The sequence below is a fragment of the Corylus avellana genome, chromosome 2 (genome assembly GCF_965113065.1).
Source record: "Corylus avellana chromosome 2, dhCorAvel1.hap1.2, whole genome shotgun sequence".
NCBI lineage: Eukaryota > Viridiplantae > Streptophyta > Magnoliopsida > Fagales > Betulaceae > Corylus > Corylus avellana.
Window position 1 is genome coordinate 37,159,803 of NC_142491.1, and position 63,055 is coordinate 37,222,857.

General features: G+C 35.1%; 7 protein-coding genes and 1 pseudogene across 9 annotated transcripts; 2 read left to right on the forward strand and 6 right to left on the reverse strand.

Moving 5' to 3' along the window:
• Positions 1 to 5,018: 5,018 nt before the first annotated feature.
• Positions 5,019 to 14,167, reverse strand: AMSH3 (associated molecule with the SH3 domain of STAM 3). Its single transcript, XM_059578497.2, has 14 exons — positions 13,934 to 14,167; positions 13,392 to 13,456; positions 13,222 to 13,297; positions 12,930 to 13,130; positions 12,523 to 12,623; positions 9,496 to 9,601; positions 9,349 to 9,395; positions 8,820 to 9,144; positions 8,569 to 8,658; positions 8,393 to 8,455; positions 6,995 to 7,069; positions 6,508 to 6,570; positions 5,916 to 5,968; positions 5,019 to 5,456 (listed from the first exon to the last, which is right to left on the reverse strand). The coding sequence occupies exons 1-14, from the start codon at positions 14,030 to 14,032 to the stop codon at positions 5,276 to 5,278; spliced, it is 1,545 nt and encodes a 514-aa protein (XP_059434480.2). The 5' UTR covers positions 14,033 to 14,167; the 3' UTR covers positions 5,019 to 5,275.
• A 2,967-nt stretch (positions 14,168 to 17,134) lies between these two features.
• Positions 17,135 to 18,037, forward strand: LOC132182409 (putative CCR4-associated factor 1 homolog 11 pseudogene; annotated as a pseudogene).
• A 5,939-nt stretch (positions 18,038 to 23,976) lies between these two features.
• LOC132167933 (Glycine-rich protein family) lies at positions 23,977 to 24,899 on the forward strand. Its single transcript, XM_059578980.2, has 4 exons — positions 23,977 to 24,069; positions 24,140 to 24,234; positions 24,329 to 24,554; positions 24,667 to 24,899. The coding sequence occupies exons 1-4, from the start codon at positions 23,991 to 23,993 to the stop codon at positions 24,780 to 24,782; spliced, it is 516 nt and encodes a 171-aa protein (XP_059434963.2). The 5' UTR covers positions 23,977 to 23,990; the 3' UTR covers positions 24,783 to 24,899.
• A 328-nt stretch (positions 24,900 to 25,227) lies between these two features.
• Positions 25,228 to 25,978, reverse strand: LOC132168074 (major strawberry allergen Fra a 1-2). Its single transcript, XM_059579148.2, has one exon. The coding sequence runs from the start codon at positions 25,835 to 25,837 to the stop codon at positions 25,349 to 25,351; it is 489 nt and encodes a 162-aa protein (XP_059435131.2). The 5' UTR covers positions 25,838 to 25,978; the 3' UTR covers positions 25,228 to 25,348.
• A 1,797-nt stretch (positions 25,979 to 27,775) lies between these two features.
• On the reverse strand, positions 27,776 to 28,714 carry LOC132167077 (major allergen Pru ar 1). Its single transcript, XM_059577973.2, has 2 exons — positions 28,467 to 28,714; positions 27,776 to 28,218 (listed from the first exon to the last, which is right to left on the reverse strand). The coding sequence occupies exons 1-2, from the start codon at positions 28,648 to 28,650 to the stop codon at positions 27,920 to 27,922; spliced, it is 483 nt and encodes a 160-aa protein (XP_059433956.1). The 5' UTR covers positions 28,651 to 28,714; the 3' UTR covers positions 27,776 to 27,919.
• Positions 28,715 to 29,879: 1,165 nt separating this feature from the next.
• On the reverse strand, positions 29,880 to 35,004 carry PPR40 (pentatricopeptide (PPR) domain protein 40). Its single transcript, XM_059578495.2, has 5 exons — positions 32,825 to 35,004; positions 31,979 to 32,096; positions 31,814 to 31,889; positions 31,523 to 31,723; positions 29,880 to 30,299 (listed from the first exon to the last, which is right to left on the reverse strand). The coding sequence occupies exon 1, from the start codon at positions 34,997 to 34,999 to the stop codon at positions 32,936 to 32,938; it is 2,064 nt and encodes a 687-aa protein (XP_059434478.2). The 5' UTR covers positions 35,000 to 35,004; the 3' UTR covers positions 29,880 to 30,299; positions 31,523 to 31,723; positions 31,814 to 31,889; positions 31,979 to 32,096; positions 32,825 to 32,935.
• A 3,212-nt stretch (positions 35,005 to 38,216) lies between these two features.
• Positions 38,217 to 41,948, reverse strand: LOC132167607 (cAMP-regulated phosphoprotein 19-related protein). Of its 3 annotated transcripts, none has more exons than XM_088513790.1 (8): positions 41,772 to 41,948; positions 41,615 to 41,684; positions 41,460 to 41,524; positions 39,095 to 39,157; positions 38,947 to 38,994; positions 38,785 to 38,847; positions 38,630 to 38,692; positions 38,217 to 38,426 (listed from the first exon to the last, which is right to left on the reverse strand). In XM_088513790.1, exons 3-8 carry the CDS (start codon positions 41,511 to 41,513, stop codon positions 38,412 to 38,414), a joined length of 306 nt encoding a protein of 101 aa, XP_088369916.1. In that variant the 5' UTR covers positions 41,514 to 41,524; positions 41,615 to 41,684; positions 41,772 to 41,948; the 3' UTR covers positions 38,217 to 38,411. The 3 variants fall into 3 exon arrangements, with proteins under 3 accessions (XP_088369916.1, XP_088369914.1, XP_088369915.1); XM_088513788.1 differs by having other exon boundaries at positions 41,620 to 41,684; positions 41,772 to 41,947; XM_088513789.1 differs by lacking the exon at positions 41,615 to 41,684 and having other exon boundaries at positions 41,772 to 41,947.
• A 1,724-nt stretch (positions 41,949 to 43,672) lies between these two features.
• On the reverse strand, positions 43,673 to 49,830 carry BXL1 (beta-xylosidase 1). Its single transcript, XM_059597748.2, has 6 exons — positions 49,332 to 49,830; positions 47,537 to 47,818; positions 46,441 to 46,610; positions 46,184 to 46,281; positions 44,747 to 45,511; positions 43,673 to 44,655 (listed from the first exon to the last, which is right to left on the reverse strand). Exons 1-6 carry the CDS (start codon positions 49,734 to 49,736, stop codon positions 44,069 to 44,071), a joined length of 2,307 nt encoding a protein of 768 aa, XP_059453731.2. The 5' UTR covers positions 49,737 to 49,830; the 3' UTR covers positions 43,673 to 44,068.
• Positions 49,831 to 63,055: the final 13,225 nt, after the last annotated feature.

Sequence of the window (63,055 nt, forward strand, 5' to 3'; positions counted from 1 at the left end):
TGAAACCAAGATGACAAAAAATAAAGTCGTTAAACCACAGAGAGCTAAAATGTATTTAACCCTTAATCATGATGTGTATATATATAAAGAGTAATGTTAGGTACCATCTTTTTATCCTCTTAAAATCTTTCTAAAGCTGATGTACCTTTAAAAATCACTATTAAATTTTAGATGAATCATATTTGAATTTTGATCCAATGATGATTTTGAAAGTCACATCAGCTTTAGGAGAATTTTAGGAGGATAAAAAGATGATGCCTAGTATTACTCATATATAAAAAAAGTCAAAATAAAAACAGTTTTTGTCGTCAAATTTGGCAATTTAATTAATGCGACAAATACCTCTCACAGCTACAAAAGGGTTATATTCATTCATATATATATAACCTTGATTGAGAAGTTTCACAAGAATATATCATTTCATTCTGTCGTCTTAACTCTTAAGAATGGACAGATCACAAGCATTATTGAAAAGCTCTCTTAATCGAAAACCATGTTTCAATTTAATTCTTTCTAACAAAAGAATTAATGACACCAAACACGTCTCATCGTTTTAACTTTTAAAATCCAACTTTGTTTTCAACATATATATATATATATATATATATATATAGGTAAGACCAAACGCCCATAGACATTTATATATTATGTTGAAAAAAAAGCTAGGTAGTGATGACTGATGAGAAAAGAAATATTTCTTTAATGTTTTCCCAGCCATGTATGGAAGTAGCAGAAGCCTAGAAGAAGCCTCTTGTTGATGCAGATGTAATTAGCCGATGAGGTAGAGTATAGCTGTGGGCGATCTCATTACATATAATGCTTTTGAGAAAATGTGAGAGAGATTTATTGTCTCAACTACCAAGCATGTGCATCGTTTTCATCGTTATGGAGAAGCAATTTTGTATGACGATGATTTCAGAGATATTGGCTTGGACTCAAAATAGGGACCATTTCTGTGAATGTGTCAATATCAATTTGGAAAACATTGAATTGGATCACATGCATGGTTTTAAGAAGGCCAAGCATACTATATTTATATTATTATTATTATTATTATTATTATTATTTTTCTGGCGTAAGTGACAAAAAATAAAATGAGAAAATAGTGAAAATAAATTGCCACTAAGAATTTAATTGTTTAATTTATATTCTAACAATCATTTTCATGTGTGGGTTCAAACTCCATCTTAAATTAAGTGATTAATTGAAATGAGAATGTTAATTAATAACTACTTATCCCAAAATGTTAAGGTGATGGGAAGAGATCATGATATTAATCACTTAATTTATATTATAGACTAGGGTTAATTTGGTTAGTTGTTTTAAAAATGAAAACATGAAAAAACACAAAAACAGGAAACAAGTTGAACCTGTTTCCGAAAACTGTTCTTTAATTGCTGCTGTGAAAAAACCATGCATGCAGGAAACAAGAAAAACCTGTCTCTCCCAAATTGCATCCTTAAGCTGCTTCTTTTTTAATTTTTATTCTTATAGTTTTCTATGACAGACATATATAGGTTTCTATTATTAGACTTTTATGTTTTTGTTACTTGTTATAGCCATAATTGTAATGCTCTTCCAAAAGTAAGTAGTTGTTTTTATGATTTTCTCTTCAATTCCTGCATCCGTGACTTCCAATTGGCAATTACAGTTTTTTCTTTTTCTTTTTTTAGTGAATAGGTTATATTATTTGTATTATAAGATAATTTTCTAGTTATAATTGTTTCTTTATGTTTTAAAATTATTAGCTCATAACTTGCATTATGTGCGGAATTTTTCATTATAATTTAAATTTAAAATTTAAATGCATCTTGATCGTACTCTAAAAGACGTATAAAAAATATATTTCACCTCTTTAATTTTTTTTTTTTAAAAAAAAAAACATTTAGCAAGAGGAAAATCTGAATTTTGATTATTAAAACATTAATAATATTTGTGTGATAAATATTATATTTCAATACAAATTTAACAAATTTTTTTTACGAAAAAAAAAAAATAAAATTCACTCAATATTTAATGCAATCAAATAAATCATTTCATGTCATGTTCAATGCTTAATTATCTCTTTGGTTAGCCTGTTTCTAGCTATAGCGTCCAGATTCAGCAACAGCAGCAGCCGTCCCTTCCACCTTGTCATTGTCTTTTGGCTTCTCCTTGCGCTTGGGTTTCATCGATATTTTTCTGGGAAACTTAAATCGGCTCATTGTGTTGCTAATCTACTCTTTTGCAGCTGGCCCAAGCCTGTACGCCCTACTACACGCTTCTCCCCGGTGCCACTGTGCTCTGTAGACACCATTCTTTTTCTCTCTTCTTTTTGGCATGCGCTGAATGTAGTTCGTGTGAGCTGGAGTGTGGATCGTGTGGATCTCACACGCTGGGTTTCATCTGCCATTTTCTTGTTGGATCTTGCCATTGATGTTGGTTTTCTTTGTTTTGTTGTGTTATCCTGGCCTTTGAGCTAAGGAGGGATAGCTTCGGTGTGAGGGGTTTGTCTCACGATCGAGTCGATAAAGCTTGTTTCTTTAGGGATAAGACATACCTATGTATTCAGATTTAGTTTGCTCAAAGCAAATCTACCCCTTAAATGAAGTGTGCATATGTGTTGGGTCAAAGGAGGTAGATACGTTTTTTATTGTTAGATTTTAAGTGTATCTACGATGTTATACTTTTCATAACTTTTGGCTATATTTCTCTGTAAGAGCTTTACGCTCGGGATCTCTTATTATGTAATGAAGATGAAAGAATTCCCTTAAAAAAAAAAAATTTATCTCTTTGGTCTTTTGAAAGTTTTTTTATTCCTTTTATGGACAACAATCAAATAAATTTGTGTCTTATTTTGCTTTCAAAAGCAAAAAATTCCAAAAAAAAAAAAAATAATATTGGAGTAAATCATACAAATGAAAAAAGAAAATCCATAAAAACATTCAAATCAATTAAAAAGATAAGACTCTTAATTTTAATTTATTCCTTATAAATTAAAACATGTTAAAATATTTGTTCTCATGTGAGTAGTTTAAAATGAAAATAATAACAAGAAGAAACCTGTGAATTTTGATTATCAAAGCATTAGTTTCTAATATTACTGGTGCGATATCAATTATATTTCAATACAACTAAAAATTCATAAAATTTTAAGCATTCTAAAAAAATACAAAGCAAACTAAACAAAATATTTTTTATGTCTACAAAATAAAACAAAATCTTTCACTAAATATTTAATGCAATCAAATCAATCCTCACATAAGGTTCAATGCTTAATTCAAAAGTTTTTTTTTTTTTTCCGCTTATCAATCAAATAAAATTTTAAGTTGTTTTGCTTTCAAAAGCATAAAAACACTTTAAAAAATGGTTGAAAATCGAGTATACCACATAAACCAAAAAAAAAAAAAAAAATCCATAAAACATAAGAGCCTTTATTTTTGTTTTAAAAAATTAGTTTCCATAAGTATATATGATTTTTTTTTTAAAAAAAAAAAAAAAAAAAAAAAATCAAGAAGAATATATGGATTATAATATAGAAAATTAACAAGAATATTTAATATTGTTAGTGTGATATCTATAATATTTCAATACAAATCAAACCCATATCTATATGGCTGATTTTTATTTTTATTTTTATTTTTTTGATGACCTATGTGTCTGATTATGAGTAGTTAACATAGTATGTTTTTAAATTTTAACTGTTGTCTTTTTATAGTTTTGGAGAGTAATAAACTTTTAATGACGGGTTCACTCTTTAAAAATGATGGCTTTCAATGTTAAAAAATTATGTTTTAAAACCGGTTTAGCCTTTAAAAAAAATGGACTCACGCCACATATCACAAAACTGTTACACGATAAACTATCTAGTTTGTTCTTTTTGACGATGTTTTTCGTATAGTTTTCTTCTTCGTAATATTTGGACGGCTCCTACAATAAATGATTATCTAGCTCCGCCTCAAGAAGCAATTTGGTAATGGCGCATAGGCGTATGGAATATGTAGCACCGGGTTCGGCACTTAATTAAATACCGAAAATAGGGGGGTGGGCAAAGCTAAGCAAATATGCTGCCGGAAACCATAATGGAAGTAGGGGCAAATTAAGCCTGAACCAGTTGGTTCCTAGGACTTGTATGGAGAAGGTAGTACTCGCCACTGAATCCAGCATCCCCTATGTAGGCAAAGAAATTGAATATCTGCACAACCATTTTTAGGTGGTCCTCAATCCTTATATATATATATATATATATATATATATATATATATATGGAAACCAGAGTGTAAAGGCAGTCAATATGGTGCAATTAATGGTGCAATTAATAAGGATGAGGAAGCTGAAGGCAGTGAAATGGCATTGATAACAATCCGGCGCAGTCGAGCTGCCGTTGGCTGCTAGATTCAATAGGTTGGGGGTGGGGGTAGGGGATGCCATTCACGGCAATGACTTTTAGCATACAAAGTTGCAAAGCATTAACAATATTTCAGGTAAATTCAAAATCCATACAAGTCAACCATTAAATTGGAGTTAATAGATGTGTGAAAAACCTGGCTCAAGGGTTCACGAGCCTCCTAGCAAATCTCTATAGACTATAGGGTTTAGGCGACCCACTAGCAACATGGGGGACAATCAATACGTCATATGCACATGAAGTAATAAACATGATCTTTACCACGCATGTTGTGGTCCAAAATAATGGGAGAGATCTGGGAGGATGTTACGAGGCCATCCTTTCCAATTGTACAACTCTGTGTTAACTGTTAAGGGGTAGTTGTAAAGTAGCGAAAAAAGACAGTATCTTGGGTGGTGAGGCGAAGAACCAGATTGGTTTGTTTTTTAGGTCCGGCTTGGTAGGGATCTTTGATTGAATGTTATGCTCATACAATTTTATTTTTTTTTCTTTTTTTTTTAAAAAAAGAAACACACACACACACACCTTTCAAACATAAATCAGTACAGGTTGAGGTTGGCATTCATATCAAACCAGCTGTGACTTACAACTTACAACTTACATGAGAGTATCACATTCTTTGAAAACTATGGACTCAAAGAACAATGCCGGTGTTTTTAATTACACGATTAATATTTACCAGTCAAGTATCACTACAATGATACAAAATCGAAGACCAACTTGTGCTTTCTCGCAAATGGATGTGCTTCATATTTGTCCTATACCCATTCAGAAAACCAGTTGAATTTACTATAACTTTGTGAGGTGAAAACATATTTACTGCTCATATACATATTTTCCCTCAACCTGAAGATTATTTTCATCAAGAGTGTAAAGAACTCAAGAGTCTCAGTCTCGCCGAAGATCAACCACATCATACTTCAAATTGGGGTTCATATAGACATGTGAACAATGCTCATAAATTGGGCTCCCATCAGATGGCTCCTCGTGGGGATGAAAGCCACGTTGTTGGCAATGTCTAATCACAGACACACCGCTTGGATCAGATAAATGAAATATGCCATGCGGACTGCAGTAGCATGGAAACCAGTTAGAGTGCTAATTTAGTAATATTATAACTAACATAAATAAGTGCTAACTATTTATTCCCTTTAATCATATTAATCCCTTAATACACAATCTAGTAACATTGATCAGCACTTTTACTTTCAAAGTGAAAGACCCAACTGTTGCATTTGCGAGCCTTCAAGTCTGGCACCTAAGGAACAACCGTAGGGGCACCTAAGGAACAACCGTAGGGCTGGCCAATGGATACACATTCCCTATGGTTTCCCTCTTACATTTGGCACAAACTTGTAGGAGACTCGACGTTATTTGTAACATTCTGTATGCAATCTTTTCTATCATTCACAAAGGAAAACTCACAATAGTCTGCTAATTCAACATTATTTGTAACATTAAACATTATATTATTTGGTTTGCAATTACATTTGATGCAATAATCACTAGGTGATAAAGGAAAACAAACCTCGAAGTATCTGTAGGGGCCATAACAATTGCAATCGCTTCTGGTAGCATAATCTACAATGATACCACAAAGAAATCCTATCAGCTAAGTAAAAATACAAGATAAGATAACAAGAGGAAACCAGTGGAAACATAACAAATATGGAAATCTACATGCAGTTTCAGGAAGCAAGCATTTAATAGATATTTGTCATTATCTATCATAATTTCATGTTAATGAATAGTTGCATTAGCTTATTAAACAGAATACACATAACCTAATTCATTCAAAAAGATAGAAGACATAATTGTTAAAGAGGTAACAACTAACAAGGGACATGGCCTTGGGCCCAAGTGACATAAAAGGATCCATATAGCCAAATCCAATTAGCTGGTATTAAAGGCTTAGTTGAGTTGCGTTCGTACAATTTTGAGAACAAAATAAAGAAAGCACTGAAACTTGCTCCAGTAAACGCTTAAAAACATTCCAACTTAACCAACAGTACTGAACTTTTAAATTAGAAAACAAGTTATCTATCAACAAATTATTCAACTAAGCAAAAAGCAGTGGAAGCCAGGAAACATATACCAAGTGAAGTGATACCATCTGTTACCTGGTAGGAGTAATGAGTGTGCAGATCTACTGATGACATGAAGCAGGTCTGTGATGGGTGTGTCTGAAAATCAAAATAGTAACAAACAGAATGGTTAAAAAACCAAAACAGCTACCAATAAAATATCCATAGAAAAAACAAAAATGGTTAAGGGGTAAAAAAACTGAAGTCAAGTAATCTACAAGTTGATCGCATGCCAAAGTCTGGCCTTTCCAACAATCATCATTTTCAAAATAAGCTTTTTTTTGGAATCAACAATACAAGTATAGCACATCAACTCCTAAACAGAGTCCACACGGTTTTTTACTGCTTACAAAACCAAAGGGGCTAACGGCATGGAGACGAACACTCAAAATAAATAAGATAATTGAATTATTTCAAAAAATTTGTCAAACCAACATTTCAAAAAGTTCAAAGCATAAAGTGAGAATGAGCATGTAAAGTACAATGAACAATTACTGGCCATTGAGAGTATACACATACTTACATGAATCCAACCAAGAGGAAAGAGAGATAATCTGTCTTGAACTTCAAATATTTCTTCTTCATTCAAAGTTTGACACTGAAACAGAAAGGGGTTTCAATTTGTTACTGTTGATGTCACATAAATACAAGTTGTATATAAAAAAATCCTGCCACTAAAAAAATTGAAACATCAAAGACAAAACATAGATAAGTTTGAGGAAAACTTCACTTACTTCCCCCAAAGTATAAGCAGTTTTGAAATCATAAGTTCATAACCACAAAGTTTAGAAACTTGCAATGTCGGGATCCCATGTTTTAGTTCCATTTAATTTCACCCTTTTTTGTTAAAATGCCCACATTTCATTATTTTTTATTTTTTTATTTTTTTAATTCTTAAAAAATGAAAAAATTCTGGTAACCCACAGCTGGCAATGGGTTTGGTATCCATGGCCAAGTTGTCGGTGAGTCCAAGACATTTTTTATTTTTTACCTTTTTTTTTTTAATAAAAAAATGGGAGCATTTTATGCATTTTAACAAAGAAATAATAAAATTAAAAAGGGTTGAAACATGAGATACCGAGATTGCAAATATTTTTAACTTCGAGGTTATGATTGCAAAACCGCTTATACTTCGGAGGGTGTACGTGAAGTTTTCCTTAAATTAAAACATTCAAGCATTTTCTCCTAATGAAGTCAAAATAGATTTAAGTATTCTACATCGTAATGATACATTACTCACAACATAAGTGGAAAAACAAAAACAGAATGATACATTACTCGCACCCAGAGAAGTCCACAGTTTGCATTATTTGGTTGACTCGTTCTTAACAGCTGGGAAATGTTGTAAACTTTTTCATATATGAGTGAAATTTTAATTAAAAGATACATTAAAAGGGGGTGTGCCCTACTGATAGGGAAGGGTCGAAAAGGCCTTCAAAGAAAACCACAAAGAATAAAGAAGAAGAAAAAAACGACCAGCAGTCAACAATATTTACAAAAGAAAAAATAATATTGGAAATGGAATTAAATCAAATTAAGGGAAAAAAACACATGTGCAGAATCTAAGATTTGGACTCTAACATGATTTCCATATGAATCAGCAGTTAAGGAGCATATATACAAAGGGAATAAGAACTAATCTTGGGTGCAAATGAATGTCCAAGAATTTTCAAATTCTTCATAACACCTAAACATTTGACAATTCTAATGCATTCTCAGTATTCTTACAGCATTCCATTTGTTCAAAGCCAATAAAATGGCCTACAGCCATTTTTCCTAAACCTTTTTTTTTTTTTTTACCTGAAGGTTGGGGGGAAAGAGGAGGAGAAACTATAGACCTTAAAACAGCACAGGAGGGCACAAACTTAAATGTAACTTGAAAGAGGACATAAACCAAAATATTAATGGGTAACTATCTTACCGAATCTGAAGTTGACTCCTGCTTTGGGACTATAAGAGTAGTGATATGAAAAACCCTGTTTTTCTACAGCCACATGAAATTGGAAGTATAAGAAACAATGGGATCAACTTTCAAGCCACTTGCAACTTCTTTTTTCCTAGCAAAATACAGTATCATAAATACTTAGTTAGTCATACCAGTGAACCCGCAAGAACACCACATGTCTCTAAATTCTTCTCAGTGTTCGCCCGAGCCAATCTCAAGAAATCTTCCATCAATTTTACAGGCTGCAATGTAAATTAAATGAACTAGCATCATATCCATAAAGAAATAGAAGCAGATGACCCTTAAAAGTAGAAAGGAAAAATTATCATGATGTTGCCAAGAAATAGGCAAATGATTTTTTTTTCCTGAATATATAAAACAAGAGTCGGCATAGGACACCTACAATGTGTAGATGCTGATATGAATCAGAACCTTGCATCTCATCCTGAGAAGATTTAGCTGGTCCAGGTCTCGGATCTGCAACTTTTGATGGAGGAATTGGACTAACATCCTGCTGCAATTGAGCAAGGACGGGAGGAAGGGAAGGTTGCTTCACCAACTGAAAAGGATCTTCCCTTACTTCATTGATCAATGGAGAACACGACTCCTCAGCAGTACGTAGCCATCTACCATCATCCAAGGAGAGTACCGACTCCATTGTAGATCCGACCCCTCCAGCATCGCCATCTTTTGCTGCCACAATATCACATTGTCCAGCCTGATTCAGGCTATTACCACGGATAAAAAATTGTAAATGTCAAAAGCAGCACAATTTAGGAAGAAACTTGTACAAAGTAGCATGCAAAATAGTCAATCTTTTGAACTCATTTTAATGTCATTTAAGAAAAATGTAAAACATACAAATAGGTCAAATAAGTAGTACAAATTTGAAGGTTAAGTTGAGAATGGATGACTTCAGCAGAAGTCGTTACCTTAAATTTTCAGTAGGGGTTAAGTCCTTATTGCTTGGATAATGAACCTGTATTCACCATAGCCTTCATTAGTTCATGGAGTGTGGCCCAGTCCAAAAGAACATATGTATTTTAAGAAGAAGAAGAAAAGTAAACAAAATACTTCACCTTTATTTCTGAGCTAGGTGCAAGCCACTGACCCTGAAAACCATTTGGACCTAGGAATGAGTGTCTAGACAAAGTTTCCTTCTTTGGAGGAGGTAAACTAAGAGATCTGTACATTCCAAAATTAATTATTGTGAATGATCCTTGCAGAAACTACAATACCAAAAGTATATTTGTTTAGCAATTTTATCTTTACAACCAGTTCAATTTAGGGAAATACATGACCTAGTCTCTTAAGATTACCAGTATAATATAACATACAAAATTATATATGTAGCTTAAACTAAAGCAATGAACAGATGAACTAAAAAAATGCACAATGAGTCAAATTAGGGGGGGGGGGTGGGAGAGGGGATAAAAGCAGCCAGAGGAGCTATACCTACCTAATAATTATGAGCAATTCTGAGGTTTACAACAAAGTGAACACCTTAAGGTATTAAACTTAAAGTGGCATTCTCTTCAGGAATCCTATCAGAATGCCAGGAGTCGGTAAAAATGCTGTTGCACCTTTCTTTACTTGATTCTTAAGCATACACCTCTTGCTACTAATCTTTCACATTTAACTTTTAAGTCCCGTGGAATGTTTCATTACATGGTTATATTCAAAACACCTTGAGAGGATTAGGATTTCCTTGAATATCAATAAGTGGATGGATAAAAATTAACAGAAGATTCCTTTAAAGGGGTCCATATCATTGCTTTAATCTTTGCTGTAGGATTCTTAAAAATGCATGTTGTAGAATAGGGTAAAATATCCCTGGAAGGAGCTCACATAAAGAGTAAATACTAACTTCTACAATCTGTACTTATTATCAGGCAGAAAGTTATTTGGGTCTTAATCAGCTCGTGTTAGGTGAAATATGAGTAGGTTCAGAAAGGTAAAATCAAACTCGCGTATTGACACCTGAACTTGATAAACCCAACCAAGGCCATTTAAATTGTAGCACCCCAACTATCCTGTCACTTTCTAATTAATCCAATAGAATTTTGCTTCAGTGCTGTAGAAAGATTAAATCCCTGGTCAAGAAACCACAAATGCCATATGCACCCATATGAGATTGTACCTGAAACCTGACCCTCCACCCTTGTTTAGGGGGGATGTGATCAAATTTATATAACCATCATAAATCTTCTGATTTCCTTCAATTTGAAGATTAATTTATATAAATCAGAGATAGTTCCAGTCAGTGAAGTGAATGATGTAGAAAGTTTGGCTAGTATCCTTGGGTGTAGGGTGGCTATGCTACTGGTGAAGTATTTAAGTCTTTCTTTAGGAGCATCATATAAGTCTACACCTATATGGAGCGACATAGTAGAAAAAATGGGAAGGCATTTGACTGGTTAAAAGAGATTGTATTTGTCAAAGGGAGGTAGATTGACCTTGATTAGAAGTACTCTATCCAATTTGCCTACGTACTATTTTGTCCCTATTCCCCATTCCGATTGGTGCAAAAAGGCTTGAAAAACTTAAGAGAGACTATTTATGGGAAGGTATCGATGATGAGTTTAAGTTCCATTTAGTTAAGTAGTCGAAGATTTGTTTTCCAAAGTTGTCGAGTGGTTTGGTGGGGTAAGAAATCTGACTCAAGTCAACCAAGCTCTTCTGGATAAGAGCTTATGGCATTACACTGTGAAGAGGGAGGCTTTGTGGAGATTGGTGGCGGAAGCAAAATATGATAGCACAAGTGGAGGTTGGTGTTCTTAGGAGATTATGGGACCCCTCGGAGTAGGAGTGTGAAAAGCATATTAGGGGCATGGGGAGTTTTTCGAGATGTGTTAGATATGAAGTGGGAAATAAAACCAAGATAAGATTATGGCATGATCTATGGCCAGGGGACCAGCCTTTGGGGGAAACTTTTTCAGAATTGTTTAGTATTGCATGTTGTAAGAAGGCGTGGATGGAGGATAATTTGCAGTTCTCTAATGAACATCTGCAGTTGAATTTATCTTTTATCAAACCCATGCATGATTGGGAGGTGGACTTGGTGATGGTGTTTTTGGATTTGTTGTACTTCTCATAATGAAACAAGGTGGTAAGGATAGTATCTGTAGGATCCCATCTAAGAGGTGGAAGTTTGAAGTAAGGTCATCTTATCAAGCATTGTCTTTTTTTTTGATAAGTAATGATGTTATAAAAAGCGCAAAGAAAGAGTATTGTCTATTGTCTATTTTGGCTTGTTCACAATTTTCTAGGAAGAGTATTTGGAGAGATAAAGCTCTGTAGAGAGTGAGTTTCTTTGTGAGGGCAGCAGCAATAGGAAAGATTTTCGCTTTGGATAACTTGAGGAAAAGGAAAGTCATAGTGGTGGAAAGGTGTTGTATGTGTAATAGGAGTGGAGAGTCCATAGCTCATCTTAGTTTTCATTGGAATGATCAGAGTAAAATAGGTCAAGCCTAGAAGGGTGATAGAGTTGTTAGTTTGTTGGAGAGGTCAATTGGAAAGTCGTACCATTTTAGAAGATGATTCCTTTGTGCTTAATGCGGTGCACATGGAGACGTCAGAATGCAAGGTGTTTTGAAGATCGTGAGACTTCGGTGGAAGAGCTAAAGAATATCATATTCAAATTGTTTCACATAGGGATTGGGGCGTACAATAGTTTACACTTTCCTAACTTTTTCTGAATTTTTAAATTTTTCTTCTTATTTTCACCTTAATAGAGGGTTTCTCTTATATACTTCCTATGTGATAGGGTTGCGCTCATCTGTGCTTCTAATAAAATTAATCTACTTATCAAAAAGAAGAGCCAGCGATGAAAAATCAACTGAAAACATCCAAAAGCTAAGGTAATAGTTCATGGCAAAGCGTAAAAAGGACCATGTATGTTGCCATACATGAAGTCATATGCCGCTGCCTCTTCACTAGAAAAGCAAACCTCAAAAAAAAAAAAAAAAAAAAAAAAAAAAAGAGAGAAAAATGCCATAATCTAGAAAGGGGATGATTTTGCACTGTACAAAGAAATAACTATTTTAAAGGGGCCCCATGTCTCTAGCCGCTGAATGATGATAGAATTATAAGAATAATATACTCACAGTTTCTGAAACTGCTTCTCAATTTGCACGGAATTCGATGATAAAACCTGAGAATAATCATTCTTATACTTCCATGAAGACTGAGGTGTCATGCTGGCAGGCTGCAGCAACATGGAAAGAAAAATTATATTTAACAAATTGAAAATTCTACACCAAGAGCAAGAAATATTAGGAAAAACAAAAAAAAAATAGACTGAAGATATATGAAAATGAAACTTCCTACACCTCCATATAACATACAAAGAACATTCTGACAAAACAACATTGTGACTGAGACACCATGCTGAAGAAATAAAGAAAGAAACTGAAAAAAAGCTTCCTAAGGACTATATCGTCAGAAGAGTAGCATTCAACTTATCAGTTACCAATTTCACATGCTATCAGAGGAGCTGCAGTTTGATCTATACCTGCTTGATATCAAAACTCAAGTAAGAATTTTTATTGACAGCAGGCCATTCCAAATTAGATATTTCCGGACCAAATGAAGTCGATTCTGGGCCATCAAGTTGAGACAATGTAGCTCCAGAATGGGCATTGTTCAGTTCATCCACTTGACGATTGAATTCTGGCTTCAAAGATTCAAGCTCATCTAGTACCAGAAACAATCTCTGGAATGCAAATATGAAAACCGCATGAAATCATGCCACCATATATTCCAAATTCAAGAAAAAAGTAAAAAGATAGAATAGTATGCCTCACCTTCTTATTTGTTGATCTCTCTTTCAGATGCAGAACCGGGTAATCTCGATGAAATGGTATTGTTTCAGACACCAAACTGCAAAGAGTCAAAAATAAGCTTATGCATTCAAATATAGCAAAACTGTTTTTCAGCAACACGGGAAATGACCCCAACAATTTTCTTTCCTTACCTGGAATATCTAAGAAGTATGATATACAAATCTACAACATTCATCTCCTCCCGATAGATACTAGCCTGAGCATGCCGAACATCAAAAAGAAAATAAAAAATCAGCCACTGTAAATAAAAAGATTGTTCCACAAAACTCCTGCTTCATCATTGGGCTGTAACTAATATTATACAATCAAATTCCGAGATAAGCTATAGACAATATAGGCAAAATTTCAGCAATGCTGAGATTCTATCAAAACCTACTATCACATCCACATCATCTGCGAATATCAGCAATTGCTTCCTATATTCCATTTTACAATAGAACTCAGAAGCACGTTTATTACTCGCACCTTCAACAAGTTTCCCAACACAGTTTCAAGAATTCAAAAGCTTTATAGCTATGAAAACCCTAGAGCAGCTAATTTCCTTCGTGAAATAAAACTAAAACCCTAATCGAAAACAGCAATGAAATTGAAACTGAGATTTATCAATCACAATTGCATATATTAAGAGAAAATCAAAGGTTCGATTACTAATTCATGAGAGAATTGGAGGAACCTGTTTGAGGAGAGTATCCGCTATCCGGTAGTAATAGTGGAGGGGAATCCGATTGTCGACTTCCACTTTCCGAGCGATCGAGTTCACGTCGATCTTCATCTTCTCCGTCGACGGCAAGGAAAATGCCACACGTCCCCTCTCTCTCTCTCGGGGTTGAGAGCGTGCTTGACAAGTTTTTTTTAGTCAAGTTTCCTCGTTTCGGTGAAGGCAAAGCCCTTCTATGTCGACATAATGAGGATTCAGGAAGGTCCACCTAATGAACTGTTAAATTTGTGTTTCAAATTGTAATTCATATAAAGATAGAGATAAGATTAGTATTATATAGATTTAAGGGTTAATAGTTGAATTCCAATTTCATTAGGATCATATTATTTAAATTATAATTAGAATTATGATTAATTAGAGTTCTTATCAGTTTATCATTCTAATATACTCTATTTAAAAAAACATATTGTTGTTAATTAAAAATATATAAAATTATTAAGCAAAAATTTGTTTGTGATTTGTCTCCGATTCTGATTGGATTCACTTATGGTCTCTCTTACTCGAAAGAAGTTTAATATTTTTGTTTTTCGTTGATGGATCCCAATCGCTGCCTATGATTGACGGCCTAAATGTCATTTTAAAAAAAAAAATGTTATCGTTCATTTGCATTATTTGAAATGTAACATGTGATTGACATAAAATTTTGTTTTAAGACAAATTGGATCTAACTAATAAAGAGTACAATCTTCAGGATCATGATGTACTGAAATTCTTAGAGAATTCTAGTTTCTAAAATTTTAGATATAGGCCGTCTATTTTTTATCTAAAGGTCATTGTTCTGCCACGTGTCCTACTACTAATAAAATAATAAATAAAATATTTATTATTTTATTAGTAGCGAGACACGTGTTATTTATTATTTTATTAGTAGTGGGACACGTGGCTGAACAATGACCCTTAGATAAAAAGTGAACAGCCTGGATTTGAAATTTCATAAACTATAATTCCCCTAAGAATTTCAGTAAATCCAAATCCACAATCTTCACCCCTAGAATTCGATATCCTCTAGTTTAATTATTGTGTTTTATGTAATTTTCAAAAGTAAAGGGTGTTTTTTTTGTTCAATAAATGAGTGTTGCCTTAAATTGTTTTGGATAATTCAATAAATAAGCATTGCCTAGGTTTGGTGATGCTTAGTTACTTGAGCAATTTGCTCTAATTTCTTGAATTATAATGAGAAGTTAGAGCATTCTCAATAGATTTCTTATAAGGGAGTCTGTTATCTACGTTTAGAGAATATGTTTAAAAAATCGCAAAAAATGTTCAACAGCAAATTCTCTAAATGAACCTTAAACATTATGATTGCTACAGTGGAACCCAAAATATTGGGTTCCACTATTGCAATCCTTATGATTATTAAAATTAAAAAAAAAAAAAATGATTCTCTATTTTCTCTCCTCTCATGTCTCACAATTTTCTCTTATATATATATATATATATATATATATATAAAATTAAAAAAATAAATATTTTAATGATATAGGGAATGATTAAGGAAAGCTATTAGGGTGTATTTTGATATATGGAAGCAAAAAGTAGTTTGAATCCTTAAATATAAGGAAAATGACGAGAAAACTGCTGGGAATGCTCTTAGTTTTCTTATCAAAAAATAAAAAAATAAAAGCAAACTTTGATGAAATAAAAATTATGAAGAATTTATTATCTTCTTTCTAAAGTGATCACACAACCACTCTCTCTCTCTCTCTCTCTATATATATATATATATATATATATATATATTTTTTTTTTCTTTAATTTTTCAAATGTTTAAAGAGAAATGTTAGAGTATCTACCTGGCCATCCATTATTTTTTATTTTTTATTTTTAAATCAACCATTAGATTTATTGAATTCACCTAAGTGAATGTGGGGGTCCTACATATCCAATAATTAATTGTAAAAAAGGAGGATGGAGAACGATGAGAGAAGGATCGGAGTAAATGTTCTAACATTTCTCTTTTTTTAAAATAACAAATTAACTCCAATTATTGTCAGAATTAAGCACATATTTGTCAAAGTATATATTCTTTATAAAAAAGTAAGAATACATTTTAAAAAGTATTTTATATTTTATTTTGATTTGTTTGTTCATGTATTTGTTTTTGAGTGGGTGAAAAGAGAAAAATAGAATTCAAATACATAGACAAAACCTAACCAAATATTTTTACAAAAATATGCGTCTACTCAACCTAGCACGACCCATTTGAAAGTTATGTGTTACACGCAATAGCATATGTTTGGAAATAAATTCACACTACAAGCTCACCAAATTTTGGGCCAATAGCTAATGATAGGCCCACAAACTCCCATGAATCCTAGCTTAATTTTACAAGATAATCGTTCAGGTTTATTTCTATATGATAGCTGTTAAAGGTTTATTTCTACACAATAGCTGTTGAGTTCTATCTCAACTCTGGACTCTCAAATCAACTTAAACAAGGAGAACTAATTCAAGTATATGAATAGGTCCCTACAAGGTACAAAAACATCTTGAATAATCTACTACCTTCTCTTACCCTTTGAATATTCTCTCTCATAGTTCAACTTTTTTTTTTTTTTTTTTTTTTTTTTCTCATAGTTCAATTAATTGTGCGCGAAGCATGACAATTGCTCTTTTGGTGAAGAAAAACTGTTCTAACAGCATATATATATATATATATATATATATAACTGAAGTTCAAACCTAGTAATGTTACATTTTGATTTTTAAGTAAAAAAAAATAAAAATAAGGGTTAAAAAATGAAGCACGATATTTTTGTTTAATTAGTTACCCAATTTTCTATTTTTTTATTTATTTATTTTTTTTTTAAAAAAAAAAAATCTGCGAGAGATAATAGTGCTGGAGATCTGAGGAGGAGAGTCCATGATAGGATTGGGTCTGAGCCCAACTGAGAGGGGAAATTCCAAAGCCCAATCTTTTTAGACCTCGGCCCATGTCAATCTTTTAGTCGGTGATTAGCCGTTAAAGCACAAGAAAAAATAAATTCGTAGCTAGAAATCCAAATCCAATGGAAGGTGGGATTGGATGGTGAAGGCGGTGGGATTAGATACTGGATATTGGTTATAAAAGACCCTTGGAATGCTCAAATCAGGCAACCTTTTTTGCTCCAACAAATCAGACGACGTATTCTTTTTGGTCCAAAGCGTGAAATTGCAATGGCTCCGATCGTGGTTCGTGAAGTTTGGCAAGACAACCTCGAGCAGGAATTCTCCAAAATCGCAAGAGCTCTCCCCTATCATCGTTTCGCAGCCTTCGACACTGAGTTTCCCGGTAAAGTATTCCCTGCTAACAGCCGAAACCACTACTCCCATCTGTCTCCCGCTGAGAATTACCTGCACATGAAGCGTAACGTGGATGCCACTAAGATCATCCAGTTGGGTCTCGCTCTCTCGAATGCCAAGGGGGATTCTTGCTATGTCTGGGAGTTCAATTTCAAAGGTTTCGACAAGGAAACTGATCTTCATGATTTGGAGTCCATCCAGTTACTGGAGCGGCAGGGGATTGACTTGAATAAGAACCAAGAAAAGGGTATCGAATCTAAGGAGTTTGTGAGGCTAATCGTCAACTCTGGCCTCTTGTGGAATTCCAACATCACTTGGGTCACCTTTCACGGTGCATATGATTTTGGGTACTTAATCAAAATGTTGATGGGGAGAAAACTGCCGTATGATCTCATGGCGTTTATGCGTTTGGTGCTATACTTCTTTGGATACAGGGTGTTTGATATCAAACACATCATCAAGTCGTGTCAGGGGCTCTATGGCGGTCTGGAGAGGGTGGCCAACACTCTTGGGGTTGACCGTGTTGCTGGGAAGAGTCACCAGGCGGGTTCGGACAGTTTGCTCACCTTGCAGACAATAATGAAACTCAATAATGTTTATTTCATGGGTAAATTTTTGATACATTTTGGGTTGACCCTATACACTTTAGAAGTGGATGTTGGTAGATTGACTGCACCAAAAGTTTACGGCTTGCAATTTCTAACCAGATGCGATCAATACTATCAAAGACCTATGTTTGTCTCAATCAGCGATGGAATGTTACAATATTCAGTTTGAGGTTTCCTCTCTTAGACAATGTATAGGATTCTTCACAAATTATTGTAAATCTGCCTTTTTTGTTGAAATGGAACTAGTTTTTGTTGAAATGGAACAAGTTTTAGTATTGATTGGGTGTCACAGATATTGCTTACATATTTATTATTGAAACATAGCAATGCTTTGGCAGTAATTTGAGCAGGATCATACTGTTTGAGGCACTTTCTCATCTGCCCTCCCTGTGAAGGATTGCTGTAAGAGCTACAGCCAAAACCTAGAGTCTTATGGTGAGTGAGATTGCCATGACAGAAGCTTGTAAACGTTCTGGTTATCTTGCAGAGTAAAAAAACAAAAAAAAAAATCCTTCCAAATGGGTGAAAAGTACAATAGACGTAGGTATTTACTCTTGAAAGCTGAATAAAATTATACGGTTTCTAGTTTCTAGTGAGGGTCAGTTAAGAATCACACGCTTTTACCTCAAACAAATAATAGATACCTGAATAAAATCCTTATCCAAGAGGAAATAAATAGATTACAAAAGGCCGAAGCATCTCTTAAACTGCTCTGTATGTTGGTAGACTATGATTGTAAATGGAAATATGGTTGTTGCATATTTTGCTTATTCTCTTAAACTACGATTTAGGAGATTGTACCTGAACTTTGTTTGGTTGGTCAATTGTAAAGGAGAGAAGGCAGTTGGTTGAGGCATTGTTTGTGCTTACTTGACTTATGAGTTAACTGAATAACAAGAATAACATTGGCTGCATACTTATTTTATCTATTACTGGGAAGTTTATGATTTCTTGTCTGTTTGTTAGTCTGCTTCTGATTACTCCCTTCAAAGCCAGAAAGTCTTCTCCTGTGCTTTCTCTTTTGATTCTCCGTAGGAGACTTTAGAAACTAGTTTTATGAGGAATGCATTGGGTTAGAAGGTTAAATGAATTGGGACTGATAGTTAATTTGGGAATAACTATTTTAAAACTCAATTAAGAATATCCAAAAGACTTATGCTTTATGTAAAAACTCGAACTCGGATAATTAGAATTTGCTGTTTGTAGGCTTCCTCCACTCCCTCCACCTTTGAAACTATCCAAGAAGAGGTTTTTATCACTTTAATAAGAGTAATTGAAGGAAATGGTTGCAGGGGGGGGGGGGGGGGGGGGGGCGCTCTTATGCATATTGAAGCTGTGACTAAAGGAGAATGAAAGCAATAATTTAGGCAAAGTAATTGATCTGCAGCCATTGTGCTTCTTGGTCCACCATTAGATCTGTCATTTCATCAGCTCAGCATTCTTGTGGTAGCATGACCATAGGAATTGTTTTATGCAAGATTGAAAAGATGAGCTGATTTTGATTGATATGTAGGTACAGATAATTGTTATATACTGCCAAATTGCATGTGACCATGCTTTTTGCTTTGGTTTGTGCAGGAGATGCTGAACTTGGCTATTAAGTACAGCAAGGCAGTGCAGGAGGAAGCTTTTACTCTATCCTACCTACAACATGCACTTTTAAGAACCCTACAGCAAAGATTAAAGCAATAGTATAAACAAGGATTTGAGGAATCTTCTATTTTAGTGTTTATCTATCCACACTTACTGATATTCAAGGAAATCCTGATCCTCTCAAGGAGATTTTGAATATGAACTTGTAATGGCATCCCACGGCACTTAGAAGCTAAATGTGAAAGATTAGTAGCAAGAGGTTTATGCCTTGAGAAACAAGTTTAGAAAGGTGCAACAGCATTTTTACTGACTTCTGGCTTTGTGATATGATTCCTGAAGAAACTGTCACTTTAAGTTTAATACCATAAGCCATAAGGTGTCTCACCTTGATGTGAACCTCAGAAATGCTTCATGATTCTTAGCTAGGCATTGCTCCCCCGGCTGCTTTTATGCCCCCCTAATTTGACTCATTGTGCATTCTTTTAGTTCATCTGTTCATTGATTTTGTTTAAGCAACGTATATAATTTTGTATGTGGTTTTATACTGGCAATCAGAAGAGACTAGGTCATGTATTTCCCTAACTTGAACTGGTTGTAAAGATAAAATTGCTAAACAAATCTACTCTTTGTGGTGTAGTTTCTGCAAGGATGATTTACAATAATTAATTTTGGAATGTGCAGATCCCCTAATGTACCTCCTCCAAAGAAGTAAACTTTGTCTAGACACTCATTCTTTGGTCCAAATGGTCTTTGGGGTCAGTGGCTCAGACCTAGTGCGGGAATAAAGGTGAAATTGCTTGTTTACTTCTCTGCTTCTTCTTAAAATACATATGTTGTTTTAGACTGGGCCACACTCCATGAACTAAGGAAGGCTATGGTGAATACAAGTTCATTATCCAAGCAAAAGGACTTAACCCCCACTGAAAATTTAAGGTAATGACTTCTGCTGAAGTCATCTATTCTCAACCAAACCTTTGAACTTGTACTACTTAAATGAGTTCAAAGGAATAAGTATTTTTCTTTCATGGCACTAAAATGAGTTCAAAAGATTAAGCATTTAGCATGCTACTTTTTTACAAGTTTCTTCCTTCTAAATTGTGGCAGCTTGTAAAATTTACAATTTTTTTTATCCGTGGTATTAGCCTGAATCAGTTCGACAATGTGATATTGTTACATTGCTGCAGGATGTTAGTCCAATTCCTCAATCAAAAGTTGCAGATCTGAGACCTGGACCAGCTAAATCTTCTCAGAATGGGATGCAAAGTTCTTATTCATTTCAACATCTATATGTTGTATGCTTCATGCGCTGACTCTTATTTTATATATGCTGTAAAAACATTTGCCTATTTCTTGGCAACATCATGATAATTTTTCCTTTCTTTTAAGGGTCATCTGCATATTCGAGTTCTTGATGGATATGCTTCTAGTTCATTAAAGTGACATTGCAGCTTGTAAAAATGATGGAAGATTTCTTGAGATTGGCTCGGGTAAACACTGAGAAGAATTTAGAGACGTGGTGTTCTTGTAGGTTCACTGGTAAGACTAACTAAATATTTAATAAGAAAATAATACTGTATTTTGCTAGGAAAAAAGAAGTTACAGGTGACTTAAAAAGTTGATCGCATTGTTTCTTATACTTCCAATTTCATGTGGCTGTAGAAAAACAGGGTTTTTCACTTCACTATACTTATAATCCCAAGGCAGGAGTCAACTTTAGATTCGGTAAGATATTTACCAATTAATATTTTTGGTTTATGCCCTCTTTCTCTCTTTTTCACATTTAAGCTTATGCCCTCCTGTTGCTGTTGTAAGGTCTATAGTAGAAAAAGAGAAATGTTTAGGAAATTTTATTGGCTTTGAACCAATGGAATGCTGAAAGAATACTGAAAATTAATGCATCAGAATTGTCTAATGTTTAGGTATTATAAAGAATTTGACATTCTTGGACATTCAATTGTATCCAAGATTAGTTCTTATTCCCTTTGTAGATGTTCTCCTTGATTGCTGATTCAAATGGAAATCATGTTAAACTCCAAATCTTATATTCTGCACATGTGCTTTTACCCTTAATTTAATTTAATTGCATTTCCAATATTATTTTCTCTTTTGTGTATATATATGTGTGTGTGTGTGTGTGTGTGTGTGTGTCATTTTTTTTTTTTTTTTTTTTCAGTTAAATGGATATGCTGTAGAATACAAAAATCAATTTGACTTGATTAGGAAAAATGCCTCAATTTTTATTGTGGCAGGATTTTATTTTACATACAACTTGTATTTATGTGACATCAACAGTAACAAGGTGAAAACCCCTTTCTGTTTCATTGTCAAACTTTGAATAAAGAGGAAATATTTGAAGTCAAGACAGATTATCTCACTTTCCTCTTGATTGGACTCATGTAGGCATGTTAATTATAATTTTTATTTAGTTTTACATGCTCATGCTCACTTTCTGCTTCAAACATTACATATTGAATTGTTTGTTCATAAAAAATTATGAAATAATTCAATGATCTTATTATATTTTGAGTGTTGGTCTCCATGCTGCTAGCCCCTCTGGTTTCGGATATATATATATATATATATATATATATATATATATATATATATATATATATATACATACATATTAAAAATGATGATCATTGGAAAGACAAGACTTTGGCATGCGACCAACTTGTAGATTACTTGACTTATAGTTTTTTTACTCCTTAACCAATTTTGTTTTTTCTCTATGGATATATTGTCTGTAGCTGTTTTTTGAGCATTATATTTGTTACTATTTAGAATTCCATGTTTGTTATGTTTCAACCGGTTTCCTCTTGTTATTTTGTATTTATACTTTGCTGACACGATTTCTTTGTGGTATCATTGTAGATTATGCTACCAGAAGCAATTGCAATTGTTATAAATGCCCCCTACAGTTACTTCAAGGTTTGTTTGCCTTAATCTCCTAGTGATTATTACATCCAATGTAATTGCGCAAAACAAATGATCTTATCTTTGATGTTACAAATAACCTTGAGTTAGCAGATTAAGTGGGTTTTTTTTTTTTTTTGGTCCTTTGTGTATGATGAAAAGAATGTATGTTGCGTACATTATGTTACAAATAACCTCTAGTTACAAATTTTGTTGAACATTTGGGTGTCTACTCCTGCAAATTTGTGCCAAAAGTAATGGGGAAACCATAGGGAATATGTATACATTGGCAACTGGCAAGCCAACCACTGGGACTCGATATGGTTGTTCCTTTTTTTTTGGGGACAAATTATGGAAAAACATTGGAAATGTGTGTGGCATGGTGACCAGTGTTTGTTGTCAAGATATCTTGGAATCGGGGATGTGAGTTATATTTGGGTAGGAATCCAGTTCTCGCTAAAAAAAAAAATTAGTCTAGTGACTTGGGTTATTTGGGACTTTTTTTTGGCCAAAAAAACGCTTCAATTGATTTAAAAACGCTTGAATAGGGGCACTTGGCGCACGTCTCAAATTATAGCGACTGGACTTCAATTTAGATACGCTTGTATAGTAAAAAACGCCTTCAAAAGGAGACATTTTAAGCCAAGCGTTTATAAATGGAGAAGGGGCGATTGACACTCTGCAAGTGTCCCCTTTCGGAAAAGGGGGTGCTGGAAAAAAAAAGGGCACTCGTACTGTGCAAGTGTTCCTAATTTTTAGTGGTTTCGTTTGCACAGTAAAACGTCCCCATATGAACACATTTTATTCAAAGGCCTCTATTTCAAGCATTACTAAACTTGGTATTTTTAGTAGTGCCTATATTGATTTTGTAATTCCGTTTAGCATAGAAAAAATCAAAATAAAAATCAACCGAGTAACATATGAAGAAGTCTTTTGTTTCTCTTGTGCAGCTTAAATCTGGCTCCTTTTGTGATGGCTCAAACAATTTGAGAACTGCTTTCTAGATATCTGGTAACATTGGATCAATCGAAGAAATAGTTGGCCAGTAGATAACCTACAGTGAAAGTCTATTTGAATTATTTCTCATTTTTGCGCATAATCCCTTTTCAAGGATTGGTGGGCCTCTGTAATTCTTGAATAAAATGTCGGCAACATGCCTTGCAACCTTTTTATTAACTTGTAGTGCAAGCATGATTTAGGTTTGATTTTAACTCATGAAGAGAAAGTTCTTGGCAAGTAATAGTTGGTGACTTGCATTCCAACTGCACTCTCCCACTTAGTCGTCTCTATTACTCCCAATTTTACTCCCAATTTTCCAATATAATTCACCAAACCTCCTTCACTTGATCACCATTTCCTTCCCCTATCAGAAACAAAAAGTGCCATCTTTTATATATATAAATATATAGATATATCCTTCAGAAAGTATGCGAATCAAACGGTCAAAGATGGGTCATGTGTCAAATTCATGCACAACATTTGTATTATATGTTAGGTGGGTCATTCTAGAAAAGGAACAGTATGTTAGCAACTAACCATCCATTGGTATATATAGGACTCTCCAAACCATCCTTTCCTCCTCCAAAATTTCAGATTGCCCACAAGCTTCTGTCATGGCAATCTTACTCACCATAAGACTCTGGGTTTTGGCAGTAGCTCTTAGCTGTGTCTTTGTTCTTTATGGCAACTTAGGTATGCAACAAATATATATATATAAGTTTTCATTTTTAAAGTGTTGAGCTTTTGCACTAATCCTTGACAGGGAGGGCAGATGAGGAAGTGCCTCAAACAGGCGGTGTAGTGTATGATCCGGCTCAAATTACTGCCAAAGCATTGCTATGTTTCAATAATAAATATGTAAGCAATATCTGTGACACCCGCTCGATACTAAAACTTCTCAATTGTTACTTTGGTTTTGTTTTGTTTAATTCCATTTCAACAAAAACCTCAGATTTACAGTAGCTGTGAAGAATCCTATAGATTGTCTCAGAGAGGAAACCTCAATGTGCCTCTTCAAAGTACTGATGCATACTGTGGCGGGCCATGCCTGACTGAGACAAACCTAGTGCTAGACTGCATTGACAACATCTTCACTAACTTTCTGTTTTATAACAAGGCCACTATACAGGATGTTAGGGATACGATTGCGGCAGCCTGTGGCCACGGCCCGGAAAGAGGTAGCTAGGTTTCGTTTGATAAAGCCTTTTTTTTTTTTTTACGGCCGTAAATGAGAATTATTTTTCTTTTTGATAATCGGCAAATATGGTAATCTAGGGTGCATTTTTGCAGGTAACTTTGATGTAGCTGAGCACATTCAAGCTGAAGAAAGCAATGCACACAAGGCTGTAAATCATATTCTCTTTGGGCTTGGATTGATGATTATGGGACATGGTTTACTGATTTAATATGTGTATTAATATGAATCACTTTCATGGGCTATGGTTATGGCTTTGATATGTATACTAATATGAATAGTGTTATAGATCATGACCAGTTCTTGCTTTATAATCCGAAAAGACTGTATTGTGTTCCCCAAATATATAGATTAAACAAGTAATTACAAGGATCTTAAAGTTCAATTTTTGTGAAGCAAATTTCAGAAAATTTAAAAAATAAAAGAGAAGAAGAAAAGAAAGGAAAAGAAAGATTAATTATAACTGGTTTAGAGCAAAGTATTGGGGCATTTATATATGTGCCGCGTAGATGGGTCATAACAAAGTGGCACTTATGAGACAACACAAACTAGAATAGAAGAAGTAGACGGGGAATTCATCATTCTCATAATGAAGAAATGCTTTATATATAGCATGAAACAACAACAACAGCAGCCATGTTTATGTTGTCCACCATCACTATTCACTAGTGATTGAGACTTATTATCACACCACATTAAGGCGATTATTCAAAGACAAAGGCAAAAGCCACAACATTAAACAGTATAAAAAAGAGACTGATTGGAGATTAGCATTAATTAAGCATAGGCGCCAGGGTTCTGGATGAGGTAGCCTTCCACAACTTTGTACATACCCAGCACCTTTTCCTTGCCAGCCTTGATTTCCTCTTCCTTGATCACTACGTCATCCTTGGTATGGTACTTGGTTGTCATCTTATTTTTACTCCCACCTTCAGCCGTTGCCTCAAATTGAACCTCATGAACAATCAATTCAAGCTTGTCAGCCAAGGCATCACCTTCGAATTCGATCACCGTGTACTTGTAGTAATAAGTTTTTTCATTCAGCTCATCAATTCGGTTCTTGACAGTACTAAATTGGCTACCTTCGGCAAAAGTGGTTTGCCTGATGCTTCCAGCCCCTCCATCGCCTTGAATGATTTCAATGCTCTTAACAGCCTGTGGGAGGAGTTTTGGGATGAGGATGTGAGCATCAATGACCAAGGCTTTGAACAATCTAGCTGGTGGGATAGGAGAGGTGTACTCATCTGTGTAAGTGATTACGCCCATGATATCCTTTCTTGAGGATTAATGAAACTAGCTAGGCACTAATTTTGAAGGAGATGGCTTGGAATCTAGAATTTCTTTTCTTCAACTTGGGCTGTGAAAATGGAAGGGAATTAAGTGGTTTTTATAAGCTGTTGTTCCTCAATTAACTTGTTTCGATTTGGTTCTGAGGGCTGTCCTGTTGTGCATATGATTAATAACAATTTGCAGAGGGCGTCATTGTCGAGGTTAGTTGTATATATTGATACAAAAGTATGGATCTCAATGGCTTACGTGTTTAAACTGTCTTTTGAAGATCAATTAATAAATATGCAATGAGCAGAGTATGGATCCCATGAACCCTGAAACGTGTGCATTGAAGACAACTGCCGGCAGCATGAGAATGAAAACTTATACATCACAGGATGAGAATGAAAACTTAGACAAATGTTTTTTCTTATATATATATATATATATATATATATATATATGGTCGTGCATGATTCACAGCACACCGGCATGCTAAGCACGTCAGACCAATTTTTTATTTATTTTTAAATTTTTTAATATTAAAAAAAAAAAAAAAAAAATTGGCCGGTGTGCATGGCATGCCGGCGTTGTGTTTATCTTCACCCACATATATATATACACGTACGGTTTATTTCCATAGGAGTTTCCGCCTAATTAGAAGAACATAAAAGCAATCATCCATATTACCATCCGGAAGAACAACAATCTCAATTTTGTTATACGAGAAAACTTGCAGAGGATTTGTCATGTTGTGTTTTGTTTAGTATTCGGATGGATTGTCAATTCAGTCTCCGTCTTGTTTTGAAAATATTAAGAAATCAATTTGGACATCATGTTAAGTTATAAAGTATATCTCTCAATCCTATTTTAAGGAATGGATTAGCTTTGCTATTATATTCTCCCTCACCATCTCCCTTGACCCTAACCGCTTCTGTTAACATAGAAGGGTCGTATTGCGGCAAATCCAATGTTGTCAAACCGTTCGAAGGATCCTTAACATTTTCAGAGGATCATCATAAGCATGTTCGACCTCTTCGACATGAAGGTGGCCTTCACCCCTCAAGATCTAACACTTTGTCTTAACGAGTGACTCTTTATCGGATTCGATTGTTTTTTTTTTTTTTTTTGACATGTCTACACAAGGGAAGGGGGAGGGGGGATTCGAACTAGTGACCTCCGCTTTATTAGGAGTGGTCCACAGCCGATTGAGCTACCCCTTGGGGACGGATTCGATTGTTAATAAGGAAACATGAAGCATATTTGCATGTTATTAGTATATCAGTCTACTAAATAACATTACGTAATTATTAATATTTGCATGTTCAATCAATTTTTTATAGCATAGAAGTTTTTTTTTTTTGGGATACATATATGTTGACCTCTTGAACTAACATTCAATTTTTATTTAGCTCTACGAACTGACATGTGTGACACTTAGATGCACTAAACTACAATTTTTTTGTAACTAAGCTCTACCATTAAAATCAGCCGTTTGTTTCGATGGAAATGTACATGAGCACTTTTTTGTTAACTTTCCTATAACACCCCTCATATATTTAAAACCAAAATAATAAAATAATAAAAAATAATAATCTTAAAACCCAAATGGTGGCCGATGACAGCAAGCCACCTCATGGTGGCTGGGGGGTGGCTCAACGCACTGGGGGTGGCCAGAGGAACCCCCATTTCAACTTTGTTTATTTATTTATTGAAGTCATTTTTTATTGATTAATGATTATAAAGTGTAAATTTAGTTTTTGAAGGATGAAAACGAGAGTAGTTTCGGAAGACTTTGGTTAAATTTCACTTTTACATCTAAATAGACGGTCAATTCTAACGAAGTGACTTAATCACAATAAAATGGTAGTTTGATATATCTAATTGTCACACTTGTTAATTCATGGGACTATATAAAAAATAATTGCTAGCCCAAGAAGCCAAACTATATTATCCCTTTTATTTTATAAATTAATAGACTCGGGCACCAACATATCTGGTGCCACAAAGCAAAGACATAGAAACTCAATACACTTTGAGGAACACAAGATACATATATAGTGTCTCAATAAGGAAACATCAAGCATAGGCTTCAGGATTGGCCAAGAGGTAGGCTTCCATAGCTCTGTAAACAGCCAAGCCCTTTTCCTTGCTTGCCTTCATTTCCTCTTCATTGATCTGGGCCCCTGGTTTAGGATGGTACTTGCTAAAATTTGTACATTTGGCTCCCCCATCAGGAGAAGACTCAAACTTAATCTCATAAGAAATTGATTCAAACTTGTCCAGCAAATCATCACCCTCAATCAGTGTGTAACTGTATGTCAATTTCTCTTCGTCTACTGCATCAATCCTATGCTTCAAGTGCTTGATGTGGGTACCTGCATAGAGAGGGAGACACAATTACAAACACTTTGCTCAATCCATTTTGGAATAGAATAATATCATTTAGTAGACTGTCATACAACTTGATAATATGACAGTACAAATTAACCATTGGATTAGTAGTTGTAAAAATAATAAAAAATAAAAAATAATAATGTTATTTAGTAAATTGTTATTTTCACTGTCATGTCATTTCAGTTGTATGGCAATATAGTAGTGAAAATGAATATAACGTGCAACTAGCCTTCAGCGATGGTGATCTTCTTGATGGTTCCAGGCCCTCCATTGCCCTCAACTGTCTCGATACTCTTAATGGCCTGAGGCAGGAGCTTGGGAAGGAGGTTGTCAGCATCAAGGATCAAGGCCTTGAACAGCTTTGGTGCTGGGATGGGGCTAGTGACCTCATCACTTAGAGTGTGAACACCCATGATCGAATATATTCAGAATTTAGAGATGGTAGAAAATGCAGGACTGATTGGAATGGTGCACAACAATGGTGATATTTATAGATAGAGAAGATGCTACTTTGTGCAAGTTTTGCTACATCTAACTCAGCAGGTAGTTGGATTTTGTCTCATCAAATAATTACCTACCTGTATTTTCTGTGGCACATTATGATTTTAGATCTTGTCCCTTTCATGTTTTGTTGTGTTTTTGTTTTTTTTTTTTTATTATTATTTTGGCGTAATTAGTTTATTACAAGTGCCGGAGAAAGCCCATATCTTGCAACATTTCTGGACAAGCATACAAAAAGCTTGGATCTTTTGCTCTCCCAAAAAGCCTTGTTTAGTTTACAGAAACTTGCATTTCATTACTTTTTTAGGTGGGTGGGTGCATCTTACAAGTTTCTGCAACAGAAAAGAAAGAATCAGGAAGCTTATAATAATGAAACAACTCCATTCTTAAATAGCTGGGAAAATGTGGTAACCGTCATAAGTCATGGTATTTATTTTGTCTAGCCGTGCACCTCGAAGCAAGTAGGGTTTGACTAAAATGTTTTTCGTCGGAAATTATTTTTCGCTGAAAAAGTTTTTTTAGGCATTTGACGAAAACGAAAAATTACAAATATTTTTTATTTATTTTTATTTGTATTCAATCATATTAAATTTAAAATTATAATAATGTCATGATCGGGTCCCGGCGAGGTCCTAGCGATGTCCCGACTAGGTCCCAATAGGGTACCATCCGGGTTCCATTAAGGTCCCAACAATGTCTCATCGATGTTCAGGCCGAGTCCTATGCAGAGTCCCAACCATCTTTCAGTGGAATCCTGACAACATTCTGGTTAGATATGTTCATTTGAAAATTAGAAACTCAAACTCGAAAAATAATTTACGGTTTTCAAAAATAAAAATCATTTCACAAAAATTAAAGAAAAATTATCGGTCAAACCAAAAATATTTTTCAAAAATCATTTTATGTCGAAACAAATAAAGCCTAAGACTGTATTTCTTTCTTTCTGAATGAAGGAAGATAAGGTGAGATTATGGGTTATGATCCGTTAAATTACGTGTGACACTTACCAACAAAAAACCGTATGTTTGAATCAATTAAATCAATTAAATGGACATGTTATGAAAAAATTGGATTTTTTTTTTTTTTTTTTGACAGAAAGAATCACAATTAAGAAGAGAAATTATTGTGGATTCGCACTTAATCCTTGTCTTCATTCTTCACTAAAATCTGATACATTGAACTTGATTATGTCTGCAGAGGTATCTCATCTCCATTGACATGGAAAAAGAATTAAATCACTTGGCGTTATAACCACCTCAAATCTGCTCATATAAAATATGAGCTTAAGCCAGAAAAATCCGAATAGATGGCACACATCACCCTTTACTTCAAAGCACTGACAGAAGAAATCCAATGTAATAAGATAAATCCACTAATAATCCCCCTCCCTCTTTTTTTCTCTTCCTCTCTTGCTCCCCCCCTCAAGCAGAAAAAATAAAAGGAAAAGAAAAAGAAATACATAAGAATTATCTACACAACCTGCTGCGTATTTATCTCTACTCAAGAGAGCCAACATCCAAACCCAGGATGCGAATGGTACCATCCTACAACCATCTCTGGTCTGCAATACCAAACAAAAGAAAAGCAAAATAAGGCAGAAAAAAGATTCAGATAAGTGAACCAAAGAAAGGATATCATCAATGTATGCTTGTTAAACTTGGAAGCTTTGATATCAGAACCTAAAATCTAAAGCAAAAACCTCAATTTGGGATCATAATCTTCAGCATTGATTTGGGTCCCCATAATTATGCAAACACGAGCAATTGAAATCAGTGCCAACACAAGATGCACACTTCTTCCAAAATAGAGGGATGCCAGACAATACACATTCAGCAACTTAACAAACTTAATCTCCCAGACTTTTCCTTCAATCACTCTTATTAAAGTGATAAAAACCTCTTCTTGGATAGTTTCAAAGGTGGAGGGAGTGGAGGAAGCCTACAAACAGCAAATTCTAATTATCCGAGTTGGAGTTTTTACATAAAGCATAAGTCTTTTGGATATTGTTAATTGAGTTTTAAAATAGTTATTCCCAAATTAACTATCAATCACAATTCAATGACCAAGTCCCAATTCATTTAACCTTCTAGACCAATGCATTCCTCTTAAAACTAGTTTCTAAAGTCTCCTACGAAGAATCAAAAGAGAAGGCACAGGAGAAGACTTTTTGGCTTTGAAGGGAGTAATCAGAAGCAGACTTACAAACAGACAAGAAATCATAAACTTCCCAGTAATAGATAAAATAAGTATGCAGCCAGTGTTATTCTTGTTATTCAGTTAACTCATAAGTCAAGTAAGCACAAACAATGCCTCAACCGACTGCCTTCTCTCCTTTACAATTGACCAACCAAACAAAGTTCAGGTACAATCTCCTAAGTCGTAGTTTAAGAGAATAAGCAAAATATGCAACAGCCATATTTCAATTTACAATCATAGTTTACTAACATACAGAGCAGTTTAAGAGACACTTCAGCTTTTAATATTAGGAAAAACAAAAACAAAAAAAAAAATTACATTTAACAAATTGAAAATTCTACACCAAGAGCAAGAAATATTAGGAAAAACAAAAACAAATTGACTGAAGGTATATGACAAAAATGAAACTTCCTACAACTCCATATAAGATACAAAGAACATTATGAAGAAACAACATTGTGACTGAGACGCCAGTTGAAGAAGTAAAGAAAGAAACTGAAAGAAAGCTTCCTAAGCACTAGAAGAGTTAGCATTCCGATTATCAGTTACCAATTTCACATGCTATCAGAGGAGCAGTTTGATGTATACCCGCTTAATATCAACACTCGAGTAAGAATTTTTATTGACAGCAGACCACTCCAAAGAAGATGTCTCCGAACCAAATGAAGCCGATTTTGAGCCATCAAGTTGAGACAATCTAGCTCCAGAAGGGGCATTGTTCAGTTCATCCACTCGATGTTGGAATTATGGCTTCAAAGATTCAAGCTCATTTAGTACTGGTAACAATCTCTACAATGCAAACATGAAAACTGCATGAACACATGCCCCACCATATATTCCACATTTAAGAAAAAGTAAAGATAGAATAGTATGCCTCACCTTCTTGTATCGTGTTCTCTCTTTCAGATGCAGAACCTGGTAATCTTGATCAAATGGTTCTGTTTCAGACACCAAACTGCAAAGAGTCAAAAATAAGCTCATGCATATGTAGCAATACCATTTTCAGCAACATGGGAAATGACCGCAACAATTTTCTTTCCTTACATGGAATATCTAAGAAGTATGATATACATATCTACAGCATTCTTCTCCTCCAATGACACCAGACCTAGAAAACAGTTCCCAAATCGTTTCAGCCATCACCAAAGCAACCAGATTCAAGCTGCACAAGAGAAACAAGAGACAGACTTCATTCATTATTTGGATGATTTTCATCGATTTTGATGCTAAAAGGAATTACAAAATCAATATAGAACTGGATTGCTACCCAAATATACTCACATCCCTAATTCAAAGAAATCTTGATAACAAAAACGGGTCACCAAGGCACATACAGCCATTGATATCACATAACTCCAACCCACATTGCACTGTGACAAAATTACAATGCCAATATCTTATGTGCTTGCAAGGGAGTACTTGTAAACAATATCACTCTATTTCAATTGAGTAAAACACAGATTTTGAACAAAGAAGATAGCACGAGGATAATCCAAAAGATAGATTCTACACCTATTTTAGCACCAGGTATCCAACTAACTATTTGTTCATTGGGCTAATGTTGATTTATGAATGGCAGATATGTTTAAACCACTCTCTCTTTTCTTTAACAAGTTGAACACCTCACTAATGTCAACTCGTGAATAACAGATAAAATACGTATGCCTAACGGATTCACGATCCCACAAAAAAGAAAAAAAAGAAAAGGAGAATAACCCAATAGAAGGGAATGCCTGAATAGTGGAGCTTAAAGTTCAGATAAATTTAAAAGGCTTGATATATTTATAGAAAATTGCTTAAAGACATAATTTCAACAGCTCAACATGCATATCCTACCAGGGACCAGTGCAATTTGTCTAATAGAAATTAAATATAGAAGATTAGACGAACCGTAATAGCCCAGTTCTACAAGTTGTGATTGGACTTCAAAGAAACTCCTTTCTCACTACATTTCTTTACCAAATTCCGAACCTCTTCAAAGTGGGCCAGCAGAACCAGAGTTTACAAAATTAAATTACATGTGTAAGAATCAGGAACACAGCCATTTGCTTCCATGGAGTGAAACATCTCTTTAGCTTCAAGTGATCTCCCGCATTTGCACAAAGCGTTGATCAAAGCACTGTATGTATAATTATCAGGATTCAAACCTAGTCTCATCATGGAAGCAAAAAGGTTCTCAGCTTTCTCAACCTCATTCAGCCTGCAAGAACTTTGAATAAGAGCGTTGAACGAGAAGGTATCTGGTCTTATTCCATTGGCTTGCATATGTCTTAAAAGTTTCATTGATCTAGCAACATCGCCAGTGACACACAAAGAGCGGATCAATATATTGTATGTGACTGCATTTGGAGGGATACCCCACTCAACCATTTCAGTGAAACAATCAAAAGCATCACCAAGTTGGTGTACTCGACAAAGACCATATATTATTGAACTAAATGTGAAGAGATCAGGCTTAAAACCATGTTCTAAAAGCGTCGCCAACAGTTCTCGCGCCTTACCTATCTCTCCCTCCTTGCAATACCCACTAATAAGGGTATTGTAAGTGACAAGGGTTGGATCAATTCCTCTATGCTGCATGTCTTTGAAAGTCTCAGACGCCCTGTCCATCTTATTGGCTTTACAGAAGCAATCAATTACCATGTTATAAGAAAATACATTGGAAACAAGTCCATCCTTGACCATTTGATCCAAAAATTGATTCCCATCCTCACTTCTTCCCACCTTGTATGTAGATTCAATTAGGGCAAGATAAGTACTAAACCCTGGCTTCACGCCTCGATCTATAAAACTTCTAAATATCTCACACGTCTCAGTCAAATCTAATCCCTTTATCAGACAAGCCATCGTGATATTAAACATTGAACTGTCAGGCAAATGACCTTTTGCTCCACAATCTTTTAAGAACCTGGCAGCCTCTCCTGCCATAGAGTTATTCGAGAGACAATACAAAATAGTATTATAAGCTAATTTACAGAAGACAGGCTTCTGCTCCACAAATCTTGACAATAACTGAAAAGCCTTACTAGGGGCTACACAACGAAACACTCCATGAACCAATGACCTAATAGTAGCTTCACTTGGACTCACATTCCTCTCCATCATCGTCTCTAAAAGCCCAAAGGCTTCATCAACCCTTTTGGCATTACAAAATCCATCAATCAATATTGTATACGTGAATACATTTGGTGAATATCCCAAGACCTCCATCTGCTTGACCAAACGAAGTGCCTCATCCACCACGCCAATCTTGCAAACTCCATGAATTAGGATATTATATGTGAACCTATCAGGATTGCAATTATCAGCCGCCATCTGTTGGAACTTCAGATACGCCAAGTCAAGCGAATTGGCTTTCACCAATGCATCTATCACCGCATTATACAACCTTGTGGTTGGACTAAGACCCAAAAACGAAATTTGGCCAAAAACTTCAGCACAATATTTTGCCAACCCCAATCTTCCCCAACTACCAATCAATACACAAAGTAGGTCTTCTGTTACCCGACAACCAGAACTCCTAATTTCCTGAAGCAATTCAACAGACAGAACAACCGGACCTTTCCGGTAAAGGGTGTTAGCTAAGACACCTCGAACCGATTGATTCTTTGCGAATAACGGGTCGATATTCGAAACCCAGATATAAAACTTCAAAGAGTGTAATGGGTTTTCTTGAGTTTGCAAGACACTCACTACAGACTGAGGATTCAAAATTATCCTCCTCGCCTTAACCTCGTGGTTTAGCAGTAAAAACCAGTCCTTTCTCGATAAAGATTGAGAAACGTATTGGTGATCAATCGTTTTAGCACTCAATGTGCGTTTATCAACTGGAATGGGAGACTTTGAGATGTAAACCGACTTGGGATACCTCGACTGAGAGTTTAGAGGAGAACGGTTACCTCTTGAAAGAGCTCCAAAGTTGTTTGAACGAGCTTGATTAGCGACTTTCTTGGATTTGGCCTTTGATGGGGTATCCCTCTGAAGTGTCTTCTTATTGCAAGCTTCTTCAGGTAGATTCCTGATTGCAGGTGAAGCCCTGGAAGTTAAGGAAGATAGCCCCCTCATGTCCCTCGCCAAACCATCAACCAAATGCAGGCCATTTCGCTTATAAAGGATCCGGCTTATATCCTGCTGAGAAAAGCACTGGACATCTCCAGTTAAAAAAAAAAAAAAATTGACGGTTCAGATTTAACTTCGGTATCTTTGAGCTAAACGACGTCGTGGAAGCCTAGCAGTTGAAGTTGCATGGACCAAGCTCAGCCATGGCGGCACAGCAGCTACTGGTTCAAGAAAACAAGCCAACACAGCAAACTCAGAGCCATTCAAAGCCTTTCGAGCCAAACCCAGGTGAGATCAAACCCGTTGTGGTCACTATTGGACCTAGTTGTTGGATTATATTAAGAAAAAAAAATTTACAAGAAACAATTTTTTTTTTTTTTTTTTTTTTTTAAAAAAAAAAAATCTAAAAGTATTAAGTGCATTTGATTCAAAGATTTACATCTTATATGTCAATCGACTCAATCCATTTTAGGGGGGAAATCAAAATTTTGAAGTGTATGGAAAAAAAGTTTGTCCCCACACGTTAGCTAGATACAAAGATTTTAATTAGTTTTTGATTTAATATTCTTTTTTATTATTATTACTTATGCATGGTTGAGCTATTTTGTTGAGTACCCTAGCAATTAGTCAAATCCTTAGCAAAAATGGATAGCTAGACGTGGAGCGATTTTTGTTACATTTTGGTTATTTTGACCAGCCTAATGTAAATGTTCTTCTTCACTTTAACAATAAATTGAGTGATGAAGAAGGAAAACGCTAACCACTTAACAGCAACAACGCTACTTACGTCACAAGTTGAAACAATTGGCTTTTGGAGCTATAAGACACATTTTGCACCTGCGGATCGGTGCGATGAGCAATTGAGGAGTTCTAATTAATCGATGCATCATGATCGAATACAAAAACCTGATTGCGAAATTATTGAAAATTTAGATCGTTTTCTAGCCTTTTAGAATGAATTAATATACTATTTAAGGTGTCTATTAAGTTAGATTTTGTGATTATAATTCGTGACCATTAAATCAAATGTTTTTCGAGTACAAAATGACTATGAATATGACCATTTGGTTATATTCATATACACGATCCAATAGCATTTATGTTATCTTTCTCTTGTTACGTAGTACAGAAAATGCTATTCTAGAGTAACTCTGAGGCTTCAATGTATCATGAAAACGGTATTGTTAGATTCCCTTAGCACAAATATGAAATACTTTATAAAAACATCATTGTTGGGATCGAGCATTAAAGTCCTATTTTGCCTATATATTTTCCAACACTAGTCTTGCTATTCCGGCCGTCTCCAACAACAGGGTCGCCAGCGGTGGGGTGAGTATGTCTGTATGTGCACTCAAATGGGTATTTCTGTATGTGTACTCAAATGGGTCGAGCGAGTTTTCGCTCCAAGAGACTCGGCCACACCTCCGGGATAAGTATTTACACAAATGCAGTCCCCCCTTTTTTTTTTTTTTTTTGTTAATCAAATCAGGGAAAGCGGGTTACAGTGATCGAACAACAACAAACGGGTGCGCACTCCGACACCAAAACCCAAACAGAAATTGCAGTACAGATAAAGGGACAGGTCCAAAATGACCAAACAGTAAGCAATGGTTTCATCTATGATCCTAGAAGAACCATAAACAAGCAAAGCTTTTTTTAGGGCCACACAAGGCGATGACAATTATAAAAGAACTCGGTGAAGAGTCATATGGGGTAAAGACAACATATGCGGTAAAGATAACAACCTCTATTAAATGGTTGTTACAGGGAAGGCACTGCAGAGAACCGAGATAGAGCTATTGAAGGACGACCACCAGCATCAAAAAACTCTCCTACAAAATCAAACCACTTCAGTACAGAAATACTATAACCCACAGAAAACATAGAATACAGCAAAAACCAACAGAAAGTATAGAAAATATGGAAAAGCATCATAAAAACTACAACAGAAAAATAACCACACAAAATAGATGCATCGGTGAAGAAGAGGCGGTTGGGGGGCGTGTGGGATTCACACGCCAGTGCGTGGATGGCGGATCGAGGATTGGCTTAAGGCAACAGGAAGCTGGAGAGCCGCTGAGGAAGGTGGATAGGTGCGTTTGGCAGCGAGATCAATAGGGGAGAGTAGATCGGCTTTTTTCAAATCCCGATCTATATTCCAAGTAGGGCTGGCAAAATAGGTACCTGGCAAATAAACAAGTACATGTTTATCCTATGCATCTAACTATTATTTATGATGCTTAGATAAACTTTATTATAAAAAAACATGCATAAGATAAATGGGTCGTAAACAGGTCATGGCAAATACTTGTTTTGCCAGCCCTCCCAAGTGACAACCAAGAGCAAATGCAGTCCCTATATGTTACTCGGCTCCAATATTTTGCTAGCTTCCAAGCCCATCTTTGGTCATGAGGTTGTGGAAAAACAATGGGTTTTTTAATCTTTAGGCCCATTTAGAATTCAGATTTTGGGCCTGTGCCAGACTCAAACTCTAGAAAGACAATGAGGGTGTAGCTAGGGATGACCATGACCCATGGGAGCTCGAGAGTCGACAAAAGGGTTACCCACTACCAAAACAGCCACTCCATAATCAAGTCAAAACTCACCCACGATACTGTCTTTGTCTTATTATCTTAGGGTCCGTTACGAATTGTGATTTCAGTAAGTAGTTTTTAAAATTTATATTTTTTAAATTACTACATTTTAAAATCAAAAAAACATATGGTGAAACATGTTAACAATAGTGAATCTTGAGAAGATGAAGACTATATAGCCTGAAGATTAGGCGGCAAGTGACGGCCAACTTCTTATGGATTTAAGGTGACAATTGACAGCCAACTTGTTACTATATGTTTATTTATTTTCTTTTCTTTTTTCCCATGGGCTGCTATTATGTATTTATTGACTTCTTTTTCTTTTTCTTTTTCAGGTGATGAGTCATTTTCTTCATCTTTCTTGTCCATGACTTCATTTTACGGCATAAATACAAACAAATGGACAAAATTCTATCACGGGTTTCGTGACCTAAGCATGATACACTTTTAGAGCATGACTCCATAGTCATGCTATACTCAAAATTCATTAGATTTGTGAGCCATGTTTCACAAATGGACCCATAAATTTAATAATAATTTTAAAAATTAATAGGATAGAAAAAATACCAAGAGAGAAAATGGGGGCCAAACATGAGGGAATTGGTGCATTTTCTTTCTGTATTTTAGCATTGAACCAAGCACAAATGAAGCATATATTACAACATTAACATTTCCCACATAATGAAAACTTTTTTATTAGAAGCTGATAGACATATATAAAGCGTTCAGCCCAATTCAACAATGTATCATGTATGCCATTTATGTTCCAATCACATTTTTTGTAACAACATATGATCACACAACTTCTTTAACCCCTGATCTAATCACTTCCACTCTCCCTGCACATCCACAACCAAACACAAAATTGTTAATATAATGTTTTTTTTTTTTTTTTTTTCAGACAAATCTTTTAACCACTGGGTTGACGTGGTTGTACCCATCAGTCATTGGATCGAGGCTGATAGGCACTGTCACATCAATCTAGTAGTTAACAGTTGAGTATTTATAATTGCTCGTAAAAGTATTGCCTTCAAAAACTCACCACGCCATCCCGACCGGATGTACAAGCAGGTCTCCTTGGGGGTAGTTGTTGGTGCGGTGTTCTCTGCAGATTTTGTAAGACCATTAATCTTAGAAAATACCTATAATTATATTTATATATGTATCAATCAAAGTCAAAATATTCATAAATAATACCTGTAGTTTTGGTTGCAAGGTCTCTACTGCCGCTGTTGATTTTTGATTTACTCCAGCACCTTGCTGTACAACAAATATACGTATAAGGTAAAATAATAATAATAATAATAATAATAATAATAATAATAATAATAATAATAAATAATTAAAAAAAAAAATTACCTTGCATAATGCCCAGTCTGCTGAATCAAAGAATGCACGTTCATGATCCTACAAGCATGGAAGGAAAATAATAGTAATTTTAGAACATTTCTGTAGAAAATGATAGAATTAATAATTATATAGTGGGAATTTGGAGGTGTTAATTTACGTTTGAAATCAATGGCTTTTTCTTTGGCATCAGTTCACCGTACTTCTTCCCTGTGGATGCTGCCTGTGGATAATTCACCCCAATTAAAAGTGTTCCATGAATATTAGAAGGCATTTACACAGATTTTGGTCAACTTAATTAACCATTAACCATTAACCATTATTAATAATACTTATTTAATTCGTTTTTAATGGTTTACGGTCATAAGCAAAGGAGTTGAAAGAAGCCCAGTACTATTTTTTTGGTCAGAAATTGGGCGGATTTAACGAGAAGTGGAAATAAATATTTATTCATGTACAACCAAATTGAAAAATATTGTACATGCAATTTATTTGTAAATTTCAATGGAGTCTACTTTTCTCTTTCTCTCCACTTGTTTTGTGTCCTTTCATTATCAAAGTAAATGCTCGTTCGCATCACCAAAACAAAGTCCCCACTATGAGCAAAGAACTTAATTTTCATACATTGAATTGTTCCACTAATTGTATTACATTGACTTGACTAGGGTTTTGGAGAATTTAACCTTACTTAATTAGAATTCCAAGATGGGTACTAAAAATTGTTTACTATTCCAGCATCCACATTGGGGCTAGTCAGAATAGTCAAATATTATTTTGGCTAATTTTGTAGGGGAAAAAAAAAAAATCCATTTCCACTAGCCACTTTGGTTAAGGAATTGACCAGCTGTTATAGAGCTTAACAAAATATAAATGCTTTTTTACATTCGGGCATCTATCTCCCGTCCGTCTCCATCTCCCATTGATTAAAAAAAAAAAAAAAAAAATTGGTGGATTGAGCATGTCAACTTAGTGGAGATGAATACCATAATACAAAGAACTATTTCTCGTTCAGCAAATTTGTTAAGCACTGAAAGCTCAACAATGCATTAAAAAAATTAATAAAAAATCAATATGATTCTCTCCTTCTAGAATAATGAAAATAGGTTAATATATATATATATATATAATGGGAACGCCCTAATCCCATCGGCAAAATTCTACCTTTCCCAGAAATCAAAAGAATTTGGTCAGTAATTCATTTGGCCAAACTAATTTGGTAAAACTTAATTCCTAGTTTAGAAGAGGAAAATCCCTTGAAAGTCAAGCTAATCAAAAGGGCAGCAACAATTTGGTAAAGGGATGAGGATGATCCATTAAGATTTGGTAAAACTTAATTCCTACTTTTGAAGAATTCAAAAGGCAGCAACAAGTTTGGCAATTAGGGCAGACTTTTGAAATTACATTATTAATTATTTAAAACTAATTAATCACAAGTAATTAGGTTGGGTTTGGGGTCTTTCTAGATTCTAGAAATGTCATTTGCCTGCCAAAACAAAGTCCACGTGAATAATTTGACAGCTTAACAACCAGTTTGCTTGTCTTGTCAAAGTTAACGTTACTTGTCTATTCACTATTGCACATTCTGCCGACAATCAAAGAGAATATCCCATGTATAACACTTCTAATCTATATAGCCTAAAACTTGTATTGTGTCGTGTCCTATTACTAACCGTTAGATCTGGGACCCATTTGAAATATCATTCCAAAGTGGGTGTTTGATTTTTCCATCCCTATTTTGGATACCCACAAGTATCTTGCATAGATTCACGGCCCCTCATTTTAGACCAATTCCAACAAAATATCAATTCATGTTTTGGGCTCACAATTAGTACGACTCATAAATTTAATACGAAATTAATATAAAATTAATGAATTAGGGTTGAAAAGTTTGATCCGTTTAATTTAATAAGTTAAATTATAATTAATCTATATAGTCTTATACTCATACTTCGATACAATCTAATCGACATATAATATTAGGGTTGACAATTTTTAACATAATCTATAAATTTAAATAGAATACAATACAAATTTAACAGATTATAATTAAAAAGTCTAATCTATTTAATTAAATGAGTCAAATTAAAATTGAACGACTCAACACAGCGTCAAAAGAATGTGAAGACAAGTGTCTTCCTTAATAATTAACACAAGAAACGAGAAATAACAAAAGAAACACAGAATCTGACACCAAAAGGAAATCTGCAATCAATTTGAAAAGTAATCATATGGGTGAAAGAATATATATGGTGGACCGTACACGTGCATTTGGTCATGAATCATGGCAGTTAGATGTGTGTCATTCAACAAGTCACCCCCGAATTAACGGTTGAGATTGATGGGTGGTTGGTTTGGGTCATTAGGATCATTCCCTGGCCTTTGTTCATATATATTTTAATTATTTGCATTAATAATGACATTATATATTATACTAATGTATACAAGAAGAGATTACCACACGCGCACACCAAAAAAAAAAAAAAAAAAAAAAAAAAAAAAAAAACGTGATCAAGAGCTTCACGTACCTCTTGGTTTTGGGAAGCAAAATAGTCTCCATTTCCTCTGCTGCAATCCGCCATCTCAGCTCGTCCTGTTAAAATAACTCACCGGCATTAATTAAAGGTGGGAAGAAATGGAAATTGCCCTTAAGATTCTTCCACTATAATGCAAATAACAAAACCTTACGATGTGGTACTCCGAAGAGGAGAGAGAGAGAGAGAGAGAGAGAGAGAGATAGAAAGCACCGACGACTGTAAGTGGGCAGAGGGTTACTGTTATAGACCAAAAAAAAAAAGCAAGCAAGAGAGAAAAAGATAAGAGGGGGATCTTTACATTACCTTGCAGAAGGAGAAAAGAAGGAGATGCAAGAGGAAGAGACACAAAAGTGGGAAAAAGGAGAAGAAGAAGGAGAAAGAGCCAATGGAAAGAGAGAGAGATGAAAGAAGGGGGTATGGTTGAGTGAGAGGCTAAGGTAAGAATATATGTATGTAGAAGATTAGATATGTGATGTGGGAGGCTAAGATATAAAAAAGAGAATATATATCTATATATATAGAAAGAGAGAGAAAGAGAGAGGGAGAGAGAGAGAAAAAAATTAAATTTGGAAATAAAATCTATCTATCTATCTACCTATTTCATTGATGATGAATGGAAGTTTGAAAATTATTCACAAACAAAAAAATGGGGTGGGTGAGAGTGAGGTTTAGAGGGGGTGGCCGACTGGACTACTTATGGGGTAGGAGACTATAAATTATAACCCAACAAACAAAGATTGGAAAATATAAATTAAATTAAATACAATGAATATTTTTTTTAAAAATAGAGGTGTTATGGTTTATGGTTTTGTGCCCATTAAGATATCACCACCAGTTGGTCATCTAAAACCCAGACCGTACAGATTGTCCCGCGACAAGTACCCTCCCGTATCGACACCTTTCATCCGTATTTTTCTTCTTTCAGCATAATTAGTTTTTCTCTATTTCATTTGAACTGGATAATATTCAGTTAGTTATATTGAAAAGGGCAAAAATACACCTCCAATATAACTAACGGGATAATATCCAGTTCATTTAGATGATCATGTTTCCTTCTACAAGCGGGTGTGTTTAAAATTATTATTTTTTTAATTAGTTTAATTTTTTTGCATAATACATGAGATAATGTGATGATGGGTTTCTACATAGTAATTTATTGATTTATATGATATTCTTGGATTTAGGATCAGTTTGAAAGGGTTTAGTTTGTTTTAATAATATAGGAAACTCTTTCAAAAAAAAATAATTAATAATAATATAGGAAACGTCTCAGCTGCTTTGGGAGGTAATTTTTTAATGATTACCCAAAAGTCAACTAGAATTACAATTCACTTCACAAAATTAATGAAAACTGAGACACTTTTAGCTTATCAAATGATATGCAAGCATTTTGTGAATTTTTTTTTCTTCTTTAAAGCTGTTTACCTCTAAAAATATCATGTCAAACAAAGCTGTAAAATAGAAGGAAAGTACTTTATAGACACAATGGAAAAACATATATCAAGGGTGAATTATTTCGGAAATTTTGTTTTGAGTTAGATCCAAAATCAACTCCTTTAAAAGCATTCATGATTCTTTCTGTGATCTCTCTCTACCTGGATCTTAAGGTTTTTTCTTTATGCATATTGTTCAACATCGTTGGAGGAAAAATGTAGGATTTAGAGGAATTAAAAATATATATTTTTGCACTAATTTCATAATTAATTTAATAGTTTAGCAACCATAATCACTACCAACCAAGAAGAGAAATATTAAAAAAAAAAAAAAAAATGGAAATTTTGAAAGAACCACTGACCAGAAAAATTATTAAATTTAAATGCTATGTTTCCTAACCATCCGGCCTCAATTTAATCCTATTAATTACTTCTAACTGTCTAGAGAAAATATATATTTATTTTGCTCGAAAAGTTAAAACCAAATGAATTCGTGGCAAATCATGACGTTTCTAAACCCTCGTCACCATATATGGTCAATGACACCCAACAAACCAAATGTCTTCGGTTGTTAGATACTTCCTTAAATTCGGAATATTAAATATTAAATATTATTATTATTATTATTATCCATTTTTTTTTACATGTATGCACAAGAAGAAATGGAGATTTGAACTAGTAACTTCTGTTTCATTAAGCGTGATAGTCCCGACCGATTGAGCTAGCTGTTGAGGACCTAACTATTTGTTCTTAGGCGAAAAAGATCTTAAATACAATTTCAAATACTTCAATTTGCATACATGATCCCAATAATAGGATTCTCAATATTCCAAATCTTTTTACATGAAATTCAAATCCTAAAACCAAATTAAGATTGCCAAACGCAACCTTAGGCTAGGCTATTAATTTATTAAACATGTCTTCCTTTTTTTTTTTTCTTTCCAATCATATATGTCTTAAGAAATGGAAACCGACTGAGGACTAACGTTTATTTTACAATTAGAAAACTGATAAATATTCCAAATCCGACTTTGTTCTTTCTTGTTCTGTTATTATCTTAAAATCATGTCCACTTTTGGACATTGTGGTGGGTTTTTTTCTTTTCTTAGCGGTTCACCGGAAAAGGAGTTCCGGGCAAGAAATATAGCCGCCGACTTTTGATGATTATTAAGATTTGATCTGATGTAGATTTGCTAGGACTGAAATGGAATGCTGAATATGTCCTATTTGAAGTTTGTGTTCACCCATTGGAATTCTTCGATTTCCAAATTCGTCAACGATGCTGAGGTGCTTGCAAACATGAATGCCGATCCTGACACGTTGCTCAGACCCTGCCGCTAAATGAAGTTTACTAAAGCCTACTAATTGCTTGGTGGCGGAGCTCCGCCCAGTAGGAGGGATTGAGAATACAAGAAGCGTGTGAGACCCATCCAATAGTCCTGTGTTCTTTACATCAATGTGAAGATCTAGTGATTGTGCGTTGCAGTTGGTGTACCTGGCCATGACATCCGTCGAGTTTGTCAAGGCACGGGGGTTGGTGATGAGTAGTGAAACCACTTTCGAAGCTTGGGCTATTTTGTGGGAGAATTTTGTGTAGCTCAAGCCGTGGCCAAAAGGGAACACTACAGGGCCCTTGTAGAACCGGTAGGTTCGGCCAGGGTAGCCACTTGATGGGTCTGCCCTCATGTTCATGTTTGTCATCGGCGCCTTCGCTAGGTACTCCTGTGGGTACCATGTCATCGGCAGTTTTCCTCCTAGACAATACAACAAACACAACGAGAGCATTAGCCATCTTGTCAATTCAGCCAAATTTAGTGCAATTAAAGTAGCTAGGTGTTGAATTACCTGGGCTGGTTTTACCAAACAAAATGTCAGCAATGGCAGCTCCGCCAGCCTGGCCAGGATAGCCAGCCCACAGTATGGCACTGATACGCGGATCATTCTTAGCGAAAGACACATCAATAGGCCCGCCGCTCATCAACACCAGCACTGTAGGGCCTTTGGAGGCCATCGCCACCCTTGAAACAAGCTCTTGTTGGTGTCCTGGCAAGAGCAGCCCCACCCTATCTCTGAATTCTGCCTCAATGGATTGGTCAAGTCCCATCACCAAAACAGTAGCGTCAGCATGCCGGGCTGCAATCTCCGCGGCTCCAAAATTCCCATTGTCATTGCAGGCAACGCCGGCGCACCCATCCTGGTGAATGACCTTAGCATATTTCCCAATGCCTTGTACCGGGGTCGTGTAAGCACATGGAACACCGGCGTAATTTCCTATCATCGTAACGGTGACAGCGGAATTGGGCCCGATGACTGCTACAGTCCGGTGGCGAGTGGTGGAAAGTGGCAGCGACGAGGCTTGATTTTTAAGCAGCACGATGCCCTGTCTGGCGGCCTCAAGGGCTAGCTCTTGGTGGGCTGGGGTGCAAACGTCCCCTATGCCGAGGTTGCCAAACGGGTGGGCTGATGGCTCGCCGTCAAACATTCCGAGCCTCATCTGGACCGTAATTGTGTTTGCTAAGGCATTGTTAACGTCAACCTCACTCAGCAGGCCTCTTGTTATGGCCTGCTCTGTGTGCAAAGCCAAGAAGGGTCCACAGTTCAAATCCAAGCCTGCAAAATCACACGTAGCCCTTTTAACACCCGATTATACTTTAGGATCCGTTTAGGATTGTGATTTTAAAAATTGCGTTTTTAAATTCACTACTTTTTAAAATCGTAAAGACATTTGGTAAAACATGCTAAAAGTATTTTTTTTTTATCAAATATTTGTTATGCAAAATCGTGATTTTGGTTTGAATTCATATTTTTTTTTTTCAAATAAGCACCCTCTAGCCTACTTATAGAAATCGTAGATCTTTTTTTTTTTTTTTTTTTTTTTTTTTTTCATATTTTATATTAAGTGTTTTTTAAATCACAATACCAAACACCTTATATTTTGCGATATCTTTTAAAAACATATTCTTACGAAGTCGCAATCCCAAACACACCTTTAGTTAAGCCCGAATAATTAGTTCTTCTAAGAGTGTTTTTTTTTTTTTTTTGGGTAAAATTAAAAAAGAAAATGTATTTAACATTGCTATTTGATAGATAAAAAGCGTGATTTTAAACTAACGAAAAAAGGTACTCAAGCTCACGAAAGAAAGCACTTGCTCAGACCGTCCAAACATCAACCCGAACAAGTGGAGTCCAAGTACCCTTTCAAGTGAGGTTGCCTAAATCCAACCAAAAAAAAAAAAAAATGATAATTAGGATTTTAAGCCCATGGTTTCTTTTATCACTAACCTGCTTTGATTGAATCTGCAGCTGCTTCTTCTGGTGTGGCCGTGTAATGTTGGCTGCTATATAGAATATCTACAGAATCACAGTCCGACACGATGTAGCTGTTTGGGTGCATTAAAAAAATAAAAAAAAAAATAAAAAAAGTTGATTATCAGTTAATGATGCCAAAAATCAGGAGCCGTCCATGTAGCGAGATTAATCAAAATCAACAAGGTTAAAATCCAGTGTGATGGCCCCTACACGAAGCTGGTAGGACTCACCCATTTAGGCCCCAATTTCCACGGACAGTTTTCTTAAGCAGATCAGGATCAGCACAAGTGGGCTTTCCGTTGACCTGATTGTATGAGCACATTACACTGGCAACATTCCCTTCCACCACACATGCCTTGAATGGCACGTTATAAGTCTCCTGCAAGTCCTGCTTGCTCACCTGCACAAAACAAATTAACCTTTTATTAACTAAATAATTATAGGGTAAAGTCCATTTAACTTCCTCAAACTACAACTTAATGACAATCTACCCTCCAAACTATCAATTGCAACAATTTATCCATCAAACTACCAAAATAATGACAATGTACCCCAAATTTTAACAAAATGACGAAATTACCCTTATTAAAATAAAAACAAAAAACAAAAAATTAATTTTTTTTCAAAATTTTAAGGGTATTTTTGTCTTATTGAAAATTTTATAAGGGTAATTTCGTCATTTTGCTAACATTAGAGGATACATTGTCATTATTTTTGTAGTTTGAGAAGTAAATTGTCGTAATTGATAGTATGGGAGGTAGGTTGTCATTGGAGTGTTAGTTTAAGGAGGTTAAGTGGACTTTTAAAAATGAGAGGGTTAATTAACAACTTCATTACATTAATATTTATCTTTAAAGTATGTTATTTTCATATAAAATACACGTAAATTACATGATTTAAAGACAAATACCAATTTAATATAATTTCTTTCAACCTAATTAATGTCCATTCTATTAGGGGCTAATTCGGTAATTCCAATTAGAACCATAAGTCAAAACATACTAATTTCAAAGGCTGCTTTGCATTTAATTTTTCCATATGGGGTACCCCTAATTATTTATATATAATTATTTCCACTCTAACAGCTAAAGAAAACGACTTCCTCTATTGGGTCCACAGCTTATTAAGATTGGATAGTCCTAATTTTATTTATTTATTATTATTTCCACTTGAGAATTAATCTATATATGGTTTGAATGCTAGGTATTTGTTCCGTGCAAGCAAATGCATAAAAGTCATTTCAATTAGTTGTAAAACAACTGCATCCATCAATTATATTCTTTTTGATTAGAATTAATTAGAGAGGTTGAAAATTAATTGGTTTACCTTGGCATTGAAATGGAAGCGGTCGATCCCATTCCAATTATCAAGATCGTAGGCACTGTAGTGTTTGCAACATGCAGCAACTTTAAGCCGGTTTCCATTTCCATTACCTTGGAGTCCTTTGACATATCTGACAGCATATTTTGCGACTAAAGTCGGGTCTTCGCCCGGTGTCTCTTGCGCCCTACCCCATCGAGGGTCTCGGAGTATGTTAACGTTAGGGCTCCAATATGTCAAACCAGCTGTTCCTCCGTTGTATATTGCTCTCGCTTCATCTGACACCACCTGCATATATGCACACCAACTATTTTGAGTTCGTTTGACAAAACCTTTTAGATGATTTTTTTTTTTTAATTTTTTTTTTAGAAAACCAAAAAAGATATTCTAATAAACTTTACCAAATTATTGTGGTGTATATATATAATTGAGCTTTTAGGAGGAGCTCTTAGCATATATAGTCGAGTCTATAATTAGCTAGCTAGGATGGCATCACTCTCAATAATTCTTGCAAAATTTCCAATAAAAGACCACTATTAATTAATCATTTTTTTTCTTTCTGTTTTTTCCTACAACTAAATTAATCAAAGACACCAACCGATCTTATAATTATATATATAGAAATTAGTTTAAATTTGAGTAAAGACAAACTGCATGGATATAAATAGAACTAATTAATTGAAGATTAATTTTTAGATTAAAAAAATGGATGATCGAGTACGTCTTATCGATCGTTTGTCAAAAAAATGGAATCAATTAATTTTGTTGGTTAATTTGGCACAAACAGCCCCATTGATTAATAAGTAGTTGCAAATTTTGAATTTGATACCCATATATAGAGGCATCTCCGATCCCCATCGCATGGGATGGGACCCATAACATGCCCTAATCTTGTTTGTGCATTAACCTTACGATAATCTGTGCTGAAAGGATCATTTTCAGTCCCCACTCTGAGGTCGCTTCATTACCACGTTTCTATGGCTGCTGGTGGGCGGGCTGACTCCCTCTCCACAATTCTTTTTCATGCATTATTATTGTCGCTTATATTAATTGATTAGTTAGATAGCTAGCTAGCTTTGTTTTTAAGCATATATAAATATTAATCGTACAAAATAAATAAATATCTCGTAGTCGTTGGTAGAAAACTTTAATTATCATTTTAAATTTTAATATTTTAACAAATTACAATAATAATAATAATAATAATAATAAAAGTAGTTAAGAGTACTATATAGACATGCAAAAAAGTGTTCATATATAATGACATCAAAGACTTATCATGAAAAAACAATATCAACGACAATTTGCATGGGCGGTCGATAGACAATGTCGTTGAATATGTTGTTTATTGGGAAATTTCCCAAATCATGATAACGTTATTGAAAGCAGAGATATATCATGAAACAATTGCCATATGCTTTACGACAAAAAAAACCAAGCATATATATATATATTTACATTTTACATGCTTCAATAGTTCAATTCTCTTTTATTCTTTTCAAACGTAGACACGTTATTACACGTACGATTTGTGACCATTAGTAATCCTAGACTGTACCAAATTACCTTTTTAGACTTTTTCACGGGTCCAAGTTCCAACTATCCCCAAGCTACGAACACAGAATTTCAATTACAAAAAAGAAACCTACTTTTTGTTGTCTTTCGGCATAGAAAAGTAAATATATATATGTATAGGTTTCTTCCTATATTATCATATTTGGGTAGAATATTTTCATAATATAATATACCCAGTTTATTTTAACTGTTTTATTTTGGAATTATTGCCCAGATGAATACTTACCCGTCCGATTTCCTCCCAAAGTGACTCATTGAAGGAAGCAGCGGTGGTGATGACTTCCGGGAAGCTAGTGGCCCCAGGGAAGGCGCCACCAAAGACAACACCGGGGCCAGCATTGGAGACCCCATGAAGAGCCTCAGACCACCACTCGTAGCGCTGGATGCCGAGCCTAGGCAGAGCGATGGCATTGTTCACAAGCAGCCTAATCTTCTCCTGAAGCGTCAACCGTCCGATCAAGTCGCTCACCCTCACATGTATAGGCACCGACGTCCTACAAAACTTCAGGCTCCTCGTCAGCCCGTTTTTCGGGTCGCATGCGAACGGCGTGCGCGCTGCTTCAATCGCACAAAACGAGACGCATAAAAGGGCGACGAGGGAGAGAATTTGCAGCCCATTTTTGTAAGCCATATGGGAGGAAGAACGATAGAGATCGAGATGGCTTGGTTTGGGCTTCTGGATAACTTGTGTATATATAGAGGAAGCTAGGCTAGCTGCAATGAATTTCATGATTGGGTTTCCACGTCGATGATGTTATAATACAGAACAGATGGATGAGTCACGAGTGACTCAGCGAGTGGATGAGTGAGTATAACACGCACTCACTCGGACTAGCTAGTATAAGGAAGTAAACAAATAGATTAGCCATGATGTTGGGGAAAAGTATAAGAAAAAAGTTACGATAAATTAAGCGCATAAAGTACTTCACGGACAAGCGAATCTGTTTGTCTCATGTTAGCAGCACTAAATCAATAATTACTTACTAATTAAATTAATGTGATGCTTAATATAGCATGCATGCTCGGTTGGTTAAAAATGATAAGAACCGTTGACAAAAATTTGCTACAAATTGGTTTGTAGTAAATTTATATAAACCAATCTAATAAAATGATATGTGTCCCTTAACATGTGAGAAACACGTGTTTTTCTTATATGTGTTTCTCATATGTTTTTTTTTTTTTTTTTTAAAATACTAATTAAGGGACATATGTCACTTTATTAAATTAGTTTGTATGAATTTGCTACAAACTGATTTGTAGCAAATTTTTGTCCAAGAATTACCGAATTAAACAACCAAACTGCTTAGATAAGAAAAACTAACTGAAAGATCATCAAGCTTAATTTAGCTGACAAATTCAACCGTAATTAATTTACACCTACATAAGGGGACACAAATTTGTTACAAACTGGTTAGTAGTTAATTTATACAAACTCATCTAACAAAGTGACATGTGTCCTATAACATGTGAAAATATATATATATTTTTAATAACATGTGCTTCTCATATGTTCCTTTAATAACAATAAAACACATATCATTTTATTAGATAAGTTTGTATGAAATTAACTATAAACTAGTTTATAGTTGGATATATTCCAAATGAAAGGACATGGTAGCTGGTCTCTCGCGATGAGATGCTTCTATGTTCTATCACCAATTTCTGGTTGAAATCTTCAATCAAGATAGCGAGAAAACCAGCCATAATAATAATAATAATAATAATAATTTGTCATAGAAAATAAGTCAAGATTTTTGACTGTTTCTGAAACCTCGTTATCAAATAAATGCAGGAAACCAAGTTTGGTTAGAGTTATTCAGAAAGGCCAGAAAAATTTGGGCCTCGTGATATACTTGACTGACTGACTACAGGTCAGCAAAAGATAATCTCGTGACAAAGTTGTCTTTGTTGTACTATAATACTTTATTCTTGTCTTGTGAGGTGCCGTGGGTTCTTAAACCAAATTAAAAATCCCTATATTTTATTCTATAGTTTGTGTATGCATGTGGTTAAATTATATAAAAAAAATTATCCTAAAAGTTAGAACTAATTAATTTAAATATTTAATTAATAGTGCTTTTAAGACAGGCTTTAAGTAAGATAGATAGGCTTATATATATATGTTTGTTATTCGGATTCTGTAGTTTGGTAGAATTGATATATAATTCTATATATAATATCTGAAGCACACTTCTAGAATTATTCGTTTGTTTGGGACCCATCCAAATAATTCTGTTTCTGACGATCAAGGACAATCGATCATCCATTATTTCCCTTCCACGCTAAAAAAAGAAGAAAAAGAAAAAAGAACAAAGAAAAGTTAAATGCTTGTAATTACACCTACCAATTATGTCGTATGGAAAAGACTCGCAAGAGTGATCTCCAAAGGTGTGAAGCGGGAGCCACTAAATCGAATTCATCTCCTTCTTGTGCGGACATGTCAAAAAAAGAGTTCACATACTTACCGCGACTCTTCCTTTTAGCCGAGTATATAGGATCGATTTTCAAAATGTGAACCATTTATCAAATCATAATATCATTCCATTTTGATTGAGTAACCACTACAAAAATTGGGGACTTTATTGACGTGGCAAACAGTAACTCATGTTTGCCACGTCAATAATTTTTGACATGGTTAAATAAACATGTCAATAAAGTGTTTATTGACGTGGTGGATTTCAACATGTTAAAAATTATTGACGTGGCATTTAGACACGTCAATAGTGTAAAACCCACGTCAATAATTTATTGACGTGCAGAAAAGGCACGTCAAAAATTTTTGACGTGTTATTTTTAACGCGTTAAAAAATTTTGACGTGCCATTATTCCACACGTCAAAAAATTATTATCATGCATATTGTATAATTAATTATACAATATGTATTAAAAAAAATTAGGTAATAAATTAATTTTAATTGGTATATACGCATTGTATAAATTAATATTACGATGCATAAATCAAACATTTTATCATATTAGTACAAATTAATTGGTATATACGTATTGTATACCAATTAATATTATCATGCATATATAAATTAAACATTTCATTAATATTAATATGAAATGAAATGATAGCCATATTAATATGATATGATATTATCATGCATAAATCATTCTAGTAATATTAATATAATAGCCATATTAATTTTTTAAAAATAGGACATATATAATACATTTATTTTATAAGATCCGCAAACCCCACATGAACCCGGCCAACACAAAATATGTGTTCGGCGAGTCCTTCACTTATCTCAATTGTTCATTGATCCTACGATGGAAATACTTAGAAGCTCGATCTGATTCTTGGTGAGTGGATTATTGAACCCTCACGAAAAAATGGATTTTATTATATGTACATTTAGAATATTAATTTATTTGTTCTCTTATTAGTTTTAAGTATATTGAATTTATAATATGTTATATAAGAGAGAAAAAATGATATAAATTCAAAATTTAAAAATTTATCTTTCAATAATTTCTTGACGTGTCCACACGTGACACGTCAACAATTTCTTGACGTGCCACAATAAGTTCTTGACGTCCCACATGTGGACACGTCAAGAAACTTAATGTTGACATGTCAAGAATGGTCCTCGGGAAGGCGCGAATCCAGCTAGCTGGGTTCTCCTCTTTTTTTTTTTTTTTCCTCCCTCTCTTTCTTTCTCTCCCCCACGCGCGCCACAGCCCTCCCCTCCGCCACATTTTTTTCACCGCCGGCCGTTTTTCACACGCCACATTTATGCATATCCACATTTCTTTCTCTCAGTCGCGTTCTCTCTATCACTAGCTAGCTCGCTACCGGCCATTCTCTCTCTCACCCGCTCTCTCTCTCTCTCAGTGGTTCTCTCTCTCACCGGCCGTCATCGCCGCTCCTCCCTCCGGCCGTCACAAGCTCTCCTTGCGGCGATTCTCCGGCCTCTCACGCATTCTCTAGCCTCTCCAAATCAGGTATATATATATACACACACACAGTGTGTTATTAAATAAATTATATATATTAATTAATTAATTAATTAATTAATTAATTTATATATTATATAAATAAATAAATTATATAAATATATAATTTACAGTGTATATTATTATATATTATTGATGTAGTTATATTAGCAAATTAATTTTACATGTTAGCTAATTAATTTATTTGTTTGAGATATATGTTTTGTATGGTGGGAATATTGTTTAATGTATTTGCATACATGCATGCATGCAAAATTACGTACGTAAATTTTTTGGAATTAGGTTTTTTTTGTGTAGGTTTTTGTATTTAGATTTAGACTGAAATTTTGTGTAGGTTTAGGTTTTTTGTGCAGGTTTATGCATTTAGATTTAGACTTAAATTTTGTGTAGGTTTTGCAAATGCACGTTATCATAACCAAAAAAAAAAAAAAAACCAAAAAACTTGCTTAAACTAAAAAAACAACAACAAATAACAAATGCATATTCATTTTGGAATTTTGTTTAATTAATTTGTGTTGGAATTTTATATGTATTGGATGTATATGCAAATTGAATTGGAATTTTATATGTGTATTGGGTTTAATATATTGAATATGTTTGATGTATTGGATTAATTTGATGTATTGGATATGTTTAATGTATTGGAGATGTTTGATGTATTGGATGTATTAGATTAATTGGATATTGGATGTAAATGTAGATATTGGATTGAATTGAATGTATTGGATAATGTAAATGTAGATATTTGATTGATTTAAATGTATTGGATAATGTAAATGTAAATATTGGATTGAATTGAATTGAATGTATATATCCAATACATTGAATGTATTGGATATATATTGGATATATATTGAATGTATTGAATATCAGGTTAATACGTAGGTCTAAAAAAAAAAAAAAAAAAAGGTTTTTGACGTGGTAAATATCACCACATCAAAAATTTTTGACATCGTAAAATTGGAATGTCAAAATTTTTTTTTTTTGACATTTCAGTTTCTGACACGTCAGAAATTTTTTACATGTTGACATTGACACGTCAAAAACTTGAATTTTTTGACACCCACCCTTTTAACCGTTGAAGCACGTCAAAAATGACACGTCATAAAGGGTTTTCTGACGTGTTAGTACCATTGACACGTCAGAAATGGTTAGTAAAAAAAACATGATTTTTGTAGTGAATGTTAAAAATTATATTTTTATTCCATAATTATCTCAGTGTTAGGCCTAAATCAGTCTTTACATCAATCATTGTTAAAAAAACTAAAAAATCTCAAAGATTGAATGGGACTGCCACATTAACATTGTAAGATAAAAATATGATATATATCATTACTCTAACATATATTACTATATTCCCCAAGAGGTAGCTTAATCGGCTAGGACCATGCCTAATGAAGCGGAGGTCCCTAGCTAGTCAATGATTCATATAAGAATATTGAAGTGTAGTCATATAAGTTAGATTGAAAGATGTAAAAAACACTACTTCTTACCTCAAAAATTTAAGTTAGAAATTTTAAGCTAATAATTAATATTATAACACTCCCCTCATGTGTGAGTCTAAACTTCACCTTATTAAGTGTGTTCCAACATATAAAATATTTTGAACTGAAAATGAGGCGAATTACGACGACAAGCTTCAATTACTCATGATTTTTAACTCTAATTAAATGTCTGATATTATGTTAATGGAAAAAAAAATATACATACTTCCTTAAACTATTACCACATTGTCAATGTCCTATCCGAACTACTAATTGTATCAATGTCCCCTTAAATATTCTCTTAAGGCTAGCAAAAAGACAAAAATGATCATAAAGATTTTTCAATAAGATAAAAATATCCTTATAAATTCAAAAATAAAAAATAAATAAAAGCTAAGCCTTGGTTTTTCATTTTATTTTTTTTAAAAAAATAAGGGTATTTTTGTCATAGGAGGACATCAACACAATTAATCATAGTATTTGACAGCACCACCTCCGGCGGTGTATAATATGGATTTGTCATCAGTTAATTATAAAAACACACATAGCTACCCAACTTCATTGAGAGAAACCATAGAAATAGAGTAATTAATAAAGATGGTATCATCAAATAATGTTTAATATTTGCCCAGAAAATAAAAATAGTATTTAAAATAATTTTTAAAATGTGTGACGCAGACAAGCATGAACATGATCATGATCATGACAAATGGGAAATGAAAACAAATAAAACAGGACCACTTTAAATGATCAACAGAAAATAATGGCTTTCATGTCACCATATATCTTCCTACGTTTTTACTTTACTTTTAGTTTGCAATTGGACATGTCAAAATTCAAAATCTTGTATAATTAAATGAATATAATTCTCCGAGCTTGAGTTGATAGACATGCATTGATCGGGGTCAAATCTTGTTGATGCTCGAGTCAATAGTGACCTCACGTTCGCCTGTTAGAGAGGAGCCTGCAATGAGGAAGAAATGGGGTTAGAGAGAATCATTGGTGGAAAATATCTGTGCATCTGCTCCGTCATCCAAATCAATATAAGATTTCAATTGAAATCGGCACAGTTAAGGAAACAGAGATATGCGAGCATGTCTCTCCGTAAAACAAAACAAAAACAAAGTGTATGTGAAAAAGTTATTTTGGATTTCGCTTGTGGGAATTGCCAACCGGCCACCTTCACTCTTTAGTTTGGATTTTGCTTGTGGGCATTGCCAACCACCTCTTCTTATTGCCAATCTATAACGTGAGTTTCATGCATGAGCGATGAGTTGTTGGCTGCCCTAGGCTGTCAATGGACTGGCAATAAGGCCATAAATGGCAATTTGAGAGAGCAAGAGAAAGATTATGGGCTGGAGATGTGGCCAAAGCTGCTCAACTGGCCTAACTAGATCATCAATAAGGACCACTAAATATTCCCATCTCTTTGAGAGTTTTACATGTGAAAAATGCCAAAACTCACGCTCCCATCTCACCACAAATTTCACTCGTTCAACTTTGTTTTTTACTTTTTAAACAACGTTGATTTAAAGATTAATGGACATTAACACGTCAACTCAGTATAAGAAAAGTGGAATTTGTTATACCCCGTCATACTGTCACATCAGCATCGTATAATGGGACAGGAATTGGATGGGTATCCCAATAGAATTTCTCTTTACATATATAATTATATATTATGGATGAGAAGGAGCAAACAAATCTATCCGAAAATATCGTATATGCACGTATTTGACCAAACCCTTTACACGATGGAGTCGCTTTAAGCTACAACAGTTGCATGGCATGGGGTGCTTTGCTGATTGGATATGGCATTCTTATCCTGAAAAAAAACCCTTCATTGGCCCAAAGGATAGCCCTGCCAACTAACCAATTTGTTGCTTTCCTTATCCTCCTCTCTAACTTCCCAACTTCTTTGGTAACCTCTTGTATTGGTTTTTGCCAAACTTGCAAGAATTGTCAAAAATCGTTTACAAACACATTGCTTTCTGCTCTGTCTCCCTGCCTTACTAGAACATGACATATTGAAAACGTAGTAAATACATATTGTTATCCTCGGAGCCAATTGCAAGAGCTCAAGTATAACAGAAACGCTATTTAGCATTCTCTCAGGATTTTTTGTTGATCGATGTATTCCATTCAGTTGAGAATGTAGGAAGATTGCTAAATAGCGTTTCTCCGTGTCAAATTATGCATTTGCATGTCACATGATTACACCAAACAAGATTGAGAACCTTTACATCTTTTAGGATAACTTCACTATAAAATATTAATTTCAATCATTCATAGATAGAATTCAATTTGGGATCGAATTTTGGTAGCAATTCAGACAATAAATGTGATAGAGTTTTTATGAGACCCACCTGTCCAAATAAGTGAGCTGACTTCTCGAAACCTTACTTGGGTCGATGACTCCTATGAAAGCTCTATTACAACAATCCGGACAACAAAACGGCTGTAGATTCTCATTCCAATTTTGTTACTAATCATCAATTGTTATTTTTATGCTTGGAAGCTATCATTATGAGAAGATTAGACACCACCAATAATATTCCTCACAACCTTCTTGTAGTATTAAACCCCATCTCCCAACTAATTGATTGTACCAATCCTTTGAAAGCACGCGTTAATTAGATTCCTTAAACACCAATCCAAATCACATCAATTAGTTATCTCTCTGTCGAGAAGAAGAAGAAGAAAGAAAAATCATGTATCTTCGTTGAATATGACTGCTGGCCCTCCCAAACCTACAAAAAAATTTTATTGGAAAATTTGGATTGCCTTCATTGGACTCCATCATCATTGGCCAATAACAAGACCTAAATGCCCCCATCGTTGGCCTGGAAAGCAGTGTGACGTTCTAGAACAACACTTTGAGTGGATAATAATTTTCTGTTCCACATCGTTTGTTATCAGATTTTTTGTGCTGATCCAATATATCAACAGTCACTCACATCACATCACATCACGTCTAACCCACATAAATACTGAGAATCGAGACCCTTGCGAGTTGCGAAGATCTTCTCCCAATTTTGCACTTGCAAGACTCGTTACAGATTACGCAGCTGTGCAAGTGGATTTGCTTTTGAAGATAGGTTATTGTTTGTTTATAAAAACTTTTTAGAAAAAAAAAAAAAATTATAACAAATTGTTTTAATGCAAATATGCAAACTATATATATATATATATATATATATATATATATATATGTTTTCACTTAGATCATATATATAATCTTAAATTCCATCTTGGTTGTATAATTAAGGGAAGAACATACATATCCTTCAATTTGTGATATACCTTCCAAACGGAGGCGGACCTATAATGTTTAGTTTTGAGGAGAAGTGCAAAAATTAATTTTTAAAGGTGTATTTAATTTATTTATTTATTTTTTGGACCACCTTATGGTTAGGGGGACTGTCCCCACTCCCTCCCCAAGCCAAGTGGTTCCACCCCTGCCTCCAAACTAAAGATTGCATCAATGTTTCATCTTTTAAACTACCAAAAATTTATAATGTACCAATTTTGTCTTGCACAAAGATAAAAAAGTCTCTTGAAAATATCCTTAAAACATAAAAAATTAAAAAAAGAATAAGAGGAGAAAAAAAAAAAATCAGAGCACTATTACCACTTAAAATTTTATTTTATTTTTAAATTTTTTATTGAGGATATTTTTTTGTTATTTAGGGGATATTACAATTTTTTAATAATTTGAGGGAGATATTGATGCAAATCTTTAGTTTGAAAAGACTTTGTAAATTGATTGTTAGTTGGGTTGGGGTTATGTGTAGTTTTCCCTATAATTAAATTCCATCTCCCAATTGATATATATATATATATAACAATCTTTTCAAAGCTTGTAGCCTTGTAGGTTAAATATTATATGCCACAACTCAATCATGATGCATATGCAATGGAATTCCCAATCTTTCTGTTAAATAAAAGAAGACCCAATAAAACAGAATCAGGGTAATTGTTTAACATGGCACCTATTATACTTTGCAACGATCATATTTAATTGGCTTGACACAAATCAATCATGGGGCAACAACATTGTGGACCATTATTGGAACAGATAAATCACAAACAACTGATTGTGATAAAGATAAGGGTTAAATACTAAATTAGTCCTTGAGGTTTCATTACTTTATTTTTCCCCCCCTAGGGTTTCATTTTTATCACAAGAGGTCCCCCTGTGGTTTTGATAATAGAGCAAGTTAGTCCTCCGTCAGTTGACTGTTAGTTGACTTAACAGAATTCCACGTGGACCAATCAAACGTTGATACGTGGCACCTACTTAATTTTTTTTTAAATTTTTTTTTTTAAAAAAAAGTATTTTCGAAAAAAAAAAAGAAAAAAAAATTGGCCACCCCCTTGGCCATTTGGGGGTGGCTCGGCCACCCCTTTTGGCCATGGGGGTGGCTTGGCCAACCCCATCTAGCCAGATGGCCTCGTGGTGCCCAAGGAGGTGGCCGAAACCACCCCCAATGGTGGTTGGGGGTGGTTTCGGCCACCCCCTTGGGCACTAGGGGGTGGCTCGACCATCCCCAATTTTTTTTTTTAAAAAAATTTAAGTAGGTGCTACGTGTCAACGTTTGATTGGTCCATTTGGAATTCCGTTAAGTCAACTAACGGTCAACTGACGAAGGACTAACTTGGTCTATTATCAAAACCAAAGGGACCTCTTGTGATAAAAATGAAACTCTAGAGGGGAAAAAAATAAAGTAATGAAACCCTAGGGACTAATTTAGTATTTAACCCTAAAGATAATGACAAAGGAACTTTGCTCAAACAGAAACTCTTGCAGGAACAAGAACTGAAGTGAATTACTTCTCAAAGACAATTTAGGATTAGGTTTCTATAAGTTATTGATCTTGTAAACAAAACAATCTCTTTATTAATATAAATAAGAAACACTGCCATACGATTGAATGTGCAGAAAACACAAAAATAATATTCTTCTATATGGTATCAAAGCCAACAGGCTAACACCAATTGGTAGATCTTAGATTACAATTTTCCTTTATATTTCTTATTTTTCAGATGGATTTCAATTACTTGATTTCTTTTTGAGTTTGTAAAAAAAAAAAAAAAAATTCTTCTCAGATCCGTAGTTTCACGTTCACTCAAACAAAGTGAAATCAAGTCCAGCCAAGTCGGAGTTGCCCTTCACGACCAGACCTGCGAAACCGCCGGACCCCTCCACCAGAGCAAACCAGTTTTGAGAAAAGAACTGCCACTGCCAAAGCAAGCCAAGGGCATAGATCCGACCGCCGATCTCTACACTGCCAGAGCGCCAGATCTGCACCCCCCGCACCCCAGCGTCGCCGATCTGCCTGGCCATCGCATCTCGCCCATCTCGCCGGCGCTGCTACTAGATGCTACAAGCTTCATCTCAACTGCAAATATGCTACAACAACGTTGGACCTCCAGATCCCGACACTGCCGGAGCGCCAGACCCGCAGCTTCGCCGATCTGCATCGCCATCGCAGACCGGTGACCCACTGTCGTTCGCCAATCGCCGACCCTGCGAAGCCTGGCCCCCGTAGCATCTCGCCATCACTAACCTGCAGCATTTGTGCGTTGAGTTCGTAGAAGAAGAAGAGAGGAGTTCACAAAAAAAGAAGAAGTGATCAATGGCTGATTCTTCTGCTTGTGTATCAACTCTCCAATCCCATAATCGTCATATTACCCTCAAACTAAATTCTGACAACTACAATCTGTGGAAGTTTTTAGTCACAAGCCTTCTAGAAGGGCATAGCCTCTTTGGTTATGTCGATGGTACCAACCCACCCCCTCCTCCCAAACAGGCCCTCACTAAAACTGCGGAAACGGCTAATAACCCAGCATACCAAACTTGGTATCATCAAGATAACAAGTCCTCAGCGTAATTGTTTCCACCTTAGAAGAGGAAATGCTACCGCATGTTCTCAACTTGTCCTCCTCCCGAGAGGTTTGGCTCACACTTGAGACTCTATTCTTTGCTCACTCTCAAGCACGCATCGTGCAAACCCGGTCACAACTTACCAACTTAAAGAAAGGATCCCAGAAAATTGCTGAATATTTTCGCAAAGCCCAAAATCTTGCTCATGCGTTAGCTGCCGCAAATCAACCAATTCAAGATTCCGAATTGGTGTCATATATTCTGGCTGGTCTTAGTGCTGACTATGACTCCATGGTCACCTCAATAACCACACATTCTGATTTAGTTAAACTCAATGACTTATATGGCTATCTTCTTTCTCATGAGATCAGACTTGACCAACATCAAACAGAGATTGATATATCTATTCCAACTGCCAACACAGCCCAATGGCAGCCCTTCTCTCACCCTAGATAGAATCATGGATCTTTTTCAAACTATGGTCCTCGGAATCAGAACTTCAGCCGCAGCAGAGGTCGAGGTAGTGGCCGAAACTTCTCCAACAACCGCCTTACTCCTAGACTCATATGCCAAGTCTGTCATAAACCAGGACACTTTGCTGCCTCATGCTGACATCGATTTGATCAAACCTATCAAGCTGAAGTAAGTGAACCTGCTGCCTAAATGGCCACATCCGGCCCTGGTCCCAATTATCCATGGTTCCATGACACCGGCACCACCCATCATGTGATAAATGAGCTTTTCAACCTCAATGTACGTGTAGATGAATACACTGGAACTGATCAACTTCAAGTGGGCAATGGACAAGGTTTGAGAATCCATCACTCTGGTCTTGTTAACTTATCATCTCTCCATCACAATTTTCGTCTTTCTTCCTTGTTACATGTTCCTGAAATTACTAAAAATCTTATCTCAATATACAAATTTACTAAAGACAACAATGTTTTCATTGAATTTCATCCTAATTTTTTCTATGTCAAGGACATTCAAATTCGCAACGTACTGCTCCACGGCCCGAGTAAAGGTGGTTTATATCCATGGCCTTTCTCACGTCACTCCTCCACCAAACCTACTGCCTATCACGGTGAGAAAGCCCCCATGGATACATGGCACCAAAGGCTAGGCCATCCTGCACCTCCTGTTGTTTGACATGTCCTCCGCAACAACAACCTGCCTCTGTCTCCCTCAAGAGTCTTCTCAGTTTGCTCCTCCAGCCAACAAGGCAAAAGTCATCATCTACATTTTTCTCTTTCAAATTCAGTATCAAACAATCCTTTAGAATTGCTCTTTCTTGATGTATGGGCCCTGCTCCTACACTTTCCATGAATAATAAAAGATTTTTTCTTTGCATTGTGGATAATTTCTCTAAGTATGTAAGGATTTTTCCTTTATCTCAAAAGTTAGAAGTTTATGCAACCTTTTTACATTTCAAAATCCTTGTTGAAAACTACTTTAGCAGCAAAATAAAATCTGTTCAAAGTGACAATGGAGGGGAATTTCGTCCTCTTCAATCTCGTCTCCCCTTACTTGGAATTTCTTACCGTTTAAGTTGCCCACACACTCATCATAAAATGGGTTCTGTCGAGCGAAAACATTGACAAATTGTTGAAACTGGCCTTTCACTTCTTGCTACTGCAAATGTTCCTCTCTACCTATGGGATGAAGCCTTTAACTCAGCCACATATCTCATCAATAGACTTCCTTCCAAAATTACCAAAAACAAATCTCCCTACGAGCTTCTCTTCAAAGTCACTCCTGACTACAAATTTCTCAAAGTTTTTGGCTGTGAATGTTGGCATTTCATTCGTCCATACAACAAACATAAACTTGACTATAGATCTAAATCATATGTCTTCACATTCCCTTAGGGAAAATATTTCTCGCACGTCATGTTGTATTCAATAAAACATCATTTCCCTTCAAACACAGCCAAACAAATCACCCACCCTCACCACAAACTGTTGTGATTCAGTCTCCATTCACATCCCTTATTTCCCTCCATCCAACCCCTACCGTTGTTGCCATTAGTTCCCCACTATGGAAACTCCTCATAACCAAAGGTCTCCAATTAGCAATCCTCACACTTCACCTCAATTACCTACTGTCCCAACCCCCACCATCACATCTTCTGCCGCAAGTGATTCTCAAACTTCATCCACGACCTCAGAAGATGAACAAGTGCCAGCTCCTCTCATACGTACTCATGAGATGACAACTCGATCTCAAAATCAGATATTCAAGCTGAACCCTCTCCCTAAAGGGATCATCAGGTATCCACCAAGTGCATTCACCACCACCTTAAGTTTAGCTGCCATTGAACTAACCTGCTACACTATAGTAGCCAAGGATGCAAATTGGCGTCACGCAATGAATGTGGAGTTTGATGCTCTCCTAAAAAATGAAACGTGGTCCTTGGTACAATTCTCTCCCTCAATGAATGTCGTTGGCTCAAAGTGGGTATTTCAAATCAAACGAAAAGCTGATGGGAGCATTGACAGATATAAGGCTCGGCTAGTAGCCAAGGGATTCTGTCAACAACCAGGGGTCGACTTTGATGAAATTTACAGTCCCGTAGTGAAACCTATCACTATACGCACTATCCTTACTATTGCCGTC

What these genes read in the sequence shown, in the direction of transcription:
- AMSH3 (XM_059578497.2), bottom strand. Translation starts at nt 14,032, where the DNA reads ATGAAGATCGACGTGAACTCGATCGCTCGGAAAGTGGAAGTCGACAAT. An exon ending in GTGTTCTTGCGGGTTCACTG is followed by an intron (nt 8,456 to 8,568) that starts GTATGACTAACT and finishes ATGTGGCTGTAG; the next exon opens with AAAAACAGGGTTTTTCATAT. An exon ending in ACACTCATTACTCCTACCAG is followed by an intron (nt 5,969 to 6,507) that starts GTAACAGATGGT and finishes GTATCATTGTAG; the next exon opens with ATTATGCTACCAGAAGCGAT.
- LOC132167933 (XM_059578980.2), top strand. Translation starts at nt 23,991, where the DNA reads ATGGCAATCTTACTCACCATAAGACTCTGGGTTTTGGCAGTAGCTCTT. An exon ending in TGTTCTTTATGGCAACTTAG is followed by an intron (nt 24,070 to 24,139) that starts GTATGCAACAAA and finishes AATCCTTGACAG; the next exon opens with GGAGGGCAGATGAGGAAGTG. An exon ending in TGGCCACGGCCCGGAAAGAG is followed by an intron (nt 24,555 to 24,666) that starts GTAGCTAGGTTT and finishes GCATTTTTGCAG; the next exon opens with GTAACTTTGATGTAGCTGAG.
- LOC132168074 (XM_059579148.2), bottom strand. Translation starts at nt 25,837, where the DNA reads ATGGGCGTAATCACTTACACAGATGAGTACACCTCTCCTATCCCACCA.
- LOC132167077 (XM_059577973.2), bottom strand. Translation starts at nt 28,650, where the DNA reads ATGGGTGTTCACACTCTAAGTGATGAGGTCACTAGCCCCATCCCAGCA. An exon ending in GAAGATCACCATCGCTGAAG is followed by an intron (nt 28,219 to 28,466) that starts GCTAGTTGCACG and finishes CTCTCTATGCAG; the next exon opens with GTACCCACATCAAGCACTTG.
- PPR40 (XM_059578495.2), bottom strand. Translation starts at nt 34,999, where the DNA reads ATGAGGGGGCTATCTTCCTTAACTTCCAGGGCTTCACCTGCAATCAGG.
- LOC132167607 (XM_088513790.1), bottom strand. Translation starts at nt 41,513, where the DNA reads ATGGCGGATTGCAGCAGAGGAAATGGAGACTATTTTGCTTCCCAAAAC. An exon ending in TTGCTTCCCAAAACCAAGAG is followed by an intron (nt 39,158 to 41,459) that starts GTACGTGAAGCT and finishes AATTATCCACAG; the next exon opens with GCAGCATCCACAGGGAAGAA. An exon ending in AAAAGCCATTGATTTCAAAC is followed by an intron (nt 38,995 to 39,094) that starts GTAAATTAACAC and finishes CCATGCTTGTAG; the next exon opens with GATCATGAACGTGCATTCTT.
- BXL1 (XM_059597748.2), bottom strand. Translation starts at nt 49,736, where the DNA reads ATGGCTTACAAAAATGGGCTGCAAATTCTCTCCCTCGTCGCCCTTTTA. An exon ending in TTTGGGAGGAAATCGGACGG is followed by an intron (nt 47,819 to 49,331) that starts GTAAGTATTCAT and finishes GCATATATGCAG; the next exon opens with GTGGTGTCAGATGAAGCGAG. An exon ending in GTTTGGTAAAACCAGCCCAG is followed by an intron (nt 44,656 to 44,746) that starts GTAATTCAACAC and finishes TGTATTGTCTAG; the next exon opens with GAGGAAAACTGCCGATGACA.